Raw genomic sequence first — 72,089 nt, 5'->3', positions numbered from 1 at the left:
TTAATGGGCTCCTCTTAGTTATACATGACAGTAGAATCCATTTTGAGAAGTTCAATAGATTAGACAAAGGGGAATGAAGGGAAGGAAAGGGGGATAAGAGTAGGAAAGACAGTAGAATAAATCTAACATAAATTTCACTCACTTTAATCTTTTTTTTCTTTTTTTAAATTGTGAACAAATGGAATACATTTTGAATCTTTGTACATGAAGTAAAGGCATACCATTCTTGTAATCATAAATTTACACAGGGCAATGTTTTTTGATTCATTCTGCCATTTTCCCACATCCCCCCACCCCACTCATCCCTCTTTTCCCTCTATACAGTCCTTCCTTCCTCCACTCTTGCCCCACTCCCTAACCCTAATCCTAAACCTAACCCTAACCCTAACACTAACCCCTCCCACCCCCCATTATATGTCATCATCCACTTATCAGCAAGATCATTCGTCCTTTGTTTTTTTGAGATTGGCTTATCTCACTTAGAATGATATTCTCCAATTTCATCCATTTGCCTGCAAATGCCATAATTTTATCATTCTTTATGGCAGAGTCATATTCCATCATATATATATGCCACAGTTTCTTTATCCATTCATCAATTGAAGGACATCTAGGTTGGTTTCACAATCTGGCTATTATGAATTGAGCAGCAATGAACATTGATGTGGCTGTATCTCTGTAGTATGCTGGAGTGGGATAGCTGGGTCAAATGGTGGTTCCATTCTAAGCTTTCTGAGAAATCTCCATACTGCTTTCCAGAGTGGTTGCACTAATTTGAACCCCACCAGCAATGTATGAGTGTACCTTTTGCCCCACATCCTCGCCAATACCTACTGTTGCTTGTGTTCTTCATAATCACCATTCTAATTGGGGTGAGATGGAATCTGAGGGTAGTTTTGATTTGCATTTCTCTTATTACTAGAGATGTTGAACATTTTTTTCCTATATCTGTTGATTGCTTGTACATCTTCTTCTGTGAAGTGTCTGTTCATTTCCTTTGCCCATTTGTTGATTGGACTATTTGTATTCTTGGTGTAGAGTTTTTTGAGTTCTTTATAGATTCTGGAAATTAGCACTCTATCTGTAGTATGAGTGGCAAAGATTTTCTCCCACTCTGTAGGCTCTCTATTCAAACTGCTGATAGTTTCCTTTGCTGAGAGAAAGCTTTTTAGTTCGAATCTATCCCAGTTGTTGATTCTTGCTTTTATTTCTTGTGCTATGGGAGTCATGTTATGGAAGTCTGATCCTAAGCCGACATGTTGAAGATTTGGACCTACTTTTTCTTCTATAAGATGCAGGGTCTCTGGTCTGATTCCGAGGTCCTTGATCCATTTTGAGTTGAGTTTTGTGCAGGGTGAGAGATAGGGGTTTAATTTCATTCTGTTCCATATGGTTTTCCAGTTTTCCCAGCACCATTTGTTGAAGAGGCTATCTTTTCTCCATTGCATATTTTTGGCCCCTTTGTCTAGTATGAGAAAATTGTATTTATTTGGGTTTATGTCCATGTCCTCTATTATGTACCATTGATCTACCTGTCTATTTTGGTACCAATACCATGCCTTTTTTGTTACTGTTGCTTTTAATATTTTTTGGATGCAATTTGCTAAAATTTTGTTGAGAATTTTTGTGTCGATGTTCATTAAGGATATTGGTCTGAAATTTTCTTTCCTTGATGTGTCTCTGTGTGGTTTAGGTATCAGGGTGATATTGGTTTCATAGAATGAGTTTGGGAGGGTTCCCTCCTCTTCTATTTCATGGAATACTTTGAGGAGTATTGGAATGAGCTCTTCTTTAAAGGTTTTGTAGAACTTGGCTGAGAACCCATCCGGTCCCGGACTTTTCTTTGTTGGTAGGCTTTTGATGACCTCTTCTATTTCATTGCTTGAAATTGATTTATTTAAGTTGTTTATGTCCTCCTCGTTCAGTTTAGGTAATTCATATGTCTCTAGAAACTTGTTGATGTCTTCGAGGTTTTCTGTTTTGTTGGAGTATAGATTTTCAAAATAGCTTCTAATTCTGTTTTGTATTTCACTCGTGTCTGTTGTGATATTTCCTTGTTCATTCCGAATTTTAGTAATTTGAGTTTTCTCCCTCTTTCTCTTTGTTAGTATGGCTAAGGGTTTATCAATTTTATTTTTTCAAGGAACCAACTATGTATTTTGTTAATTTTTCCAATTGTTTCTTTTATTTCAATTTTGTTGATTTCGACTCTGATTTTAAATATTTCCTGTCTTCTACTACTTTTGGTGTTGATCTACTCTTCTTTTTCTAGGGCTTTGACCTGCAGTGTTAAGTCGTTTATTTGATGATTTTTACTTCTTTTTAAGAATGCGCCCCGTGAAATGAATCTTTCTCTAAGTACCGCTTTCATAGTGTCCCAGAGATTTTGAGATCATGTGTCTTTGTTTTCGTTTACTTCTAAGAGTATTTTTATTTCCCTCCTGATGTCTTCTGTTATCCATTCATCATATAACAGTGTATTATTTAATCTCCAGGTATTGGAGAAGTTTCTGCTTTTTATTCTGTCATTTATTTCTAATTTCAATCCATTATGATCTGATAGAATACAAGGTAGTATCTCTATCTTCTGGTATTTGCTAACAGTAGCTTTGTGGCATAAAATATGGTCTATTTTAGAGGAGGATCCATGTGCTACTGAAAAGAAAGTGTATTCGCTCTTGGTTGGATGGTATATTCTATATATGTCTGTTGAGTCTAAATTGTTGATTGTGTTATTGACATCTATAGTTTCTTTATTCAATTTGTGTTTGGAAGATCTATCCTGTGGGGAGAGAGGTGTCTTAAAATCACATAGTAGTTTTGTGTTGTGGTCCATTTGATTTCTGGAATTGAGAAGGATTTGTTTGATGTACATGGATGAGCCAATGTTCAGGGCATAGATATTGATGATTGTTATGTCTTGCTGATTTATGGTTCCCTTAAGCAGTATGAAATGTCCTTCTTTATCCCTTCTGACTAGTTTTGGCTTGAAGTCCACATTATCTGAAATGAGGATGGATACTCCAGCTTTTTTGCTGTGTCTATGTGCATGGTATGTTTTTTCCCATCCTTTCACCTTTAGTCTATGGGTATCTCTTTCTATGAGATGAGTCTCTTGCAGGCAGCATATTGTTGGATCTTTCTTTTTAATCCAATCTGCCAGTCTATATCTTTTGATTGATTAATTCAGGCCATTAACATTCAGGGTTATTATTGTGATATGATTTGTATTCCCAGTCATTTGACTCATTTTTGTTTTTTGACATAATTTGGTTTCTCCTTTATTTGGCTATTCCTTTAGGCTAGTTCCTCCCATTGCTGATTTACATCATTGTTTTTCATCTCTTCCTCATGGAATATTTTGCTGAGAATGTTCTGTAATGCCGGCTTTCTTTTTGTAAATTCTTTTAGCTTTTGTTTGTCATGGAAGGATTTTATTTCGTCATCAAATCTGAAAGTAAGTTTTGCTGGGTATAAGATTCTTTGTTGGCATCTGTTTTCTTTCAGGGCTTGGTAAATGTTGTTCCAGGCCCTTCTAGCTTTTAGGGTCTGGATTGAAAAATCTGCTGATATTCTTATTGGTTTCCCCCAAATGTAATTTGATTCTTTTGTTTCGCGGCCTTTAAAATTCTGTCTTTATTTTGTATGTTAGGTATTTTCATAATGATGTGCCTTGGAGTGGGTCTGTTGTAATTTTGTATATTTGGAGTCCTATAAGCCTCTTGTACTTGGTTTTCCATTTCATTCTTCAGATTTGGGAAATTTTCTGATATTATTTCATTGAATAGATTGTTCATTCCTTTGGTTTGTTTCTCTAAGCCTTCCTCAATCCCAATAATTCTTAAATTTGGCCTTTTCATGATATCCCATAATTCTTGTAGATTCTGTTCATGATTCCTTACCATCTTCTCTGTTTTGTCAACTTTGTTTTCAAGATTAAATATTTTGTCTTCAATATCTGAGGTTCTGTCTTCCAGGTGTTCTATCCTTTTGGTTTTAACTTGGTTTATTGTTTCCTTCATTTCAAGGATTTCTGTTTGTTTTTTTTTTTCAGTATCTCTAACTCTATTGAAATGATCTCTTGCTTCCCATATTTGCACGTTTAACTGTTGATTAGTGCGATCATTTAATGCCTGCATTTGCTCTTTCATCTCCTCCTTCAATGCCTGCATTTGCTCTTTCATCTCCTCATTTGCTTCCCTGATTGGCTTTTTTTTTTTTTTTTTCTTTTTGGTGCTGAGGATTGAACCTGGGCCCTTACTGCTTGTAAGGCAAGCACTTTATCCACTGAGCTATATCCCCAGCCCCCCTGATTATTTTAATTATGTACATTCTGAACTCCCTTTCTGTCATTTCTTCTGCTGTGCTGTCATTGGGTTTCATTGATATAGTATATAATTTTGTTTGGGACATTTTCTTCCCTTGTTTTCTCATATTGGTCAGATATCAGTGGGACTCGGAGATATTGCAGATTTCCTCTTTGGCTTATAGTGTCCCTGTCGATTTCCAGTATATCACCTCCCAGCCTTCAGTAGCCTGAAGTCTTGGAGGAAGTTGATAATGCAGTGCTTCTGAAGAAAGCTGCCTCTAGCCCGCTACTGGTTCCAGGGCTGGGGTCTGGTTCTGTGCGGAAAGGGTCTCACTGTGTGGCTGGCTCCATGAAGCTGGCTGTGGAAGAAGCCTGCTGCTGGAGGGAGCAGGGCTTCTTGGGGAAGTCTGGCTGCCCTGCCCTGGTCCCAGAAGCTGCCTGCGAGCTGGGGCCCACCGCTGGGTCCGTGGCTTGGAGCTGGCTCTGTGCAGAAAGGCTCTCATTGGGCAGCCTGCTCCAATAAGCTGGCTGTGGAAGGAGGCTGCCGCCGGAGGGAGCAGGGCTGCTTGGGGAAGACTCTAGCTGCCCTGCCCTGCTCCAACAACCTGCCCCTGTCCGGCCTGCCACCTGCGCCAAACTTTACCCGGTGGGAGAGACTCACCCTGCGGCTCTATGTTAGTCCAAGTCTCTCATATCCTCCCCTTCTTGAATCCTGGGTTCTGGAGTGATGGGAGATGCAGTCACCCTCTAGTCTGCCATTTTGGATCTCCCCCTGGCTTCTTCTATTTCACTGCTTGAAATTTATCTGTTTAAATTGTGTGTGTCCTCCTGATTCAGTTTGGGTGGACATATGTCTCTGGAAATTTGTTGATGTCTTCAAGATTTTTTCTATGTTGTTGGAATATAGATTTTCAAAATAGCTTCTGATTATTTTTTTGTTTTTCAATAGTGTCTGTCATGATATTTCCATTTTCATCACAAACTGAAATTAGGAATTTCAGTTTTCCCTCTCCTTTATTAGTATTGCTAAGGATTTATCAATTTTGTTTATTTTTTTCAAAGAACCAATTTTTTTGTTTTGTCAAAAGTTTGAATTGTTTCTTTCATTTCTATTTCATTGATTTCAGCTCTGATTTTAATTATTTCCTGTCTTCTGCTTTTGGTGTTGTTCTGTACTTTTTCTAGGGTTTTGAGATGTAATGTTAGGTTATTTATTTGTTGACTTTTTATTCTTTTGTTGAATGAGCTCATTGCAATGAATTTTGCTCTTAGTACTGCTTTCATAGTGTCCCAGATATTTTGATACCTTGTATCAGTGTTCTCCTTTACCTCTAAGAATTGTTTTTTATCTCCCCACCCCATTTCTTCTGATATCCATGCATCATTCAATAGCATATTATTTAGTCTCCAGGTGTTGGAGTAGTTTCTATTTTTTATTTTATCATTGATTTCTAATATCATTACATTATGATCAGATAGAATAGAAGGTAGTATCTCTATTATTTTTGTATTTACTAAGAGTTGCTTGTGGCATAACATGTGGTCTGTTTTAGAGAAGGATCCATGTGTTGCTGAGAAAAAAGTGTATTCACTGGTTGATGAATGGATTATTCTATATATGTCTGTAAAGTCTAAATTGTTGATTGTATTATTGAGTTCTATGGATTCTTTTTTCAGTTTTTGGTTGGAAGATCTATTCAGTGGTGAGAGAGGTGTATTAAAGTCACATAATATTATTGTGTTGTGGTCTATCTGATTCCTGAAATTGAGAAGGATTTGTTTGATATACATGGATGCTCCATTGTTTGGGGCATGAATATTTATGATTTTTATGTCTTGTTGATTTATGGTTTCCTTAAGCAGTATGAAATGTCCTTCCATATCCCTTCTGAATAACTTTGACTTGAAGTACACTTTATCTGACATGAGGATGGAAACCACTACTTTTTTATGGAGTCTGTGTGCATGATATATTTTTCCCATCCTTTACCTTCAGTCTGTGTATATTTTTTCCAAAGCAATGAGTCTCATTTTTGGGTCTTTTTAAAAAATCCAATCTGCCAGTCTATGTCTCTTGATTAATGAGTTAAGGCCATTAATATTCAGGGTTACTATTGAGAGATGATTTGTATTTCTGGTCATTTTGGCTTATTTTTGGTTTTTAAGTTGATTTGGTTTCTGTTTTGATTGACCTTTCCTTAATTTAGTTCCTCCCTTTGCTGGTTCTCATTGATGTTTTTCCATTTCCTCCTTGTGGAATATTTTGCAGAAAATGTTTGGTAGTGCAGGCTTTCTACTTGTAAATTCTCTTAACTTGTGTTTATCATGGAAGGATTTTATTTCATCATCAAATCTGAAGGTTAGTTTTTCTGGGTAGAAGATTCTTGGTTGGCATCCATGTTCTTACAGAGCTTGAAATATATTGTTCCAGGCACTCCTACATTTTGGGGTCTGGGCTGAGAAATCTGCTGATATTCGCATTGGTTTCCCCCTATATGTAATCTTATACTTTTTCTCACAGCCTTTAAAATTCTATCTTTATTTTGTATGTTGGGTATTTTCATTATAATGTGCCTTGGTGTGGATTTGTTGTAATTTTGTACATTCAGTGTCCTGTAAGCCTCTTGTATTTGATTTTCCATTTCATTCTTCAGGTTTGGGAAATTTTCTGATATTATTTTATTGAATTGATTGTTCATTCTTTTGGTTTGTATTTTTGTGCTCTACTCAACCCCAATAATTCTTAAATTTGGTCTTTTCATGTTATCCCATAATTTTTGGAGGTTCTGTTCATGATCTGTTACCATCTTCTATGTGTGGTCAACTTTATTTTCGTGATTAAATATTTTGTCTTCATTTTCTGAGATTGTCTTCCAAGTGATCTAGTCTGTTTGTGATGCTTTCTATTGATTTTTAATTCAGTTTAGTTTATTTTTAAATTTAGTTTACTGTTTCCTTCATTTCAAGGGTTTCTGTTTGGTGTTTGTTGAGAATCTGTCTCTTTATTGAAATAATCTTTTGCTTTCTGCATTTGCTCTTTGAACTGTTTTTGGAAGTGATCTTTTGTTGCCTGCATTTGATCTCTTATACCATCCTTTATTTCACAGGTCTTTTTAATTATATACATCATGAATTTCTTCTCTGACATTTCTTCTATCATGCTGTCAATGGATTATATTAATATAGCATCTTGCTTTGTTTGGGGCACTTTCTTCCCTTGTTTTTTCATGTTTTTCATATATCTTCCCCTCCAACAGTGCAGATGTGACATAATACAGTTTTCCCCCTATAGATTTGTAATGTCCCTGCAGGTTTCCAATACCTCACCTTTAAGGGGGAGATCGATATTAGCAGCACCCAAATGCAAACATGCAGCCTTAAACCAAGTAACCCCTATTAAGAAGTTAACAGTATTGTCCTAATAAACAGAGGAGATGAATTTGATTATTATTTACAGCATAAACAACAGGTTTGCAATAAGTTCTACAGTTTCTAATGGTGGACAAAGAGGATGGGGGAGGGGTGTAAAATGTAATGTTAATGTGTTAAGAAATGACATTGTAGAGGTATTAGATCATAGGAAGAGTGGAAGCGGAATCAAAAGAAGTTGACTGTTAGCAGGAGATAAAGAGCCTCTGAGGAAACAGATAAATAATAGGAAAATAGAGTGAGAAAAATAAAAAATGAAAATAAAAATAAAGCTACAACAAAACTGTAATATACTATTCAAACCTCCCAATCTTCAATAGCCTGATGTATAAAAGGTACTTGATTTCAATGATGATGGGGATGTAAGTGTGGGAAATAAAAAAAGAAAAAAAAATGGAGAAAAGAAAAAAGAAGAAAAAAAGAAACAAAAAAAGAGTCTTGAAGAAAAATTGAACAATTGCTTCTGCTGGAGTTCAGTATCTTCTCTGCCTTTCGTCTCTTCTGGTAGGTGGGGTTGTCTGGAGTTTGCCATTAACTCCACCCTCAGAATGATGACAGTTAAAGGTGGAAGGATTAGACTTGGAAGCAGGACTCCTAGAGGCAGGTATAGCAATTGCCAGTTCTTCTGGAACACTGCACCCCAGGACTCTCCTTGGGGTCCACTCATGTGGCACAAGAGCCTGGTCTTAACCCCTTCCTTCACTTTTGGACCCCACAATTCCCATTCTAAAACTTAGTCTCTAAATTGTTTCTCTCCTGCCCTTTTGATTTCCCAATCAGGAACCTCTCTCCCCCAAGGTCCTGAGGGCTGAGCACTGGGACCTGTGCACATGTCTCAGAAAGCTGTTCTGTACTGGGCAAATCAGGACCAGGCATTAAAAGCTGTGGGTCAGCCACATAACTTCAGGCACTGGGCCATTTGGTGGCTAGGAAATGGTTGGGAGACTGGGGATTGAGGAGCCAGAGGGCCCTGTTGATTGCCAAATCAGCGGGACTAGGTACTTGGTGGAGTTGTGGACCAAGCTGATGTTGGGTCCCAACAAGTGCTCCTGAGTTTTCTCTGGGATCCTGGTGGGTGCTGGCCTGTTGGTTGGTGAGCTGGGATCAAGATGCCCTCACCCTTGTCACGCCTACTGACCCCTTGCAAGGCTCTCTCCTGCCTCTACAGCAAGATGGTGGCTATAGCACACCTAGTAGGGATAGCAGGTGCAACCAAAACTGCAGGGCTGGTGATCATCTTTCAGGTTCTGGCTGATGTCCCTGGATGTAAGTGGCCACGTTCTAAGTTGGTGACAGCAGCAGCAGCTAACCTGTAGGTATCTTGATAATGAGCTTCTAGTCTCTGGTGGGTGTCCCCAGATGGAAGCTGCCCTAACTAAAGATGACAGCAGCAGGGATAATCCAAGATGGAAGCAGAGGTGTCCCAAGGTGTTAGTAGAGGGGAAGGTACAGCAATGCAGAGGCAGCACAGGTCCTTGTCTGGGCATGCTCTGTGTGGGGTAGGCTGGCGCTGGAGATCCAAACTTTTCTATTCTTAATGCTTGATTTTAATTAATATGTCTTTTACTTAAAATTTTTGATTTATTCCTTTTTCATGGATTCTAACTATCTGATAAAATCTGTAACTTCTTATGTATTTTCTCCACTTTTCCTTTATTATAACCAACACAGTATAAAGTTCTTATCTAATACACTCAATATTGTGTATTAGACTATTGCCTATTTGTTTCCTTTGATTTTAGGTAATTTGGTCGTATGTCTGACACATCTAAAAGTTTTTGTTTGAATGCCAAACACTTTTTGAAAATTAATAATTCTCCATGTGATGTCATTGTTTCTCCACAGAGGGCTCACATTTTCCTCTAACAGATGAAGGATAACAGCCCCCAAGAAAAGGGAAATGGCCCCCAGGGAGAAAAGGAGGACAGTGTGATCTGGAAGGGGAGGAAGGGAAGGTAAACAATGGGCCCGAGCTCTGGGCTTTCATCCTTTCCTAGTGACAATGGATCCTGGGTGGAGAAGGCAAAGAATGGTTCTGGACTCTGGATTTTCATCCCAGTAACAATGAGTTTCAAGTTTTACAACTGTTTTCCTGAGTTAGATTTTTAACCTGCACAACTAGTTTCCTGACTACCCAACTGGCATGTTCTAAGTATCTAATGATTAAGTTACACTAAACATTCTGCTATGATTAACTCTCATTAAGACCTATAAAACAGAGTCCCCTCTTGTAACCAGTCCCATTTTCTCCCCTGGGAAGTTGCCATTCCTCCACTGCTTAATAAAGACTGCTTGCTGATCCATTGAGTTCTGCTCCCATTTCAGTTATTTTTGCTTATAATAGACCCTACAATAAAGATGATATCAGTTTAATCATGGGATCAAGATGGGTGCCTTTTGGTAAGGCTTATTTCTGTTTCATTGCCATTATTATGTCGTAACCTTCAGGAGTTCACACCACCATCCAGACATATGTGCATTCCCTGGGGCCTGCATTCCAACTAGTCCTGAAATGAAATTCTTTTCTTCTTAGTGTTGCATGCCCATAGGGTATTCTGCTTTGCATTCCCAAGGCTACCCTTTCCACCTTCTCACCTGCTTCAAAATTTTAAGGAACTCTGCCTTGTACATTTTTAGAACATAACAAATATGTTAAAAGAAAAACCATTTGGTTGGTTGACTCAAATTTTCCATCTGCTTCTTCTTGCTGAGACTGTCCCTCAAGGCTTTATTTTTCCCTCTAACCTTCATACTGCTCTATTTCTCTGCCTTCTGAAAGTGGCTCTCTGATGGTATACTCAACTGCTAGTTTGTATCCAAGATTGACAAATGCCCAAAGGATCAAACACCTATGTACTATTAGATTATCTCCTCACAGTGTCCTTGTTCCCAGGATTTTGTGTCCTACAATGCTCTTATCAGTTCTTGGAAGCCTCCTTAAATATTCTTTGCTTTTGTGTATTTAAAATTCATGTTTACCAGCTGTTTTTGGCAAGATTAGTAATCAGCTAAAAGCATTTTGACCACTGTTTGAAAGCAGAAGCTGCAAAAGAATCTTTAAAACCTGACCAAGTTTAAAGATTCAGGAATTGACCAGAAACTGTTTTACTTCTAGAAGAAAATATAGGTTCAACACTTCAGCAGATAGACACAGGCAATGACTTTCTCGGTAGGATCCCAAAAGTTCAGGAAATAATACCAAGAGTAAATAAATGGGGTGGCATCAAATTAAAGAGCTTCTGCACAGCAAAGCAATTAGGAATGTGAAGAAAGAACCCACAGAATGGGGAAAAAAATCTTTGCTAGCTAAACTTCTGACAGAGAATGTGAGAAAAAGGAACACTTTCACACTATTGATACTGTAAATTAGTACAACCACTGTGAAACTCACTATGGAGTTTTCTCAGGGAAACTAGGAATGGAACCATCATTTGGTCCAGATATACCACTTCCCTGTATTTATTTTAAGCAATTGAAGTCATCACACTATACTGCATACCCCTGTTTATAGCAACAGCCAAACTATGGAACCAGCCTAGGTGTTCATCAATGGATGAATGGCTAAAGAAAATGTGGTGTATATACACAATGGAGTTTTATTCATCCATAAAGAAAAATGAAAACGTGTCATTTTCAGGAAAACTGATGGAAGTAGAGATCATCACGTTAAGCAAAATAAGTCAAACTCATAAGGTCAAGGGTCATGTAAACAAAAATAACAAAAATGGTTCCAGCACCATAATGAAAGCACAAATAACCAGGACAGGAGCACACTTCATGCATCAGCACTGCCTTTTATTCAGCAGCAGAGTCAGGCATCAGAGGGACTCACTTTCTTGATAGAAAATGGCCCTTGAAGGGGTCTGGGTTTTTATAGGTTGCATTGAGAGATTACTTAATCTCTTTAACAGAATGTGTCACTTTGGGCATTCAGGAAACAGGTTGTGAGAATTTGAAACTTGTTTTTACTGGGTAAGGATGGAGGGTTCAGTTTTCAGTGCCCAGTACTTATCTTGGGTCATCTGGGGGTTATCATATTGTCACTGAGGCAAGGTTAATGTGTAGCTTTACTGTCATTGGGAGGGAATTTGCTAGGAAAGGATCAATGTTTATTCTTTTCCCAGGGTCTGCCATTTTAGAATTGATGTGTTCTTCCTTTCCAAGGATTATCTTGACACTGGGAAAGGATTTATTAGGAAAGGATCAATGTTTTGTCTTCTCCCTCTTTGCTCCCAGGTCACACCATCTTGGGGATTGTCATTTTCCATATCCTTCAGGTCATATGTTGTCTCTCATATATGGAAACTAGGAAGAAGTAAAAAAGAAAGGTGGGAGGTGATCTCATGAAAATTAAAGGAAGATCAATAGAAGAAGGGACCAGGGAATAGGAGGCACAGAGAGTGTGGGGAAAGGGCTGGTGAGTGATATTGGCCGCATTATATTGTTATATTACATGCATGTATGAATATGTAACAAATTCCATCATTATGTACAATTATAATGCACCAATAAAAATGTCGGAAAAAACCTGATCAAGTGTATTTCTAAATTCCACATAACAAGTTTCAAGTTAAGTAGTAATTTACTGATGACTTTCTCTGTGAGATCAGAAGTAAGATCATCATTTATCCTCAAGTTGACAGAATTTTTAGCAGGTAAAAAACCAGAAAAAGGGATAAGGAATAGATAAAATAATTATAATTACTCTCCAATGAAATGACTCTGAAGACAGAAAACCCAAAATCATTTACAGATAAAGAATCAATAATAGAGTGTGACAATGTTATTGGATATAAAATCAATATATGAAAATCAAATGTTTTTCTCTATACTATATACAGAAAATTAAGAGATTTTATTTAAAATTGCACCAAAATAAATAAAACACAAAATTAAACCTAACAAATATGTACAAGGCCATTACACAGAAGATATTCAAATGTTATTGGAATGCCAAAGGATAGAGATATATTTGAAGGTAAATACCCACAGGGAACTCTATCATAGTCATTAATTAGAAGATCAATAGTTAACATTACGTCTACTCTTCCTGAATGGGTTATACTTTCAATGCAATCCCAATAAGAATCCCAAAAGACTGTTTTTGTGGAACTTGGACAAATTGATTCTAAAATTTATGTGAAAATAGAAGGGACTCAAATCATTGAGATGCTCTTGAAGAAAAAGCACAAAGTTAGAGAGTTTGCCTAATCAAATTTGATAATTAGTATAAAGTTATAATCATGAAGTTATAATTATGATAGTTTATATAGTTTGGTCAGTAAACAGATGAGTGGAATGGATACTAAATTCAGGAAGAAATCCACGCTGAAACTGTAAAATAATTCTTTACAAATAAAAACTCCACTCAAACTTCAGTGTCAAAAGACTTGGCCAAATTCCAACATGACTTCTATTAGCCCAAACTTATGTCCCTAAACTGACTACAATCCCTTTAGAAAGGCCTTCCTGAGAAATATCAATACTGACAAGACTATTTGCTATTTGTTTCAGCCCAAACATCTTGATAACTAATTTTCCCCTGAATCCCATGTCGGAACAATTACTTTAGAAGCCTTACAATTATAAATCCTTGATCTTTTGAGCTGTCATGCTATCCTGGACTGTGCCCTCAAGAATTTAAGAGCCATTCATTGAAATGCAAACAATGAGGGTGATAGCTCTTGTTCCCAGTACTTGTGGAAGATAGTCTTATCTTTGGCAGGCATCTTGCTCTACCTTGCACCACTGTCTTCTGTCATAAAATTTGAGAAATCTCTTTCCCCTCCAGTTAGGAGCCAATTAGCAAATCCAGATGGCCTGATCCCATGGGTCAAACCACCTTAACATTCTGCAGTGCCTTTTTAGTGTATGTCAGGCTTTAAAAAATCTCTTCCTTTTTGTTTCAACAGAGTTGAGGTCAGGTGACACTGGGCTCTCTCACTTTTTGCAAGAGTTACTACTAAATAAAATTTGTCTTTGCTTGTTTAACTGGTGTTCAACTTAGGTAGTGACCAGTATTTCTTTGAAAATGCTAATATGAATCTTGGTTCATATTTGAGGTAGCCTTTGAGAAAGATGGTGAAAAGATATTATTTACAACAGTCCTGGAAAAAGATATTCTACATAAAAATAAATTTTGATCCCTGGATCACACTGTTTAACAATTCATAAACCAATTATATGGTTTAAATATTGATATTAAAAAGACAAACTTAAAAAGTTTGAGGGAATACTCCATCTACAAATTTTCTCAATCCTCTTCCCAGACAGAAAAGTCAGGATAGTGGATTAGAGGAAGATTATTTCCAGTTGCTCTGCCTCAGGATTGAGGCAGTGGTAGTGCTGCTTCTCAGTGAGGTGGGTGAAAGAGGGAATTCACTGAAATTCAACATCAATTAGAGTCTCTTAGAGACTCAGAAATTCACATGCATTGAACAAAGAACAAGAAAGAGTACATTGGAGCCAAGCCAATTCAGCAGCAGCAGCAGCAGCAGCACTGCTGAGGGAGGTTATCTGCAGAGGGAGGGATAACACACAGAGAGAAACACAGCAGACAGATTTGGTGCAGAAAAAACTGTAGATCAGAAAGGCAGCCTGAATTTAGCTGATCCAGAAGTTGCACAGTGAACTAGTGTCTGAAAAGTGATCAGTATTTCTCAACCGGCAAGTACAGAGCTGAGCCAAAAAACAGTTAGAGGAGGCCATGGTGCAGTTTGCCTTTGCAGGGACCCAGGAAACCATGGTAAACATTCCCACCTTGTCCTGGCAGATGCCCACCATGTGGTGTAGCTCGGAGAACATGAGTGAAACAGCCACAGAGAAGACTGTACTCAGGGGCATTCAAGTGAAAAAACCGAGGACAGTGCAACTCACTTTTCCTTTGAGTCTGGCAGCTCATGTGCAGTTGAAGAAGGTCAAGAAAGTGAACAGGCAATTGTGAATATACTAAGGGACTAAGCCTGGGAAGGCCATATCTGTGGGTAGCAATGTGTGGAGGATTGAATACCCTGCTCTGAGAATAGAATGCCTGCAAGGCTCTTCATATCCAAACTCCCAGCAGAGATTGGCATCTGCCTGGCCCTATGTGTGTGTGTACCTAATCTCTCAAGAGCCAGATACCACACAACAAAGTCCCTTAGACCTGACAAGACCTAAGACTCAGCCACTGGAACTCCCTCATAGAACTCTGCAGCAGCCCCATCCTAGAAGTGTATTTATCTCATCTGTCTGGACAAAACTCCAATCAATAATGCTTCCCATTCCATCCTGTCTTACACTGGTGAGAAGGGAAGCTGAGAGATCTTTCAATCAGCTTCTGTTTTAGGCCACTCCAGCTGGCAGCACAGTGAGCAATAGGAAAAGAAGAAGGAATTAACAACCTCTAATTCTTGTGCTCATGTTCTCTCTCTCCCTGCTCTCTCCACCCTTTCCCTCCTGGTAACCGTGCCCCCAAAATGGGAAGGATAATCAGGCATAGGCAGTGACTATCCATTCTCATCAATAGTTTTGATCATAATTCTTTCATTATTCTTTAAGAATCTTCTTCCTTTCTTCCTTCCTTTTTTTTTTTTTTTTTTTTTTTTGTGTGTGTTCTGTTCTTGCCATGCTGACTGGTGTGCTGGTGTGTATACGTGTGTGTGTGTGTGTGTGTATCCCCATATGTTTATTTTTTCTCGTTTTTGGAATTTTTAATGATAGTTGTTTTTCCTTATCTTTTGAGGGTTAGGGGTTTGGTTTGTTTTATTTTGGCTTCATTTGTTTCTCTTTCTCTCCTTTCTTTTGCTAACATCCACATTCTCTTGTTCCCTCTCTCTCTTCCTTCACTTCATTTTTCAATTTTTCTTCCTTCATAACCATCTCTTGCTACATCTCTTATGTAATCTCTCTGTTCACATTTTGAATGTTCTAAATGTTCTTTTCATTCCTATATCATTTTTTTTTCTTTTAGTGAACTGTTTTCTTGTTTGTTTTTCTACCTTTTTGTTGTTATTGTTTGTACTGGGGATTGAACCCAGGGGCACTTTACCATAGAGCAACACCACCAGTCCTTTCTGTTTTTCATTTTAAGACAGGATCTCACTAAGTTTCTTAGCTCCTTGCTAATTTGCTGAGGCTGACCTTGAACTTAAATTCTCCTGCCTCAGCATCCTAAGTTGCAGGTGTGCACCATTGCACCTGACAGTGAACTGTAGTTTTATACCATTGTTTAGAACTATTTGGCTTATATAACTAACTCCTGCCCCCAACATTTAAATTGTAGTAGTTATTAGTACTGTGAATGATATAGATGATGGTTCCTGTTTACTTTAATGCCATTCTAGTTCATAGATTTTTTTTTTTTCATTTAGCAACTGCTGACCCCCCCATTCCTTTTTGTGATAACTAGTGTTGTGGATGTCATACTAGGCACTGTATATTTATTTTAATGCTTCATTTGTTACTATTCTTTTCCCCTTTCTGTACAGTGCTGGGAATATATAGAACACTGTAAGTTTACAGGATAGAGACTCTGCTGCTGAACTAAACCAATCCATAAAACAGCACATCTTGCTCCATACACAAATTAACCACAACCAAACTTCATAAAATAATTCAGTTATATTTTAATACAAATAATATATAAGACAAAACCCCCAAAATAACAACCAGGCCCCAAGAAGAAATGTTTGGGGGTGAAGCCTTCAGGTCCTACTCATGGATGTCCGCTCCTACTTCTATAGCAAAAACAATATTGTCTAAATGTTCAAGGCCAGTCACTTCCTGCTGTGAGATTCTGCCTTCAGCATGGTCTACTTTATTAGAATTATTTTCAACTTAACATTTTATTTGTGTCTTTCATTGCTAAAATGTTTGTTTTTTTTAAGTATCTCAATCTCCTTATTTAATTATCATTCATATCCTGCACTTAATTCATTCAGTTGTTTTCCTGTTTTTTCTTGGAATTCGTTGATCATTTTTTATAATCATTCTTTTGAATTCTATATCTGATAGTTCATGCACTGAAATAATTTTTGGAGTCAGTTGCTGGTGAATTATGGATTTTAGGAGGCACTGTATTACTTTTTTCATTTTTCTTGAATTTTGGATTTTATGCCTCATTTGGGATGGATTGTTTTCACTCTTATGTTTGGGTCTTTTTAGGACACAGCCTTCTCTTGCAAAAATGTCCTGCAGTGATCTATATTGGGACCCCTTACTGGTGTAATTCTCATAGCCTTTGTGTTAACAATATTAAGGGGAAAAAAAAGTAACCAGTATCAGAATACACAAGAACTCTGGGACAACATTAAGAGACCAAATTTAATAATCATTGGAATGGAGGAGTGTTGTGAGAAGCAGGATAATGGTATGGATAGCCTCTTCAGGGAAATAATAACAAAATTTTCCAAATCTCGAGGATGACAGATGAACATTCAGATACTAGGTGCATTTAGAAAACAAATAAAAATTAAAAAAAGAACCTTTCCATGTCACATTATAATTAAAATGCCTAACATACAGAATGAGGATAGAATTTTAAAAGCCTCAAGAGGAAAACATTAGGTCATTTTTTAAAGGAAGTCAAGAAGAATATACAGAAAAGTTATTCTTCAGAATCAATGAAGAAATAAAAACTTTCAAGACGAGAAGAAACTAAAAGAATCCATAACTAGCAAGCCTTCACTAGAGAAAATGTTGAAATACTCCAGATAGAAGAAATGAAAAACAAACCCCCAAACTCACAAATGAACAAATTCCATTTGAAGAGTAGATAAACAAATGAGAAAAAGGACCAAATTAAACATTATCAATAAATGAAAATGGCAAAAATTTATAAACACCTCTCTATAATAACATTACACGTAAACAGTCTCAACTTCCAATTAAAATATATAAGCTAGAAAAATAGATTAAAAACAAGAGCCAATTGTAAGTCATTTGCAAGAGTTTCACCTCACAGGTAAAGAAACCCACAGGTTCAAAGAGGAAGGACACAAATTGATATGCGAAGCAAATGGAGTTCCCAAACAAGCAGGGGTAGCTACTCTTATATCTGATAAAGCATCTATCAAGTCAAGATTAGTCAAAGGAGACAAAGAAGTCCACTTTTTGCTCTGTAAGTAGAATAATCCAACAAGAAGATATAACAATAGTAAATATTAATGTAAATATTGGTACACCTAACAACATAAAACAGATATTACTCAAATTAAAGATGCAAATTGACCACAGTACAATAATGCTGGGTGATTTCAGCACACCTCTCTCATCAATAGATAGGTCATCCAGACATAAACTCAATAAAGACTCTTTGGAACTGAAAAATATTATAAATCAGATAGAATTAATAGACATCTATGGAATATTTCATAGAACAGCAGCAGAATCACTTTCTTCTCAGCTCCTTAAGAAACATTCCCCAAGGCAGACCATATTTTAGGCCACAAAGCAAACCTTAGCAAATAAAAATATTGATATAATTCCTTGCTTCTTGTCAGATCAAAATGAATTGAAATCAGAAATCAACATCTAAAACCTACAGAAACTTTTTAAACAACACTATTTTGAATGATATATGGCAATAGAAGAAATCAGGGGGAAAAGTTTTAAATTATTAGAATCAAATGAGGATAGTATTACAACATATCAGAACCTATGGAACACTATGAAGGTGTTCCTAAGTGAAAAGTTTATACATATAAGTGCCTACATAAGAAAATCAGAAAAATCCAAATAAACAATCTAATGATGCATCTCAAGGCCTTGGAAAACAAGAAGAAACCAATCTATAACTATTAGAAGGAAGGAAACAAGATCAGAGTGAAAATCAATGACATTGATTATAAAAAAAATACAAAGGATTAATGAAATGAAGAGTTGTTTCTTCAAAAAGATAAACAGGATTGATAAGCTCTTAGCCTAACTAACCAAAAGAAAAAGAGAGAAAATCCAAATTAATAAAATTAATGATGAAAAAGAGAAATCACCACAGACATCAAAGAAATTCAGCAGATCATTAGGGACTATTTTGAAAACTTATACTCCAATAGAAAAATAATTACACTCCAAATGAAAGAAATGGACATATTTCAAGACATATTATATGTCTTGCCAAAACTAAACAAAGAGGACATATAAAATCTAAGTAAATCAATAACTAGCAATGAGGTAGAAGTAGTAATAAAAAGTTTTGCAGCAAAGAAAATCTCAGGACCAGACAGAGTCTCAGCTGAATTATACCTAACCTTTAAAGAAAATTAAAGTCAATGTTCCTCAAATTATTCCATAAAACAAAAAGGAATGGAATACTTCAAAATAATATATTAAGTCAGTATCACACTCATATAAAAATAAGATAAGGACACATTAAGAGAAGAAAAGTACAAAGTCCCTGATGAACTTAGATGCAAAATTCCTTAATAAAATATTAGCAAATTGTATTCAAGAAAGAAGGGAAGAAAGTAAGAAAGAAAAAAAAAATACCCTGGGACTACATCTAACCAAGGAGGTAAATTATGAAAATTACTGAACAAAGAAATTGAAGAAGACACAAAAAGACGGAAAGATCTCCCCTGTTCTTAGATAGACAGAATTAATATTGTTAAAACTATCAAAAGTACTATACAAATTCAATGCACTCTCCATCAAAATACCAATGGCATACTTCACAGAACTAGAAAAACAAATAGTCGTAAAATTCATTTGGAAGAATAAAAGACCCAGAAGGGCCAAAGCAATCTTGGAGTGTGAAAAGTGATACTGGATGCATCATAGTATCTGACTTCCAATTATACTACACAGCTATAGTAACAAAAACTGCATGACCCTGATGTAAAAATAGACACATAGGCCAATGGTACATAATAGAAGATAGAGAATCAGATGCATGCAGATACAATCATCTGATCATTGACAAATGTGCCAAAAATATACACTGGAGAAAAAACAACCTTTTTAACAAATGGTGCTGGGAAAACTGGTCATGTGTAGAAGAATAAGACTAGTTCCGTATCTCTAACCCTGCACAAAAATCTACTCAAAATGGATCAAAGACCAAGGAATTAGACTAGAAACTACATAACCCCTAGAAGAAAATGTAGGATCAACACTCCAACATATAGGCGCAGGAAATGACTTTCTCAATAAGACTCCTAAAGCTAGGAAATGATGCCAAGAATCAAATTTAAAAGCTTCTTTACAGCAAAGGAAACAATAGAATATGCAGGGAGAACCCACAGAATAGAAGAAAATCTTTGTTAGCTATTCTTCTGACAGAGGATTAATATCCAGAATATATAAAGAACTCAAAGACTTAAAATCAAAACCTCAAATAACTCAATCAATAAGTGGGCCAATGAACTAAACAGGTATTTCTCAAAAGTAGAAATGTCAATAGCCAACAAAATATATAAAAAATGTTCAACATTATTAGCAATTAGGGAAATTCTTATCAAAATGACACAGATTTCACACCAGTCAGAATGACAGTCATCAAGAATACAAACACTAATATATATTGGAGAGGATGTGGGAAAAAAGAAACCTTTACACTGTTGGTGTGATTGCAAATTAGTACAAACACTATGAAAATCAGTATGGAGATTCCTGAAGAAAACTAGGAATGGAACCGTCATATGAGTCAGCTGTGCCACTCCTCTGTATGTAACTGAAAAAATTAGTCAAATACTGTAGTGATACATGCATACCCATGTTTATAGCAGCAAATTCACAACAGCCAAACTGAAACCAGCCTAGGTGTTCTAAGTGTCTGTCAATCAATAAATAAATTTTTAAATGTGATAAACACACACACTAAGAGAGCCATAAAGAAGAATGAAATTGTCATTTGCAGGAAAATGGATTAAACTTGAGAATGTTATATTTAACAAAGTAAGCCAAACTCAGAAATTCAAGGGTCATGTATTTTCCTTCATATATGAGAACTGGAGAGGAAAAAGGAAAAGAAAGGTCGGAGTGGGGTGGGAATATCATAAATATTGAAACTAGATCAGTAGAGTAGAGGAAAGGGACCAGGTGTGGAAAGGGAGGAGGGAGAGGGGGAAGCTCTGGGGAATGATATTGGCCAAATAATGTTGTTATATTTTGTGTGTGTGTAAATATGTAACAAAAATTCCACCATTATGTAAAATTCGACCATACAAATAAAAACATGCAAAAAAGCTTTGAGGAAAAAATATGGATCAAAATATGTTCATATATTTGGTTAGGAAATGACTTATTATGTACATCAGCAAAGTACTAATCCATTGGGAAAGTTTGAGAAATTAAATAGTATAAAAATTAAGATTTTGTGTTTACCAAGGATGCCTGGAGAAGAATGGAAAGGTCAAAAAATGAAAAAAGATTCAATAAAGACATAAAACTCCCCAAAGACTAATAATCATATCATATGAACCAACTCTTAAAAATCAGTGAGAAAAAGACATAATCAAAAAGAGGTAAAACATGAAAAATTCACAAGGGGTCAACTCAGATAGCCAATGAACGCATGAAACAGATTAACTTTCCTAGCCAACAGGAGAAAAAAAAATCAGAAAACTTCTAGAGCTTATAAATAAATTCAGCAAAGCAGCAGGACACAAAATTAAATTCATAAATCAGTCATGTTCCTGTAGTCCAATGATGGAATAACATTTTATACAGAACAGAAAGTGTCTTTTAAGAATAAAGGTGGGGAGGACCCAAGATGGCGGCGGACTAGAGGGTGACTGCATCTCCCGTCACTCCAGAACCCAGGATTCAAGAAGGGGAGGATATGAGAGACTCGGACTAACATAGAGCTGCAGGGTGAGTCTCTCCCACTGGGTGAAGCTCGGCCTGGGCAGCAGGCCCAGACAGGAGCACCTTCTCGGAGCAGGGCAGGGCAGCTAGAGTGTTCCCCAAGCAGCACTGCTCCCTCCCACGGCAGGCTCCTTCCACAGCAAGCTTCTTAGAGCAGGTTGTCCAGTGAGAGCCTTTGGGCACAGAGGCAGATCCAAGCCCCGGACCCAGCAGTGGGCCCCGGCCTGCAGGAGGCTTCTGGACCCAGAGCAGGGCAGCCAGAGACTTCCCCAAGCAGCCCTGCTCCCTCCCACAGCAGGCTCCTTCCACAGACAGCTTTTTGGAGCAGGCCACAAAGTGAGAGCCTTTCCACACAGAGCCAGCCCCCACCGTAAAACCAGCAGTGGGCTAGAGGCAGCTTTCTTCAGAAGCACTGCATTATCAAGTTCCTCCAAGACTTCAGGCTACTGAAGGCTGGGAGGTGATATACTGGAAATCAACGGGACACTATAAGCCAAAGAGGAAATCTGCAATATCTCAGAGTCCCACTGATATCTGACCAATATGAGAAAAAAGGGAAGAAAATATCCCAAAGAAACCTAGATACTATATCAATAAAACCCAATGACAGCACAGCAGAAGAAATGACAGAAAGGGAGTTCAGAACCTACATAATTAAAACAATCAGGGAAGCAAACAAGGAGATGAAGAGCAAATGCAGGCATTGAAGGAAGAGATGAAAGAGCAAATGCAGGCATTAAATGATCGCACCAATCAACAGTTAAAAGAGCAAATATGGGAAGCAAGAGATCATTTCAATAAAGAGTTAGAGATACTGAAAAAGAAACAAAAACAAACAGAAATCCTTGAAATGAAGGAAACAATAAACCAAGTTAAAAACTCCATAGAAAGCATAACCAATAGGCTAGAACACCTGGAAGACAGAACCTCAGACACTGAAGAAAAACTATTTAATCTTGAAAACAAAGTTGACCAAACAGAGAAGATGGTAAGGAATCATGAACAGAATCTCCTAGAGCTATGGGATATCATGAAAAGGACAAATTTAAGAATTATTGGGATTGAGGAAGGCTTAGAGAAACAAACCAAAGGAATGAACAATCTATTCAATGAAATAATATCAGAAAATTTCCCAAATCTGAAGAATGAAATGGAAAACCAAGTACAAGAGGCTTATAGGACTCCAAATACACAAAATTACAACAGACCCACACCAAGGCATATTATTATGAAAATACCTAACATACAAAATAAAGACACCTAAACCACACAGAGACACATCAAGGAAAGAAAATTTCAGACCAATATCCTTAATGAACAAGGCGCAAAAATTCTCAACAAAATTTTAGCAAATTGCATCCAAAAATATATTAAAAGCAATAGTAACAAAAACGGCATGGTATTGGTACCAAAATAGACAGGTAGATCAATGGTACAGAATAGAGGACATGAACATAAACCCAAATAAATATAATTTTCTCATACTAGACAAAAGGGCCAAAAATATGCAATAGAGAAAAGATAGCCTCTTCAACAAATGGTGCTGGGAAAACTGGAAAACCATATGGAACAGAATGAAATTAAACCCCTATCTCTCACCCTGCACAAAACTCAACTCAAAATGGATCAAGGACCTCGGAATCAGACCAGAGACCCTGCATCTTATAGAAGAAAAAGTAGGTCCAAATCTTCAACATGTCGGCTTTAGGATCAGACTTCCTTAACAGGACTCCCATAGCACAAGAAATAAAAGCAAGAATCAACCACTGGGATAGATTCAAACTAAAATGTTTTCTCTCAGCAAAGGAAATTATCAGCAGTGTGAATAGGGAGCCTACAGAGTGGGAGAAAATCTTTGCCACTCATACTACAGATAGAGTGCTAATTTCCAGAATCTATAAAGAACTCAAAAAACTCTACACCAAGAATACAAATAGTCCAATCAACAAATGGGCAAAGGAAATGAACAGACACTTCACAGAAGATCTACAAGCAATCAACAGATATATGAAAAAATGTTCAACATCTCTAGTAATAAGAGAAATGCAAATCAAAACTACCCTCAGATTCCATCTCACCCCAATTAGAGTGGCGATTATCCAGAACACAAGCAACAATAGGTGTTGGCAAGGATGTGGGGGAAAAGGTACACTCATGCATTGCTGGTGGGGTTCAAATTAGTGCAACCATTCTGGAAAGCAGTATGGAGATTCCTCAGAAAGCTTGGAATGGAACCACCATTTGACCCAGCTATCCCACTCCTTGGCCTATATATACCCAAAGGACTTAAAATCAGCATACTACAGGGATACAGCCACATCAATGTTCATTGCTGCTCAATTCATAATAGCCAGATTGTGGAACCAACCTAGATGCCCCTCAATTGATGAATGGATAAAGAAACTGTGGCATATATATACAATGGAATATTACTCCGCTATAAAGAATGATAAAATTATGGCATTTGCAGGCAAATGGATGAAATTGGAGAATATCATGCTAAGTGAGATAAGCCAATCTCAAAAAACCAAAGGACGAATGATCTCGCTGATAAGCGGATGATGACATATAATGGGGGGTGGGAGGGGTTAGCATTAGGGTTAGGGTTAGGTTTAGGGTTAGGGTAGCGTTAGGGAGGGAGGCAAGAATGGAGGAATGAGGGACTGTATAGAGGAAAAAGAGGGGTAGGAGGGGAGGCGGAAGGGTGACAAATGGGAGAATGAATCAAACAACATTGCCCTGCGTAAATTTATGATTACATGAATGGTATGCCTTTACTCCATGTACAGAGAATCAAAATGTGTCCCATTTGTTTACGAATAAAAAAAAAAAAAGTAATAGAAGAAGCCATCAAAAGCCTACCAACCAAGACAAGCCCAGGACCAGATGGATTCTCAGCCGAGTTCTACAAGATCTTCAAAGAAGTACTAATACCAATACTTCTCAAAGTAGTCCATGAAAAAGAAAAGTAGGGAACCCTTCTAAACTCACTCTGTGAAGCTAATATCACCCTGATACCAAAAGCAGACAAAGACACATAAAGGAAAGAAAATTTCAGACCAATATCCCTGATGAACATAGATGCAAAAATTCTTAACAAAGTCCTGGCAAATCACATACAAAAACAAATTAATAAGATAGTGCACCATGATAAAATGGGGTTCATCCCTGGGATGCAAGGTGATTCAACATCCAGAATTCAATAAATGTAATTCATCACATCAATAGACTTAAAGATAAGAATTATATGAATTATTTCAATAGATGCAGAAGAAGCATTTGATAAAATACAGCACCCCTTCATGCTCAAAACACTAGAAAAAATAGGGATAGTAGGAACATACCTCAACATTATAAAGGATATCTATGCTAAGTTTAAGGCCAACATCATTCTAAATGGAGAAAAACTGAAAGCATTTCCTCTAAAAACTGGAACAAGACAGGGATTCCCTCTTTCACCACTTCTATTCAACATTGTCCTTGAAACTCTAGCCAGAGCAATTAGACAGACCAACAAAATTAAAGGGATATGAATAGAAGAAGAAGAACTCAAAATATCACTATTTGCCAATGCCTTGATTCTATATTTAGAAGAACAAAAAAATTCTACCAGAAAACTTCTAGAATTCATAAATGAATTCAGCAAAGTAGCAGAATGCAAAATCTTAATCTAATGCATGTCTATTCATAAGTGATAAATCCTCTGAAAGACAAATTAGGAAAACTACCCCATTCATTATAGCCTCAAAAAAAATGAAATACTTGGGAATCAATCAACAAAAGGGGTGAAAGATCTCTACAATGAGAACTACAGAACACTACAGAAAGAAAATAAAGAAGACCCGAGAAGATGGAAAGATCTTCCATCCAATATTAATTCTGCCTATTGTCAAAATGGTCATACTACCAAAAGGGCTATACAGATTCAATGCAATGCCAATTAAAATTCCAATGTTATACCTCATAGAAATAGAGAAAGCAATCATGAAATTCATTTGGAAGAATAAGAGACCCAGAATAGCCAAAGCAATCCTTAGCAGCAAGAGTGAAGCAGGAGGTATCACAATAACTGACCTGAAACTATACTACAGAGCAATGGTAACAAAAATGGCATGGTATTGGCATCAAAATAAGCAGGTATACCAATGGTACAGAATAGAGGACACAGAGACAAATCCATGTAAATACAGTTATCTCATACTGGATAAGAGAGCACAAAATATACAATGGAGAAAAGGTAGCCTATTCAACAAATGGTGCTGGGAAACTGAAAATCCATATGCAGCAAGATGAAATTAAATCTGATCTCTCATCCTGCACAAAACTCAACTAAAAATGGATCATGGACCTAGGAATTAGACCAGAGACCCTGCACCAGATAGAAGAAAATTAGGGACTCTAGCTACACTTGCGGGGGGATTCAAGATGGCGGACTAGAGGGTGGCTGCATTTCGTGTTGCTCCAGGACTCAGGACTCAAGAAGAGGAGATATAGAGAGACTTGGGACCAACTCAAAGCAGCCAGGTGAGTCTCTCCTGTTGGGGAGGCGTTCCCGGACGGGGCGGTAGCCCCGAACGCAGGGATCTTTGTGAAGTAGAGCTGCCTGGCGAGACATTCCCTCCCCCCGCTGGAGCAGTTAACTTGGACAACTGGGAGCATCGGAGAGGAGGCTGCCCAGCACAGCACTTGGACTCGGCACAACCCACCCGGGCTCTGGGAGGCTGCCCAAAGGAGAGGGTGCGCGGTGAGCTGTTTGGACTGAAAGCGACCACCCCTGAACACAGGGGGCTGCCCAGAGGAGAAGGAGAAATACGGGCTAGGCACGTCGCTTGGACATGGAGCAGCTGCGCCAGGGCTCCGGGCAGCTATCGGTGGAGCAGCATGGTGAGTGGTTTGGACTCAGAGCAAGCGCTCCTAAACACAGGGGGGTTGTCTGGAGAAGGAGGAGGAGTGCGGCGGGGTGCTTGGGCTCGAAGTGACTGCACCAGGGCTACGGGTGGCAGTCGGGACGAGGAGGTGCACAGTGAGTTCCTGGGACTCATGACGAACGCACCAGATCTCTGGGTGACTGCCTGGTGGAGAAGGAGGTGCGTGGTGGGTCACTTGGACTTAGAGCGACTGCACGGAACACCAGGTGGCTGCCAGAGGAAAAGGCGTGTGGCGGGTCACTGGGACTCAAAGTGACTGTAAGGGGCTCCAGGAGGCTGCTCAGAGGAGGGGCCACATAGCCAGGCGATTAAGTGCAGAGCAGGGTCCCAGGGCCTAGGCGGCTTCTTGGTGGAAGAGCCGCACAGACAAACTGAGGGGCGGAGCGAAGGCTCCAGGACTGCAGACAGCTTCTCTGAGGAGAGGCAGCCTAAGGAGATTCGTCTGCGAAGAGCAAGGCTTCCAGGCCCAGGAGGTAGGTCCGGGTCCCTGGGAACATTGCAGAAGAAGGCTGCCCAGCCCAGGCGGTAGTTGTGAATTGAATGGAACCTCTAGGAGAGGAACTGACCAGCGAGACCTCCCCACCGGGTGAGTCCTCCCTGCCAGGTGAGGTTCTCCCAAAAGAACTGTAAAACCAGAGACACAGGCCTAAACTGGCCTTGCATCAGCCCACATCCTACTTCCCCTTTGGATGACCATTCGTCGGCAAGTGAAGGTACCTCTGCCCACTAGCAGGGAATATACCCCACCGGAAGGCCACCACCCCTAGGGAGTCAGCTTCCTTGTGGAGCACCGCATTATCAACTTCCTCCAAGACTTCAGGCTACTGAAGGCTAAGAGGGGATATACTAGAAATCTTCAGGGATATTATAAGTCAATAGAGGAAATCTGCAATATCACAGCGGTCAACTGATACCTGAACAATATGAGAAAACAAGGGAAAAAAATGCTGCAAACGAATCTAGATGTTACATCAATGAAACCCAACGACAGCATGGCAGAAGAAATGACAGAAAGGGAGTTCAGAATGTACATAATTAAAATGATCAGGGAAGCAAATGACGAAATGCAAGAGCAAATGCAGGCACTGAATGATCGCACCAATCGACAGTTAAAAGAGCAAATACAGGAAGCAAAAGATCATTTCAATAAAGAGTTAGAGATATTGAAAAAAAAAAACCAAACAGGAATCCTTGAAATGAAGGAAACAATAAACCAAGTTAAAAACTCCATAGAAATCATAACCAATAGGAAAGAACACCTGGAAGACAGAACCTCAGATATGGAAGACAAAATATTTAACCTTGAAAACAAAGTGGACCAAACAGAGAAGATGGTAAGAAATCGTGAACAGAATCTCCAAGAACTATGGGATATCATGAAAAGGCCAAATTTAAGAATTATTGGGATTGAGGAAGGCTTAGAGAAACAGACCAAAGGAATGAACAATCTATTCAATGAAATACTATCAGAAAATTTCCCAAATCTGAAGAATGAAATGGAAGATCAAGTACAAGAGGCTTATAGGACTCCAAATATACAAAATTACAACAGACCCACACCAAGGCACATTATAATGAAAATACCTAACATACAAAATAAAGACAGAATTTTAAAGGCCACAAGAGAGAGGAATCAAATTACATTCAGGGGGAAACCAATACGGATATCAGGAGACTTTTCAATCCAGACCCTAAATGCTAGAAGGGCCTGGAACAACATTTTTCAAGCCCTGAAAGAAAATGGATGCCAACCAAGAATCTTATACCCAGCAAAACTTACCTTCAAATTTGATGATGAAATAAAATCCTTCCATGATAAACAAAAGCTAAAAGAATTTACAAAAAGAAAGCCAGCATTACAGAACATTCTCAGCAAAATATTCCACGAGGAAGAGATGAAAAACAACGAAGCAAATAAGCAATGGGAGGAACTATCCTAAAGGAATTGTCAAATAAAGGAAGAACCAAGTCGTGTCAAAATAAATAAATAAATAAATAAATAAAATGAACCAAATGACCAGGAATACTAATCATATCTCAATAATGACCCTGAATATTAATGGCCTGAACTCATCAATCAAAAGACATAGACTGGCAGATTGGATCAAAAAAAAGATCCAACAATATGTTGCCTGCAAGAGACTCACCTCGTAGAAAGAGATACCCATAGACTAAAGGTGAAAGGATGGGGAAAAACATACCATGCACATGGACTCAGCAAAAAAGCTGGAGTATCCATCCTCATTTCAGATAATGTGGACTTCAAGCCAAAGTTAGTCAGAAGGGATAAAGAAGGTCATTTCATACTGCTTAAGGGAAGCATAAATCAGCAAGATATAACAATCATAAACATCTATGCCCCAAACAGTGGCTCATCCATGTATGTCAAACAAATCCTTCTCAATTTCAGAAACCAAATAGACCATAACACAATAATACTAGGTGATTTTAACACGCCTCTCTCACCACTGGACAGATCTTCCAGACAAAAATTGAACAAAGAAAACATAGATCTCAATAACACAATCAATAATTTAGACTTAACGGACATTTATAGAATATACCATCCAACCAAGAGCGAATACACTTTCTTCTCAGCAGCACATGGATCCTTCTCTAAAATAGACCATATATTATGCCACAAAGCTAATGTTAGCAAATACAAGAAGATAGAGACACTAGCATGCATTCTATCAGATCATAATGGATTGAAGTTAGAAATAAATGAAAGAGTAAAACACAGAGACTATTCCAACATCTGGAACAATATGAATGGATAACAGAAGATATTAGGAAGGAAATTAAAAAATTCTTAGAGGTAAATGAGAACAAAGAAACATCATATCAAAATCTTTGGGACACTATGAAAGCAGTACTTAGAGGAAAATTTATTTCATGGAGCGCATTCCATAAAAGAAGTAAAAATCAACAAATAAATGACCTAACACTACAGCTCAAAGCCCTAGAAAAAGAAGAACAGACCGGCACCAAAAGTAGTAGAAGACAGGAAATAGTTAAACTCAGAGCTGAAATCTATGAAATTGAAACAAAAGAAACAATACAAAAAATTGACAAAATAGTTGGTTCTTTGTAAAAATAAACAAAATTGATAAACGCTTAGCCACTCTAACAAAGAGAAGACGAGAGAAAACCCAAATCACTAAAATTTGGAGTGAACAAGGAAATATCCCAACAGACAGGATTGAAATACAAAACATAATTAGAAGCTATTTTGAAAATCTGTGTTCCAACAAAATAGAAAATTTCGAAGACATCAACAGGTTTCTAGAGACATATGAATTGCCTAAATTGAACGAGGAGGACATACACAATTTAAATAGAACAATTTCAAGTAACGAAGTAGAAGAGGTCATCAAAAGCCTACCAACAAAGAAAAGTCCAGGACCAGATGGGTTCTCAGCCGAGTTCTACAAAATCTTTAAAGAAGAGCTCATTCCAATACTTCTCGACCTTTTTGTAGTTGGATGGGCTCATGTGACTAGTTCATGCTAATGAGTTCTGAGCAAAAGTGATCTTTCACTTCTGACTTGGAGCATTTGATCCAGTATGAGAATTTTTGTCTTTTGACTAGCTCATATAGTCTATTTAGGTTCAATTTATTTACTGATCCATTAGGATTTCTTTCTAGTCTCTTATTTTGTTCTTTACATTCAACCCAGGTTCAATCTATTTCCCCTTCCTCCTTGATTTTTCTTTAGCAGTCTATTGTTTTATCTCTACTCCTTCTATTCTATCCTATCCTAAAGTTTTTAGCTATTCTTTCACTTCTTGTGGTGATTACTCTAAAAATTATAACATGCACTTTACTTACCACCCACTGAAATTATCCAAAATATTTCATGCCTCCTAGACACAGAATGAACACTGTAAATCCATCTTTCTTCTTCCCGACTTCTTGTTGTCTAGTATGTTATACTTATCTTTTTATCCCAAGAATACATTTTGATCATTGTGTTATGGAATCAATGGTCATTCACATTTGCCCATATACTACCTTTTTTTCCTTCTTTAGTCCTTCTTAAACTTAAGATCTTCCACCTGGGATCACTTTCTTTATATCTAAGAGTTATTCTTTAGAATTTTCCTTACTGACTGACTGCGGGTGACAAATCCTCTTGGCTTAGAGTTCTCAAAAAACATTATTATCTCAACTTCAACACAATGAGTCTATTCTCTTTTGGAGATCATTACTACTGATAAGTCAATGGCAACTTGTCATTTCTTAAAAGATAATCTGTCTTTTCCCTCTGGCTATTTATAAGACTTTTTCTCTTTGGGTTTCTCCAGTTTCTTTATGATATTTATGAGGGTGGGTTTATTTTTATATCTTTCTTGAAATAAAGTAGACCTTTTGAATCTATGTATTCAGTTATTTGCCATACATTCTTCAAATATTGCCTTCGAACTATTTATTTTCTTCATTTCTTCTAAAATTCTAATTAAGTGAATTCAAAATGTATTTTCTACATGTCTTTCCTCACTCTATTATTTTTATATTTCTGTGCTGTATTTCCAGTATTTTCTTCTCTTCTGTTTTCAATTCCTTTGTCTATATGCTCTGTTGCCAAACACATCCAGTTTTTAATTTCAATTATTGTTTTTCATTTGTAGACTTTTTAGTGCTTTTTAAAGGCTACTACTTTTTAATAATTTTCTATGTCTTATAGTTTAAAGTTTTTATCTGCTTTTAAAACATTGTAAGCATAGTGGATTTAAAACAGGTGCTTCAAAAGTCCAGTATTGGAAGTCTGTGCAGATTCATCTCTACTGACTTTGGTTTATGTTGGTTATTGCTCATGTTATAGTGTTGCTTTCCTTTATGACTCATGAGTTTTGAGTGCTTATTGCCATTGTTTTTTGAAATTTTATTTGTGTACACTTTTTCAGGCAGTTATGGACTTTTCCTCTTCCAGAGAAGTTTGGGGTTTACATCTCTCAGGAACATTTCAAACCAAGTGTAAATTCTGAGAGTCACTCATCCATGTAGGCCTATTTCCGTGATGTGCAAAGACATGGGAGGCTTGGTCTACTATCATAACTTCTCAAAGTGTCCTTCAGCTTTTCTTGCCCTTCTTCATTCAGAGCCACAGCAACCCATCCTGCAATGTCAGAGTTTTAAGAAAATGTAATGGGTCAGAAAATGTTTTTTTCTGACTCTGAGGGTGACTCAGTATGAAGGTCTCCTCATGATTTTCCAAGTCCATAATTGGGGGTCCTTTTAAAGAATCAGAAGCCAAGTATTTATGATATTGGTTCATCCCTTGTATGTGGAGGCAACTTTGGTGCTCTAATAGTCCACTTATGTTTACTCATTTCCAGAACCATAGCTTTTATGGATGCTTTTAAGTTGTCTTCTTTGTTTTTATCTGGATTCACCGTGAGGTGTCTAAGTGTGATTGTCTTTTTTCCTTCATGAAAGTTATTCATTGGCCTTACTTGTGGATTATATCTTTCATCAGTTCTGGAATATTCTATTACTACAAATTCAATAATTACATCTACTATGCTTTGTAATTCCTCTCTTTGGACCTCCAGTTACACATTCTGACTGTTCTCATTACTTCAGATCACCATCTTTTCCATTCCTTCTGCTTCTGTATTACCTTCCTAGAGCTGCTGCAACAAATTACCACACATTCATTGCTTTTAAACAACAGAAATTCATTCTTTCAAGTTCTGGAGTCCAGAAGACCAAAATTAAGGAGTCTTCAGGAATAGTTCCTACTGGAGACTCTGAGAAAGAATCTGCTTCACATGATGCCATGGCTTCTGGTGGTCATTGGCAATCCCTGGCACTCTGGCTTGTAGGCCTACCAAGCCAGTGTCTGCTGTTGTCTTCACAGGGCCTTCCCCTCTAAGTCTTATCCTTTGTATCTGTTTTTTTAAATCTCTTTCTCTTTTCTCTTATAAGGACATCGAATACTGAATTTAAGCCCCACTCCAAATCTAGGATTATCTCTCCTCAAGATCCTTAATTTAATAATTTCTACCAAAAAAACCTGTTTCCAAATCATATCACATTTGTAGGTATTGGGAATTTGGATCTGGACATATCTTTTGGGAGGCACAATTCAACCGGTTACATTCTGATTCTCTCCTACCGACTAATCTCTTTTAGTTGTATCATATCCACTATTAAACACATTCTCTTAAGTTTTTAAAATATCAATCATTATATTTTTATTTTTCAAAATGCTTAGTATTTCTTTAGTTTTTTTTTCCCCTGCACCTATTTTAAAGCTATTTTTAAATTTAACTTTAGAAAACATTTCTACTTCTTATTGGGTCATGTAACTCTAATATCTGAAGATTTGTGGGTATGTTTTTATTTGTTTCTTCTCCTGTCTCATAGTGCCTTGTTTTTTTTTTTTTTTAAATCATACATTGAGGTATGATTGACATGCAAAAAGCTCTACATATTTAATGTGCACCTTTATGAATTGAAGGTAATTATATACCTATGTTTTGTTTGCTTTCTCTGGTGCTGAGGATTGAACCCAGGGTTTCTTTGTATGATAGGCAAATACTTTGCCACTGAGCTACATCCCCCAGCCCCAACTACATACCCATAATAACCATACATATATCATATACATACACCATTTACAGATACAGTCTACTCCCTCCAAAAATCTCATACTGTCCTATTTGTTTCAGAACCTTTATCCTCTTCTTTTGACCCATCTGATGATTGGTATTATTTTCTTGTTGTTGAAAGGCTTAAACTTCTCTCTCTTTCTTTCTCTTTCCTCTTCTTTCTCTCAGTCCTTGTCTTAATAAGGCAATAACTATTTCTCATTTTTGCAAACACTCTTCTATGTATTGGTAATTCCTAGTACTTCATTGAAATCAGCCAAATTTTAATTTAGAGTTAATTTGTGCTTTCTTCTTTTTCTCACTTGAACAAACTGGTAGTTAGGAAAGACAAATGGATAATAAAAATGTGATGTATTAAGATAAAATCTATAAATGAGATAAGATCTATGAACATTCTATGACTCTGTTACATGGGTACATACAAGACACATTTTGTCAAAATTTAATTGGGAAAATGTATGTAATGCTGTTAGTATGGCATCTCATACTTGGATGACCTCAATAATAATTAAACTTTGTAAGATTAGAAAAATGTTTCTTATAGGAAGGAAAGGATAGGAATTATCTAGGCAATTGGGTGAATGGTTAGTAGGAAAAGTTAATTAGCACAGATAAAATTTAGAGAAACAGAGTAAACATTAATATAACTAAAGCATAAAATACACAAGTGAGAATAACAAGAAGTGAGGCCCATGAGCTAAGAATGGGACATATCATGTCAGGCCTGCTAGCTAGAACTTTATCCTAAGAACAGTCATTGAAGAGTTTCAAGCATAATATACCCTGATTATATTTTATAAATGTTTTGGAGAATAGTTCAGACAGGGCCAATGGTGAATACTAGGAGAGCAGATAGCAAACTTCTGAAGGAATATGGGCAAGAAATAAGATAAAGTGAATAGATGGACTTGATAATGCATGACTCAATCCTTATACAATCCTTATAACTTTGTGGTTGAATGATTGTTGGGAGTAAAGTACAGGCTAGAGTTAAGGAGAAGGCCCGGGTTACAGCTAGGAGCCTGGTGTTATCACTCACTGATATGAGAACAAAGAAGATACAATGGTAAACTGTATTTAAATGTTTGGAAGATATAATGGTTAATTTCATTTTCTACATGTAAATTACTTTTGATACTTATGACACTCAAGGGAATGTAGCCTTTGCTTCTTCCACACCTCAGAAAAGTGCAAAAGATGTTGGTTTGTCTACAGACTACCACTGTGATGACAAGTTTTCCTTTCAGGAGGTGGGAGATACTACATAAACCTTCAAGAACAAAAACTGATTCCTTTTCCTACCTTTCTTTGAGTTCTTTATGTTTGTCTTCGTATTGGATATGTTCTAATTTTCTGTTTTACAAAGCATAGATGTCAAAAAGACAATTTAGTCTAGCTTCTTTTTCTAATCCAACAAATACAGTAGGGTTGTCAACTTCTTAGAGGGGCAAAGTGCTATCTATCCCTGGTATTCGTAAACTTGTGTGATCTGCTCCCCTTGAGTGTGGGTTAAACTTTTGGACTCACTTCTAAGGAATAGAATACAGCAGAACTGATGTGACAGTACTGAACCAGGTCATAACAGGACTGTGGATCCTGTTTTAGATGCTCTGTCTTATGCTCTCTCTCGGATGTTTCACTGTGGAGAAAAGTAAATGCCATGTCATGAGGTGACCCTGTGGAAAGCATGAGTGGTAAGGATATGAGGCTTGCCAAGAGCCTCATGAGAGCTTGGCAGTGGATTCCCTTCCAGTTGACACTTGAGATAACTGCAGCCAAACGTTTGTTTTTCTTGACCACTAAATTTTGGACTAACTCATTATGCAGTAATAGCTAATATTCTTGTCTTGCTGACAGGGCCACTGAGTAATGAGAAAAAGTGTTTGAGGTATAGGAGTAAGAAAGTTGAGGTTGAAACCATAAGCTATTTTATTTATTGAAGATTTAAAATAATACAAATAAAATACAAATAACAAAACTCATCTGATAGAAAAATAACACTGGAACCCTTCTGAATGTGATTATCAACTAACCTACCAGAGATACTAGTACTGCTGAGATTCTCCATGGCTATGTAAGTCAAAAGTTAAGAGACTGGCTGAAGTAAAAATATGAGTCACTGAATATTTTTTTTCTGGAAAGGCTTAGAATAAATCAACAAGGCACTTTTTAATAAGAAAATTAAATGAAACTTTGCCTTTGAAGAGAGTACTTTGTCATTCTTATAACCAAGGCCCCTGATCAAAAGAAAACAGAGAATTGTGACAATGATCTAGTGAGTCTGGCTCCAGAACTCCCTTCAGTCTGTCTCTTGTGTGACTTTGTAGAGACGACTTGGCATAATTTAGAGGCAGGAGAGTGATTTGAAAATGGGAAGATGCAAACATTCAAATCCTGAAACTGTCCTTTGATCTTGAGCCTCTAGGGCCACAGGTCTTCTTGGCCCCTCATGTCTAAAAATCACCCTGGTATCTATCACCACCTTGAGGGACATGGCTGTTGCCATCAGCAGGTGGATGGTTATCTGGCTGTCTGAGATGTGAAGCTCCTGCTCTACACCCTCTTCTCTGATTGTATAAGACAGGAACCCAAACAGGGAAGAGATGAAAGGAGGACAAAGATGCCAGTCCAGAAGGTGATCATTTGGGGCTTCATGCTGCAAGTGGTTTTGTATCTTCAGAGATGAAACAAGTCTCTCCAGCCTAGGGCAGTTGCAGGTCACAGCCCTAGGGCCTGGGTGGTTTTATCAATCTGGCAGTTCAGGGTTAATGCAAACGACATCCCCAGTACCTGAGAAGAGAGTTGGGAAAGTGTGAGACCTTCATAAGAGAAGCCATTTCTACCACAACACCTGGGATTGGCTCCACAGAAAAATAACATACCGACTACACTGCAGCCACCCTTCCCACTACCGTTCCCAATTCCCTCTCAGGGAATTTAGCCTCTATTCTTAGAATTGGGCAGGGAAATGGGGACAATGATGACAAGTTAGTAAATCATAAAGTATCGGAATATCTTTATACCCTGCTACTGGTATAGTCACATTCTGCTTACTGAACATCATGCAGTGAGTCATCTCTACCTGTGCCCTATGACTTTTGGGTTTCTAAGCAGAGAAAGATCATTTTTCTCTGAGTTTCTTTATTATGTCTTAAATAATCTGTCATATACCCAATCGTTATGTAGAAAAATGTGAAAAGGATCACATAACAAAAACTACCCCCAATTCACCCTTCATTTGTCAAACTAAACACAGACACAAACAGGAAAGTGATCATAATTTCCATCAACTATCTCAGCATACAAGGCCAAATTTTCAGGTGTACTTTTTTATTGATTAGTCTTTTCCCAGGCCAGCTGAGTGAGGGAACAAACTAGTGTTCTGCCTGGCAGCTATTAATTTGACTGTGAATTGCTCATATCTCTAAAGAATAAGTTGACAAATAGGTGTTTTATGCCATATATTCTATATGCCTTAAGTCAAATCTATAATAACATCATTTGCTTCTTGACGAGGAAAATTCATATTTTAATTAAAATAGATAGTATTTGTTGCACGTATACTGTGTACCCAGTACTGTTCTAAAACTTTATGTGACTTAACTCATTTAATCCTCATAGTTATTCTGGGATTAAGTTCTTACCTGAATCACACATACACAGATGGTAATGATTCCGATATACAAGAAATTGGAGTGAAACCACTGTTGTGCTTTTACATAGCAACCCTAGAAAAAAATTACAGGTACAAATAATACTACTTTATAATTCAACTTTAGCAGAAAGATTATTTGGGAAAATAATGTGTATCTTGCCATATGTCATCAAGGAGACTTAGGTCAGGTACTATATCTTTATTTTCTTTGCATGAATAAAGGAACATGCAAAAAGTAAAGAATATCAAAATGAAGATTTTTCTGTTGGCATTATTATTACAGTGGCACCTAATTTAGAAGTCCTAGATCCTTACCCACTGAGTTGAACTAGCTCCCGAGAGGCCAGTCAGCAGTAATGTCCTTATGTTTTTTGAACACTCAGGGCTGATATAAGATTAACAAATGGGAATATAGGCTATGTAATTCTAAGATTAGCTTGCATTTTAATTTCTGCTTCAACAACCAATTAATCTATCTTAGCCCTACCAAGCTCCAGAGTGCTGGTTGGTGAGTACCCTACTTTTTCTCCACAAATCTAAAAAGTTTTGTAGATTTCCAAACAACCTCAGGAGTGAGTAATGTGGAGTGAGGGCAGGATCTTAGGAAATTGTCATTAGAAGATGACTTTGGCTTTTTCTCTGAGTTTATTCTAGAGGCCCAAATTAAGGGAAGGTTGTTTTAGCAGTTCCACAGTCTCTCTTTCTCTCAACTCATCATCCTTCATTTTTGATTTATTACACTAAGGGGCTAAGTCCTGCCATCTCCAAGGAGGGAGCAGAGAAAAAGACAGAGGGACTAGTTTTTCTACCTCTGTCCTATAAATTTCACTTTCAACCCTCTGCAGATACACTTTTTGCTCGAGATGTATCTCAACAACCCTCTGCCACTTTCACACAAACTCTCCCTATTCATATAGTTTAGTGTAGCAAGATTCTTCACAGTGTCTCTAATTAATGAGCTTGTTCCATTTTTTTTTCTTATTACCTGGGGTTGTCACCTGCTCTATCCATTGTTCTAAATTCCCTATTTCTAGATGGGAAGTTCAGATCCTTTATAATTGCAGTCCCCAAGGTAAATTAAAAGTTCAAACAAATAAACCAATAACAGAAAAGTCGCCAACAAAATTACCTTAACGTGTTCATCTTGGGGGCAAGACTCTGGTATGCCATGCTTCCAATTATTTGTGCTATTTACACCACAACAATGCAGCTAAAAACCAAATCCCAAAAAAGGTATAGTTAGAAAGCCAATAGGAAGAAGATGACAGTGGAGGAAAAGGTGAGCATTTGGATCTGGTTCAATAGCAGAAAGTCCAGAACTTGTCTACTATTATAAGCTCCTTTGAACAAAGTGCTTTCAACCCTGTTATATCATTTTAGTCACATAAGACCTCTGTGAAACAGAAAGGATATGTTTAATTTACATGCATTTTAGAGATCAAGAATTACATGGTCAGGGGACTTTATAATGGGAGGATCAGGCTAACCACATCTTGACCCACTACCTAGTCTTTAGAACACAAAGAGCATGACAATTGGACATTATGCACCTGCTTACATGATGCAGCAGGAAGTACTAGCTATGAGAGTCTTTCCATTGGACAGAAGCCGTCAAGCTTCTAGATTCATAGGTCTTATGGGAAACAAGGATTCACTGCCACCAAAATACCTTGAAGAAACAAGCCAGATCTAGAAAATGAGGAACTCTACAGAGCAAATAATCTAATTTCTTTTCATAAGCAGATAGCATGAACAAAAAAATGATATTATTTTCAAAGAAAATTAGACATATCATCCAGCTGTTACACATGGACCTGCTTTAGACCTCAATTTGAACAAATCAATTGGAAAATTTTTTGAGAAAACTAGGATAATTTGATTATAGCTGCTTATTAATTATATTTAATGAATGAAATGATATGATATATAGTATTTGTTTTTAAATGTTCTAGCACAAAAGTCCAGGGGATTAGGTGAGATGACAGTGAAAAAATGTCATGGTGATGACAATGGACTCAGAGATTCATTTTGCTAATATTGTCTTTACTTTTGTATATCTCTGAAAATTATATGATAAAAAGTTTCAAAACTAAATTGGAAAAAAAAGCAAAGATTGGGTATCTAGAGAGGTTACGTGAAAATCCAAAGGCCACACAATACTGGTCTCTATGTTCTAATTCCTATGTCATTTCTTCTACACTACACAGAGCCAGAATGTGGTCACAGTAGTATTGTTTGAGACACAAATTATGTCTGCATAACCCTTCCTAAATTTTCCTGTCCCCCAACATACCAAGGAAGGAATACAGATTAATTTATATTTGTGGGTGGGCTGTGGACACAAGGAATGGTATACTGGGAAGTTAGATAACAAGTCTAATTTGGAAGCATTGGGAATTCAACAGAGATTTCTTGTGTTTACGCATTGCTATTTTCAGCAAAATATTGAAGAATACATAAATTAATCCAATATGGTATATTTGCATATTCTTCACATTCTCTTAGGGCTTAAACAATGATCCTGAGTTTGTAAAGGATCAAAGAGATTGTAGATAACTTTGTACCAATCAGACCAATTCCTGTGCTCCCTTGTTTGTGATAGCCAGGCAATAGTTCTGGACCTCAGGGCTAAGGACTTTAGATTCTGAAACTTCCAGGAAAGGAAAGCTAGGACTAAGGATGGAAAATCATGTCTGGGCTGATCTGAGGAGGAGTCCTTCTGTACTCACATATGACTGGATGAAGTCCCACGCCATCTTGGTGCTGTTGTCTGAATGGTAACGATGGATGCTTTCGGTCAGGCCCTCAGCCACATACTTACTCAGCTGGGTAGGGCACGTTCCAGAAAAGAAGACATTGTGAAAAGCAGGTGAATTCAAGGAATAGGGAATTTCTAGTATAGCTAGTGCATCCACTTGTTCCTCCCTCCCAAGTGGTCTCCTCAGGTCTAGGGAACTGATGGGAGGGGATGTATACATATCAGAAGAAGTACTATTGGTAAGATGGCATTAAGAAAAAAGAATACTTGGAACTTTTGTCCTTCCAGCACTGTGATTTTACAAAGGAGGAACAGGGGTGATTAAATCAAGGGCTACCCTGAGACAGACTTTCTCTACTGTAAAATACACAGAGGAAGGTAAGTCAGAGGGAGAAAAACTTGTTTTGTTCTTTCTAGTCATCCTTCATGGCACTACTCAAATACAATCTCCTTCATGATATTTTTCTATCCCAAATTATAATTAATCTCTTTCCTCAAACCCTCCATTTCATTTCTATCTCTATGTAGGACTTACTTTGTACCACCTTCTTCTCTAGGGCACACTCCCCACTTTCAACAGTAAGACAATGAGTCACATTCTTTATAACTTACCTTTTGTTCGTACACGAAGAGCAGGATGGCCAAGGTCACCTCAGCAAGGAGGATAATCAGCAGCAGAACAAAGAACTGGGACAAAGCAGGCACATGCTTACAACACTGAACCCAGTTTCTGACCCATCCTTCTCCACCGTAAAAACATTCAAGGAGGTCTCTGTATACCTGCAGGATGTTCCTGTGCCCAACAACTCAGATATTCAAGCCTTCTCTTGCTTTGTGAGGAATACGTGTTCTTTTCCTACAAGGAATTCTAGAGGACCAGATCAACTGTCTTCTAACTTTGTTCACTCCTACCCCTTGTGCCTATCAGAATATCATGTACATAATGCATATTCGACATCATCTCTTGAATAAAGGAAGCAATTTAAACATCAGCCTATTTCACACTAGAGAAATGTGGAGCTCTTTTTTCATAGTGCTTAAATTCAAAGGCTGAGCCTGAAGGTGCTCCTCAGGATGGTTACCTGATGGGGAGCAACTGGAAGACTGTAATATTTCTCTCATTATACCTCAGGGCTGCAGCCAAGATCCTCACTTAACTTGGTTCACTCTCACTATGGTATATCTTGTGCAGATAAGAGTTAAAGAAGTATCTTCTACTATTTGAGGAGGGCCACCATTCTCAGAAGAGTCTAGTGATCATTTTTCCATCAGTTAGTGACTGTAAGTCAGGTCCTGAAGTATGTTCCAACATGAGAACTTAGGCAGATGGAAGGCACTTTATTTCAACCAGATATGAGGAAAAATTAAAATGATATGAAGGGAAATTATAATGACAAGAGTCATTATTAACAATGTAAAATGGATGCCAAGGAGGATAGTAATAATGCCTTCTCCTACCTACCTGTGGGACCCCAGACAGAAACAAAATACATTGGTCTGGACAGACCTGAATGATCTGAGGTGACAACCCCATAATTTCCCTGTGTCAGTGGTGATCTATGAAGAAATATATTATTTGGGACTTGAGGCATCATCTCCCATCTGCTATAAGGACTCACCGACATAAGCAGGCACTTATTCTCCTTGATAGAGCCCATGCAGCCCAAGAAGGCAACCACCATGATAATGGTACCCACGATGATAAGCACATTGCCCAGCGTGAGGAAGGGGAGTTTATGGAAGAGCACTCCAAGGTTGTTGTGGATCAGGAGGTAGATCCCAAAGCCCAAAATGCAGCAGCCACAGAACTGAAAGGAAGAATCCCACATTCTAAGTCAAAATGTGGTTTTGGAGTATCTCCTCATGCATATTCTCACTTTCTTGAGATCAGAATCACATATTTTCTTTTGTTCAATCAAGACTCTCAGGAACAATCTTTTTACCCAACTTCCTTATACTCTTTGAAGAAAGGAAATCCCAGCTTCCTCATAACAGAATTCCACTTGTATCTCTTCCTATTGAATTTCAAATACCATGGAAAGGTCACCCCTATGAGCCACACATTATCTTTATGATATATATGATTGGCTACATGCTTAAGATATCTTATTCCTTGTCTCCTCAATTGCTCATACATGGTCTTCCCTTTGGAAACTGACCATGTAGAGTAGGTGCCCTGCTTGAGGAAGTTTATCTTGCTAGGTAGAAAGCTAGAGAAGCCAAACTTATAAGAATCTTCCTTATAGTCAACCCATCCTGTATCTGAAATTCAGTTGCTAAATTTGGTACAGTGAACTCTCCCCAGAAAAGGTGACTTCTCTTTCAATCGCCTATTCATCAAAGGATCAAAAGAAAAAAAAAAAAAAAAGAGGTGCTCAATACCCAAATTGCAGCCTGTTTCTCACCCTATAGATGTCAGCTGTGAGCAGCAAGAGCCTAAAGCCCCTAGAGACAAATGACACTTCCATTAATAGCTACACTGGTTATTTTCAATTTTTTAGGCTTATATTGTGGAAGGATATGAAGAAGAGAGAAAATTATTTCTCCTTTGCTTCTAGGCTGGGTGTGCTGGACATGACCCAGGTATACTGAGGTTGTAGACTCCTTAATACAGGAGAGAGAGGGAGAGTTTAGCAGGGGTGATAGGGGTTGCTGGGGAAGGTTAACTCAGCCATGCTCAAAAGAGACACTTACCCAAAAGAGCAAGTTGAAGAAAAACAAGACATATTTCAGCAATTTCAAAGTACTCATGCCCATGCTGGGATAATCTTGACCTAAAAAGGAGAAAACAAAAATGGAAGGAAGTAAGTGACCTGGTTTTGCAAGATGGAACTGTGGACCCAAAAACACAAATGTTCAGGGTTCAAGGATCACTGGCATCACCTTGGGTTTGAGCTATGGCTATTCTCTGGGATGTTTCCTCATATTCTCTGCTCTCTTAGTTTCTGAACTGGGGTACCAATTGGCTCATCTTCAATATTCACTTTTGTTCCAATCCAGCAAGCAATTCTTAATATTGAATTAAGCACTGTAGAAGAAAACAATGGAGCCATTCTTTGAAAAGGATGAGTCACATCGATATAGATCAGACCAGTGTTTCTCAGTTCATGTGCAGGCATTAGTGACTATTGCCTGGGCACTAACTTAAGAAGGCAGCTCCCAAGGTTGGGGATTAACTGACTGGTCAGTAAGCCACTGAGAATGCCAGAAGCTTAATCAATCCATTCCACAAATGCCCTGAGATTCATATGTGCCAAGTTTGGTCTGTAAATCTCTCTATATGAAAATGGGAGGGAACATACCTATGCCTCATTCATTCTTTTATTGCAGAAACATTATGGTGTTTTCTGTTCTAGATGTTGTGGGAGACATGACCATGACTAAACAGTAGCCATCTTCTAGAAGATGTCACTCTTATAGCAGAGGTGAAAAAATCCAACAAATATGCAATGGGGAGGCAAAAAGAGAGATCAATGTGAGCTTGATGTTTTTAAAAAATGGAATATCATTTTCTCAGAGAGGACATTAATACCCAGAAACTGGTCCTTGATTCTAGAGAGTCATATAGAAAATTTTGAATTTTTCTCTCAAAGAGAATAAGATTCTGTAGAGTGACACATGTTTTAAAACTGTGCAGGTGACTTACATAAAGCAAAATATCAAGTTATTGGGTTTTTTCCTCATTAAAACTATGCCTTTTCCCATGCATGAGTTGCCTATACCATCCACAGTACTGTCTTTGCATTGCCAAGATGCCCAAGTATCAAAGTCATCCAGATAGTAAATAATCCATAAATAAGTTACTTCTATTGCATAGAAGTAGAATAAATGTCTCTATTGAAAACATCAAATATCCATATCTCTTTCATACCTTTTACTTTTTCTTTTCTTTGTCCTTTTCTTTTCCCTTTTCCTTCTTGCTTTGAACCTTAGGGTTACTCTTAATTTTATACCATTACTTTAATCAAGTAAAATAAATTAATTCATTTACAAATGCATATGAATATGCTTAGCAGGTTTAAAAATATGTATGATGATTTACTCTACAGGCTTTCAGATCAAACTTGAATTCATCTCTCACATATGCCACTAAACAGCTTTGTGTAATTTGGAAACCAAATTAGCATTTCTAATCACTATTTTTCCTATGTAAAAGGGGATCGGTATTTATACCTCATGAGGTGATGCAAAGATTAAATGAGCTTAGCAGAGACACTAGCATATGACATGACCAATACACAATAAACAGAACCTGTATTATTTAGTGCTAAAAGACCACTATATCATCAGGAGTGGATGATGGATTTATGTACATCCCAGACCTTTATCAGTATCATGCTGATCAAATATCTGATGGACCTAAACACATTTATGAGTAAATAATCTTATTCTTTATATCTAGAATATTTTTATTTATTTAATTCTTATAGTGTGACATGTAGCAGTCCTCATTTCCAGATTTTTGCAGATCCTTTCTGTCACACTTTGCACAAGATATATCAAGCAATAAAATACATTAAATCTCAAAGAAAGCACCAAATGCCATGAAAATTCAGACTTTTAGTTGGGCTGATAAAAGAAAATTTCATGGAGGTAACATTTCAAGTTGACACATTCACATGGGTATATCTCCTTGAGCAACTAAACGTTGACTGTTGTGATTCTCTATACCCTAGAGTTGCACTGTGGCTACCAAACACTTGAAATCTGGCTAACTTAAATTAAGATATGCTTTATAATGAAGAATCCAGACACAGCCTCAATTTTCAAAATATCAGAAAATACTTTAAGGGACATATTTTTGGTTTTGTAATTTTAAAAGCTCTAGCTTTTTTTGTGTTTCACAGTTTATGATTCTCTTCTTAGGTGATATTCTACTCTTTTGTACTCCTCTCAATAAAGTTTATTGCAGATTATGATTTTCAAACAAACAGAAAATACAAAATCACATATCTGAGATGTGTGTCCCTGGTCAAAACAAATTAACATGGACTAGATTTATCCTCTCACCTGAAAAAAATGTATAGATTATAAAATGATGGCTTGCAAGACACTGGACATAAAACAGTGAAGGACAATGCCCTTCAAAAGTGGGAAGTAAATGATGTGAGTGTTTGATTGCCCTAGCATACAGCATTGACCTTCCATAGGTCAGAAAGGGAGATCCTGGAAGATTCTCTGAGTTGACCAGGGCAGACGAGGTTTACAGGACAGAGTGAAATAGAAGAGAAAGCTGCTCAGAGAACAAACATCAGAGATCTGCAGAGGATACCTATATTAGCTACCAAAACAAATCACAACAAAATTCATGCTTAAACAACACCAATTTGTTCTCTTAACAGTTCTGAAAATCGGAAGTCTGAATGGAGTTACTGGCAGGACTGCATTCCTTTCGAAGGGTTCAGGGGAAAAATTCTTTATCAGCTTCTAGAAGTCACCGGCATACCTTGATCCCTTCTGTACATCACTCCAGCCTCTTGTTTCTATTTGCTCTTTTCCACTCTTCCATCCTGTTTCTTTCTCAGAAGGCCCCATTTATCTAGTCAGAGCCCCCTGGATAATACAGGTCTTGCCTCTGTCGTAGAGACTATGTTCCTCAGTCTTAAGACAGTATCAGTTCCATCCAACAAATCTTACAAGACACCCCAAAAGATTCAAACATTTTCCAGGTAACTTAAGCACCTGGAACAAAGTGCAACAAGATTTATAGGAATACCAAAATATCCAGTACCCGACAAGGTAAAATTCACAAAGTCTGTATTTACTAAAAATACCAGGCATGCCAAAAGTAAGAACCCATAATATGGAGATCAATTAGTCAATTAAAGTTGATCCAGATGTTAGGTTAGTACATAAAGTCATTAAACCAGATTTTTTAATTATATAGAGACATAGGAAAGATTTTTAAAAGACTCAAGCCAAACTTCTAAAGATGAAAGTACAATGTGTGAGATGAAAGTACACTGGGTTGAATTAATGAAAAATTTGACATCACAAAAGAAAAGATTATAAACTTGAGGACAATAAAAGTATCCCCAATTAAACAGAAAATATATTTTTAAATGAACAGAGCATCCATGAGTTGAGAAACCATTTTTACTGTCATATGTATAACTGGAGTCCACAAAGGAGGAAAGAGAAAAGAGTGGAGAGAAAATATTTGAAGAGATAATAACTGAAATAAATCATGAATTTGATGAAATTCAAAGAAGCCCAATGAACCCGAAGTACAAGTTACTTAAAGAAAACAACAACAAGACACTTTATAATCAAATTGCTCAAAATCCATGATAAAAGTAAAAATCTTAAAATAGCCTGAGAGAGTAGATCTGGAAAACATTTAATCCAGAAGTTGGTGGAATAATATATTTAAAATACTAAAAGCAAATATATTTTTGTCTGAGATTCTATACCCAATAAAAATATATTTCAAAAATAACATATATAAAAGCTAAAAAAAATCTCATCAGTAGATCCAGACTGCAAGAAATATTAAAGGAAACTGTCCAGGAGGAAGAAAAATTAGACCATGTGGAAGTACAGAGCTACATAAAGGAATAAACAGCACTACATGGATCATGAAATCATAACTACATGGATAAATATATTTTAAAATTTATAAATATATTTTTCTCATCATTTAAATATCTTTAAAAGTTACTGGTTTGGTGCAGAGGCTGAGTCAGGAGGACTGCAAGTTCAAGGCCAGCCTGGACAATTTGGTGAGACCTTGTCTCAAAATAGAAATTAGGAAAGGGATGGGGATATAGGTCAGTGGTAAAATATCCCTGGGTTTAATCCCCATGCCACAAAAGAGAAAAAAGAAAAGAAGGGAAGAAAAGAGGGTGGGAGAAAGGAAGAAACAGATAAACTGCTGTCTGATATCTACTAAGAAATTAATGTGCAGTTGGGCATAGTGGTGCACAACACTAATCCCAGCCACTCTGAAGATGGAGACGTGAGGATTGCAAGTTCAAGACCCAGCAACTTAGTGAGATCCTCGGTGTTATAGTTTGAATGTGAGATATCCCCCAAAAGCTCACATGTGAGACAATGTAAAAAGATTTGAAGGAGAAATGATTGGACTATAGCTTTAACCTCATCAGTGTATTAATCCCTGATATGATTGAGTGGTAACTGGGGGCAGGTAGAAGTGTGACCAGAGGAAGTGGCTCATTGGGGGCATGGCTACGGGGTATACATTTTGTATCTGGAGCATAGAGTCACTCTCTTCTGATCATGTGAGCTGCTTCCCTCTGTCACACTCTTCCACTATGATGTTCAGCCTCACCTTGAGCCCGAAGAAATGGAGCCGGCCTTCTTTGGACTCAGACCTCCAAAACCATGAGCCCTTAAATAAACTTTTCCTCCTTTTCAGTTGTTCAAGTTGGGTCTTTTTAGTCACAGCAACAACAACAACAACAAAAAAAACTGACTAAAACAGTCAGTAACTTAGCAAGATCCTGTCTTAAAATTAAAAGGACTATGGATATAGTTCAGTGGTAAAATGCCCAGGGGTTTCAATCCCACATAATGAAAATTATAAAAAAATAAGTAAAATACATTTGGAAATTCAAAGAACTTAGACTAGTAAAAATAAATTTGATAAAGAAGAGTTAGAGGTCAATTACTACTTAATTTTATTGCTTTCTATAAAGCTACATTAAAAACAACATAGTATAAATGTCAAGATAAACATAATCAATGAACAGAATAGAGAGCCCAGACATGATAACTGAGTTTTGACAAAGATGTAAAGTCAGTACATTAGAAAATAAAAGATACTCTTCTCAACAAATAATGCAGAAGCTATTGGATATCAATGTACAAAAATAAATAAATAAAAGAATTTGGTCATAAAGTAAAGATCAAAAAGTATCTGAAAATGAATCATAGATCTGAAAATAAAACCTAAAACTACAAAATTTCAGACAAAAATGAAGATATTTTTAACCTTGGTTATCCAAAAAGCTCTCAGATAAGACCCAAAAAGCACAATCTATAAAAGAAATGAAAATTGATCTTTTTCAAAACCAAACTACATCTGCAATCTCTTTAAAAGATACTGTTTGGAGAATGGAAAGACAAGTCATGAAGGTGAGAAAACATTTCCAAATCACACATGAGATAAAAAGCTTGTACTCAGGCCAAGCATACTGACACACAACAGTAGTGTCATTTACTTGGGAAGTTAAGGGAGGAGAAGGGCTTGAGCCCAGGAGTTCAAGATCAGTTTGGGCAACAGAGTGAGAACCCATTCTCAAGAAAAACAAATCTTATATCTTGAATAGAGAATTCTCAAAATTCAAAACTCAACAGTAAGAAAATAAACAACCCAATTTAAAAATGGGCACAAGTGTTGGGGTCTTAAGCCCCCTTGCTCTTCTTGACCAGCGACAAGGGAAGGGGACACTCCCCACCAAGGTCAGACCGGGGAAAGGTAGGGCCGACTGACCGCCCGCACGCAGCCCTCCTTGCGGAGGACAGTCGACGTGTCAGTCGTTTATTGAGGAAGTCACACAGCTTTTATGTAGGGTGGAGGCTAGGCAGGAACCAATCAGCTTAAAGGTCAGCAAGGCCTGGGGGGGTTCACACAGGTGGGAGTCCCATAGGACTATATGGCAAGCACAAGCTGATCACTGTTCACGGAACTGTTGTTAAACAATCCCTGACGGTGGTCCGATTTATGTCATTAACCTTTGAAACCGCCTTTGAGGCCTTGATCTTGCTCACCGGGAGTAAGGAGTCAGCCTGAGTTCGTTAACGTGTCATTAGTCCCAACACACAAGATCTGAACAGACACTTCACCGAAGACGACATATGAATGGCAGATAAGCAAACGAACAAATTCTCTACTTCACTAGTCATTAGGTAAATGCAAATTAAAACCACAGTGAGAGGCCACTACACACCTCCTAGAATGGCTGAAATGTCTTTAAAAACAAACCAAGAGTCAGAGAGGATATGTGGAACTGGAACGCCCACATGGCATTGGTGGGGATGTGCAATGGTCTATCCATGTTGAAGAACAGTTTGCTGGTTTTGTAAAAAGTTAGACATACATAGTTATATGATCCAGCTTTTCTTTCTACTCCTATGTCTTTGCCTAAGAGAGATGTGAGCATATGTTCATACAAGAATTTGTACAGGAATGTTCATAGCACCGTCATTTGTAATAGTCAAAAACTAGAAGCAACCCAATATCCATTAACAGATGGATGAACTGTGGTATTACTGTACAATGGAATGCTACTACTCAGCAATAAAATAGAATGAACTAGCAATAACACAATACAGAATAGGTGACTCTCAATCATAGTGAGTAAAAAAAGCTAGACAAGAAAGTACGTACGGTGTGATTCTAGTTACATAACATTTTAAAAAATAAAAACTAGTCAATAGCAACTGAAAGCAGATCAAGGATTGCCTAGAGTCATGAGGGGGTGGGTAGGAAGTGAGTAAAGGAGAGGGAGGGAAGGGTGGGTGGGCGAAAGGAAATACAAAAGGCCATGAGGACTCTTTTGAGAATTAGAACTATGCTGTTTGTCTTGACTGATGTGGAGAATTTGTGCGGGTATACATGTCAAAAAGACCCTCCTAATTTGCTCCTGTCCATGGCTTAAACTCATGGGCATACTGCCTGTCTTTTCCATCTTCAAAACTTAGCAATAAACCTTGAATACTTGATCCAATGTCTCCTTCCTTATTTTGCTGGTGTTGTTTGTTCTCTGCTGAATTTCACGCTTTTCTCTCCCTCTGAACTCTTCATGTAGTTAGTAATCATCCTGATGACTCAGCTGTATCACTTTTCCATGGAGACCTCTTTGATTGTGTCTAATTCTTCACATCCAGCCCTCACTCCCTCCAAGGAATCCTGGCAACACCTGTGCAACCACTTTGTATCAACCACAAGTATCTCTTCCTTCACTAGACCAAGAGATCCTTGAGGATAGGAGTAACTATTCATCATTAAATTCCCGAAACAGTATAGTAGCTATTTACGCTAAGTAATAAGACTGTTCAATGAAAAAATAAAATGACCTTGGTTCATTATCTAAATAATCTCGTGGAGTAGAAAGAACATATCATAGGGACAGGAACCTTGAGATTGATTTTTTAATTCTGCTGATAAACTGATTTAGACAGGCAAATAACTTACTCATCAGAGATTGGACCAGAAGCCTGTTGAAGCCACATCATCCCCAGTACCCTAGGATCCTGTGCTTCAGGCCCACATAACTTCATTGCTCACAGAGCACCAACTAGCAGGGTGCCAATAAAACTGGGGTATCCCCACAGATTCTCTCCTTCACAGAAAGAAGAACTTCTTCTTCCTCCCTTTCTGATTTTTCACTTACTCAGACTCATACAAATGGAAGGAGGGATCTGCCAACTTGATAAAATGGTCACTACTTTTATCACAAGCAGCAATGGCCCCAGTTTCATATAAACCCAGAAAGAATGCTACTTTATTTGCCCTGCCCTTTCTTCACTGTTACCAGCTAGTTATTGAGCCTCCCACCCCTTTCAACCATTTTCCAGAAGAACTGACACCAACCCACAGTTAAAATCTACCACTCCTAACCCCATGACTCATGGCTCCGTGCAAAAAGTCCCTGACGTCAGTTTCCAGGAAACCTCCCCAACCAAGTTGCACTTTGCCGTAGCCACTTCCCAGGACCCAACAAGAAGGCCAGTGATGAACTTCATCCTTCAGTTTCCTCCAAGTAAAGACCTGAGGATGGTAAACTGTCCTGTGGATTTCTAGTTTTATCCTCCTCTTTTCTTTGACATGTACTTGCACCACCAGCTAATCTAGTCCTAAACTTAATCAAGTTTAGAAGAAGCTGTGGATGGATAGAAAATTCAATAACCTCTGGCAGGTCTTGCGCTCCAGTCATTGAATCCAATTTCAGGGGCCAATCTGAAGCTATAGCAGACAGCTTTGTGTTTACATGGACTGTTATGTTTACATGCTATTAATTTGTGTCTTTCATTCGAAAACAAAGTAATAGGGAGTGAAAAGAATCTATGGCCAAATAATTTGGGAAATAAACAAGATTAAATAAAAGCAAAACATAAAAATGGAATTTTCACTCTGAGAAACTTCTTCTATGTTAATGTTTGTTGTGGGTCTCCAAGAGAAAAGCATATTTGTTTAACTGTAAACTTATTCTCATACTGAAGATCAGTATTCATAATCCTGTGTCCTTATGCAGATGCCTGCTCACTTAAATAGACTGACACCTCCTCCAGCCTTTGCATGTATGTTTTGGTGGTGACAGACTTTAAGCATTTAATCTGGCCTTGGATTCTGAACTGGCCAGCAGGTAGCAACCCCGGACAGGCAGACTTTAGTCTGGGGCTGTCTCGCTGGTCTGGGCCCCTTTCTTTGCTCTAAGGTTGAATGGTATTGCTGGCTGTGCTCTATAGTCAGGTAAGATTCTGCTGTCATGGAGTAGAAAGAACATATCATAGGGTCAGGAACCTTGAGATTGATTTTTTAATTCTGCTGATAAACTGATTTAGACAGGCAAATAACTTACTCATCAGAGATTGGACCAGAAGCCTGTTGAAGCCACATCATCCCCAGTACCCTAGGATCCTGTGCCTCAGGCCCACATAACTTCATTGCTCACAGAGCACCAACTGCTGGCTACATGCAGATTGTCTTGGCTGGACAGTACTGTTTGAAATCTGATTTGGGCAGAGCCCTGTGGTGCAGTTAGAAGACTGGGTGGGATCTCTGGAGTCGCCATTCACCCAGGTAAGGTGAACAGGGCTAGAGGCCATGCTCCACAAACACATGAGGATCAGTGTCCACCTCTCAGCCTAGGGTAAGCTTCAGTAAATCACTGAGGTTTGGAGGAGTCACCGCTCTGCAGCTGGGGTAGGGAAGAGTCAGTTGCTCCCTCTGTAGATAACTGCTGACCTGATGTTGCTTCCTGGTCTGGGGAAGATGTAACATGAGCATCATCGTGATTCATTGGTGAAGATTACTTATTAAGAGGTCAAAGGACATAGTATTTCATGGGTCACAGTTTGAAAACAATAGCTTTGGAATCCAACAAATCTAGTTTTGAGTTCTGGCACTGTCACTTGTCAGAAATCTGGCACTGGACAACTTGATTAACATATCTTACACTGCTTCCTCATCTTAAAAATGGGAATATTACCATACCCCCTACCTGATACTTGGTTTTGAGGGGTAAATGAGATGGCTCAGTACCTAAGTACCTGGTTTAGTAAATAATGACTTCAAGATCAAGTTCAGCTGGGAGCAGTGACACACACCTGTAATCCCAGTAGCTGAGGAGGCTGACAGAGGAGGGCCATGAGTTCAATGCCAGCCTCAGCAATTTAGCAAGACTCTCTCTCTAAATAAAACATTAAAAAGGGCTGGGAGTGTGGTACCAAAAAATAAAATAAAATAGATCAAGCTTAGAGTTTACCTATCTGTCTATTCCTAAGGATGGTCCCTAGCACTCATTTTTAGGAATGAATTACAGGTCCAGAAGATCTTTAATAATGCTTTCCTTGTTTCATTTCTTGGAAATACCTTTAAAAGTGTTTTGTTTGCCTTTAAAAAAATGTGTTTGCCTTTTGTTAAAATAAAAATCAAGAAGAGAGAAATAACCAAGGAAGGGAGGGGAGAAAAGTGAGGAAAGACAAATCCATATGATCTTGGAGGCTCACTTCCTCCTGTTTGGGAGTTTAGCAAGATGTTATCAGAAGCTGAGCTGGGATAGTGACTATTGGAATAAGGCCACTCCCTGTGTCAGGAACCGCTACACAGAACTACTCCACAGTCAGTCCAGTAGAGGTTCTGTCCTCCTTATCCTAAAAATAAATAGACATTTGCTTTAGAGGGTCCCTATTATGTAGGCCTATCCAGGATTTCCCCAGGCAAGCTATGCCCAGCTTAAGCAAGACTCCTGTGAGACAAGGAAAGCCCTCTTTGTAGTAATCCTATCGAAATCTGATGAACCCAAATCTAATCAAGAGGAAAAATCAGAAAAACCCAAACGGAGGAACAGTCCAGCAAGTAACTTGCTTTTAACTTTTCGAATATCACTGTCATGAAATATGAAGACAGACTCAGGAACTGTTTAAGAGACTTAAGAGACAGGGCTGTTAAAGCAACGTGCCATCAGGAAGTCCCTTTTACTATAAGGAATAGTGACAGGGTAAATGGTCAAATCTGAATAAACGCTCTAGATTGTTAATAGTATTATATTGGCATTATTATCCTAACTTAAGTCACTGTAAAGTGGTTATGTAACAGAATGTTTTTGTTTGTGGAAATACATACTAAAGTACTTAGGAAATGCGACATCATCTAGCAATTACTCTCAAATGAGAAAGTCAGGGAAAGATAAAGCAAATGTGGTAGCATGTTGTTATTACAACTTTTCTCTAAGTCTGAACATTTGTTCCAATAAAAGTTTTTTTTTAAAAAAAGTGTTGAGGTAGGAGGATCTCAAATTCAAGGCCAGCCTCAGCAACTTAGCGAGACCTTGTCTCTAAAATTTATGGAAGAGGTTGGAGATGTGGCTCAGTGGTACAGCACTTTTGGGTTCAATCCCTAGTCTTACACACACACACACACACACACACACACACACACACACACACAATAGGAGTTAAAAGAAGAAAAAAAAAGCTTGAAAGTGAGAAGATTACCTAAGGATTGATCTAAAAATAATTGCACTGTAAGCCCTAATTATATAAATGCTGCAACTGTATAATAGCTGTTTTTAGAAGAATGAACCATTGAAAGATTTGAATGCCTCTATTCGCTCCTGATGTAGAATGAATAATAAGTCATCAATTCAAGTTTACTTGGACAAGTTTTAAAAGATATGAGACATCAAAATCATTTGTCAGCCTTATTCCTCAGTCTAGTTCTTCTGAAAAACAAAGTGTCAAAGAAAATTTTGTCAAATTAAATATATATTAAATACTTTATTTGTTAGCACATTAATTTCAGACAGATTAAATTTGTTGGATTGTGTTAAAATGTACTGAAATCTTCTTTATGTAAACAAAGAGCACAGTCTAATAATGCTTACTTAGGGAGAAATCTCTAAGAAAGGGAATCTAGTACAGTATGGAAGAAAGAACATTCCATAGAGACATGAAAGACATTTTAAAGAGTTAATTAAATAATTTCAACTGAAAACAATAAGCAGGTCATAATAATACAAAAGCTAACATTTATTGCATTCTTACTAAAAGTTAGTTTTTTGAAACTGAATAATCTCTAAATTTCTTGCAAGCACATTCTATCACTTGGAATGTAGTCATCATTTAAAATGATTGTAGAAATGTTCCATCTTTTCTTTTACAACAATTCTTGGCTGTAGTTATCACATACTGACATTAGAACTTGGGTAGGCACTCTACGATGTGCCTATGAAATGGATGAGCAGAGAGGACCTGCCTCTATATCCCAACATACAGATTCACAGCCTCCTCTGTAATCACTCACCCACTGACTTTGAAAATGCATCATCTTACTCTTTCCAGAAACCTACTTCTGGACAACCTTCCCAAACTGATATCCAAACCTCCAGTTGCAATCCTCCCCTCCTCTGCCCCAGCAGCTACCCTGGAGGCCAGCTCAGCTCAGTTGCCTGGTTTCTCTGGGTCTGTACCTATAGTGGCAGCTGGTCCTGGGAATTTCCCAAAGGCAGATGCCCAGTCCATAGGGCCCAGGGCCCTCTACACAAAGTGGATATAAAGTGCTGGGTATAAAGTGCTGTGGATTGACTAATCTAGGAACACACATCAAACCACTAATTAAATCAACATAGTTTATGGAACAAAAGCTGAGAGAAGGAGAATGACTATAACCTCACAAAAGCTCCACCCTTCCTTCTGATATAGGACAAAATCTAGGTTGAAGAGGAAGAAACTTGCCTCTTCACACTCATGTAAAGCCACATCCCATAGATACTAGCATGTCTCAAGCATTGGTTGGCCCAGGACTGACCCAGGACCAGTGCTCAGTGATCTTGCAATCCACTCTCAAGGCCAAGTAGGAGAAGGGGCTTCACATTTCCTGTGGTCCTGTGACTTATTAGACTGCTGTCTCTCTTGCTTAAGTTCATTCCTAATATGTGTGGGGATCAAATTTCTTTGACTTTGCAGATACAGTGCCTTCGGTCTGCAATGTCATTTTCTCCAGTCTACATAGTAGACCCGTACTTCTTTAAAAGTGAAGCTAAGCAATCACTTCCTCTCTCAGGGAGTCTTTGGCATACTCCTAAGCTCCTCCTACCTTTTGTGCACATTCTTCAGCCCTTCGAGAAAAGAGTACATTGTGTTGATTTTGTGTATTGCTGTGTCTGTCCTCTTTGAAACTGCACCACATGAGTTATCCTTTTGTGTCCAGCAATGAGCACAATGCCTGGCCACTGGTACATTGCAGGATCGGAGGCAATAGGGAAGAAGAGAAGTCTGAGGCCTCTGAGTAGTTGGAGTTGACCAGAGGGCACAAGAAACCAACTGAGTTTTTCCTTTCTAGTTTGTGCCTCTTGTCGAAGGACAAAGACGAGGTCACTCAGGTGGTAGTAATGGTATCAGTGATTGAAACGTTTTCTGTGAGTGTAAAGGTACCCAGTCCTTCCATTTAGGAGCTAAATACCCTTAACTGGCCCACACAGGAAACACCACAGGAAATCATGTTTCAGTTCAGCCTCTGCTCCTTTTCAACCGCAGTTTCAAAACAGTACAGATTCTGCTCAAGAGTGAGAAAGCAAAACTTGGTTCATCCAGCAGCTAAGACTTCTTTGGCTCAACTTCTTCCATAGTATATGTTCTATCTCTCAGGGAAACTCCCTAAGGACAGGGCTGTTGCTGGACAAATATAAAATATGCCCCTCCTACCACGCCCCCTCCTCCACTCCACTAATACTTTCCAAAGTACAGTGTTGAGATGCCTAACCCCGTGATTATTAAGTGAATTAATTTGAAAGTCTGGTCTTTATTTTTAAATTCGAGGCTTGGTAGCTCCTGAAGTACTTTGAAATTCAGAACCCTCTGCCCCATCCCAACTCCTCCTTCTTAGGTAGGCGGATATGGTCACTCTCTCTCCTCCAGGGCATAATCAAATGAGAGTCTCACAGATCTTGGAAGAAGAAAGATCTGATATATATTTTTCTGTGATGACCAGCAGCTACCATGGTAGTCACAGAAAGTCAGAACCAAAACTAGGCTACCACTTTGCTGATTCTTTGCAACATCATGGCTCGTGAACATCAAGTTTTGTGGTTTGCCTTTCATAAGTGTATTTTGTATTATATTTATTAATATTCATGTTTTATACACTAAGGAGAAGTTAATTTGGGGGAGCCCTGAGGATCACTATATTCTTCCTGCTCTTTGAATGCCAACAAAGTGGCCTTCACCTCCTACCGTACAGTCACTGAGCACTTTCTGTGTCACAATTTTTAGATATGCTTCTACTTAGTGACGCTGAGAAATCGCAGTAGGAGTCACTAACTCTGAAAACTTCTCAAGTGGGGAAGATCCACCTCTCCCAGCTGACTTTCTGAATGGCTCTGACTATGAATTCTCTCATTTAATACCACAAAAACAATTTTCAAAGACCAACGCAGTTGGAACCCTAACTTCCTCTCACACAGAAAGATCCAGGCATCAGGAATTACCACACAGAATAAGTAATTCAAGTTCTGTAGTAATTTAATCTTAGGACCCAGGCTCAAAGAGATAGCAGATAATGGGAACCCAGTTAAGCTGAAGTATTTTCAACCCGATTGCCTTGGAGGTTGCTGCTAGTATAATACTAATTTTTTTTTCTTTCAGTACTAAATATTTGTGAAACCAGAGATTTTAAAGTTACTAGAGAGGTATGTGGAGACTCCTAAGGAGACATCCTACCTCTCATAAAATGGTTCAGTTTTGCTCTCAAACTGGGTTAAAAAGCATCAGTCTTACCTTTGCAGGCTCCCTGTCTCAGTCCTTTATAAAGAATGTGGTGATTCTCTCGGAGGTGGCCACAACAAGGCTGGTAACACAGATGTCTGGCGTTATTTGTGTAAAAGGAGAAGTGAAGGGAGAAAAAAATACGTCGGTACTGTGACGACAGGAAGCCCAGATGAGGAGAGGGAGGAAGTGAGGCTGAGTCCGTCCACCCTCTTAGCCTCAGAGGTTCAACCCTTCCCCAGAGGCTTCTTAGAAGCTTCCTCCCACAGCCCACCCTAAAATGGTTTCTGTGAAACAAAGGGAAACCTGAAGACCAAATTGGTTCAGGCACTAATCTGTGAGTTCTGGAGGGTTCTAGAGTTATGTGGGTGATAAATTTTTGCCTAAAGAAGAAGAGTGCTTCTCAATCAAGGTGGTAAGTCAGGATGACCTGTGGATCTGTTCAAGAATACCTATTCTTAGACCCACTACTGGAGTTTCCCATTCAGGTAAACTGAGACTGGAGTGAAACTCAAGAAGCAGTATTAAAAAAAAAAAAAATTTAGGACTGGGACTTAGGAAGATCTCTCTGAACTTACTCTGTTTTCTTCCCACAGTACCTCCAGTTGACTCCACTTAGATTGGGCACCATTTCAGATTTCTCTGCCTCAAAAGCAAATTGTCCTTATGTGAGGATATTTTCAGGGTCAGTGCCCAATGCATGATCCAAGGGGCATCAGTAAAAATCATTTGCTTAGTAGAGGGAGTGCAAGATTCAGAAGCCAAACACATGGGTTTCAGTCCCAGGTTCATCTCTGCTAGCCATGAGCAAATCTCAATTTCTGGGTCTCAGTTTAGTAATAGTAACATCTAATAATAATCCTACTAGTTAGTGTCATATCCCCATTTATAGATGGAAGAAAGATAACTAAGATTGTTCAACTAGGAAATGGCAAAGTTAGGACTCAAATCCAAGGTTACAGAATGCTGTTTAGGAAACACCATGGCCAGTAGAATTTGAAATATACGTTTCCAATTTTCTTTCTGCTATAACTACTGGAGTTTTCTTACATTGAAAAGGTCCAGGGATTTAGCAACAACCCAAATGTGGGACTCACCAATTGTGAAACTTGGAACCAGTCACTGAGTGCTAGTTTCTTCATCTGATAAATCAACAGACGAATGACATTCTCCCCAGTGTGTGACTTGGAAGTTTTCCTCTGGGAAGCCAGCTCTGTCTTTCAGATTGTGAAGTCATCTATAGTGAGGGCTGTTTCCTGGGGGAAACTGAGATAAATGAAGATGAGAAGGTTCTTTACTGCAGAGCTTGACAGTCCTTAGTATTCTGCAAGCAGGGAATATAATAAGTGTTTTTTCCCAGACTTGTTTGACCATGAGCAGTTTCTTTCATTCTTAGTCTCTCTCTCTCTTTCTGTGTGTGTGTGTGTGTGTGTGTGCGCGCGCGCGCACGCACGCACATGGCTTTGATCAAGGAACAATTTTTCAGTATAACAACACTTTAGGAAATGCTTTTACAAACTCTCCTCTCCAGAGCTGGAATAACTTCTCCTTACTCAGGGCTGTAACCACCTCACAGGTCCTAAAGTGGAGGTGCTGAGGAGAGGCTTCTTGGTGGGCTCACATTTCTAAGTCATCTCACCCATTCTGATGGTTGAAATGGTTAGCTCTCTCTTCTAAAGATTCACAGATCTTTAGAACATTCACAGATGTGTACAACTCAATATTTCAGTTAAGCTCCACATACATGTACTTAGATGTCTCTGAGGCACTTCAAATCTAGTGTTCAAATGCAGTTCAGTAAACTCAGCCCCCACCCTCCAGCCTGCTTCTCCCTGAGGGTCCACCACCTCAGAAAAGTTTAACTAGCCTTTCAGTTGCCTAAGACAGAAACCAGTTGTCCTCGTAAGTCACTCTCTCGCTCACCATCTTCTATCAACCACCAAGTTCTGTAAAACATACCCTTGCCTAATTATTTCCAGAGCAGGTCCTTCTCTCCAATCCCACAGACATTACAGGAGCCCTCATCTCTCACCTGGGTTACAGGACCCCAGCCTCCTTTGAGACATTTTGGGTATTTCCTCACTCTGCCCCTACGAGGAGAGGCTTCTAAAATGTAAATTTAATCATGTCACTCATCAGCTTAAAACTCTTAGCTATGCAGATACTGTGGCACACGCCTGTGATCCTAGGGGCTCGGGAAGCTGAGACAGGAGGATCACAAGTTCAAAGCCAATCTCAGCAATTTAGCAAGACCCTGTCTCAAAACAAAAAATAAAAAGGGCTGAGATGTGGATCAGTGGTAGAGAGCCGCTGGGTTCAATCCCTGGTACCAACATGAAAACCAAACAAAAACAAAAAAACCTCTCTCAGCTGGTCATTCTTTTCCCATCTTACCCCAAGACCTGCCACACAGGGTAACACTGGATCTTCATTCCTTCGTGTTGTTTGAACAAATCAGCCTAGTACTTCTTTCCTTCTCCACTTCTCCCTTTCTTCCTGTCTCTTTTTCTCTGCCTAGAAGATATCCTCTCACTTCTTCACCCAAATATTTCCTCCTCATCCCCCTTCGTTCCTCTAGAAAGCCCTCCACACAGGACCGGGCACACCTGCTACATGTCCACCTTGCCCACTTCCCTGCCAGGTTCTGCCTTACTCCATCTGGTGAATGCTCTTGCTCACCATGGTACTTTCACTAACCAGCATTGTGTCTGGCACACAGGAGCTGCTCTAAAATATTTTAATATCTTCAGGAGATGTGAGGCCTAGAAGGTAGGGCCCAAGATTTGAGCAGGAGAAGACAGTAGGAAGAAGAAAGAGATAAGTGGGAGGAGCATCCCATGGAGGGGATACTGGTTGTTAAAGGGGTATCTTAGAAATACCAAAAAGAACATTTCAAGACAATAGTTGTTCATAGTTAAATTGGAGGTACATTTTAATGGAGAGATTTTCCTTTGATGTGCCTCTCTCCACCACCCACTGGGAAAGGCTGATCTTAATGCTTGAAGACCAGAGGTGGCTGTGGCCTGGAGTTTGGGTGGGGTGGAAAGCTGTATACCCACTAATACCCAAATGTGTGAGATTTCATTGGGAGATGATGTTATTCTCTCCATCAATGTTTACAATCTATTTGGAGGAATAAGAACAACAAAAAAATGGAGAATAAGACAATGTTGTTGTATAAGCTAGAAGAATGCTCAGAAACTTTGAAAAAATTAAATTAGAGTGTGTCTGTCATCCCAACCTATCAGAAGGTTGAGGGTTGGAGACCAGCCTGGACAACATAGTAAGATCCCATCTCAAAAAAATTTTTAAAAATACACTGAATTATAAAGAAGACTTGTTAGATTCATGGTTTGGTCCCTTCAATGCATGATTTATTGATTACAGATGATCATGGAACCTGGGACTTTAGGAGACTTGAACTTGGTTAAAGAGTGAGCCTACAAATTATTTATCCTTCACTATTAATATTACCACCAAAATGTGTCCTGAAGGGACAAAGCCTCATGTGATCATGTTAAAATCATTGACCTTTTTTAGTCTTCTAGGTGAATGAGTCCTTTTATTGAAAAACAGTTGGTACAAAAATAAGAGGAAAATAGATAGAACTCCCAAGCTTATTTTAGCAAGTCACACAGGCAAGCAAAGATACTAGAGTTTAGAAGTAATAAATACCTGTGCAAGATTAGAAGCTTCAAACAGAAGAATAAATTTAATTTATAGCATATTGGATTTTTGCTTATGGATCCTAAAGTTAAAGATTTGAAGAGAATACAATAGAACATCATTTTTAGATGCCCTTCAGCAGATGAATGAATAAAGAAAATGTGGTATATATATACATGATGGAATATTACTCAGCCTTAAAGAAGAATGAAATTCTGGCATTTGCTGGTAAATGGATGGAGTTAAAGAATATCATGCTAAGTGAAATAAGCCAAACCCAAAAAAACAAAGGCCAAATGTTTTCTATGATTATGCAAAAGCTAATAATAAGGGGTAGGAGGATAGGGAAGAATAAAGTTACTTTTTAGTAGGTAGAGTGGAGTGAAGGGAGGGGATGGGGCATGGAGGAAGAAATGATAGTAGAGTGAAACAGACATCATTACCTCATGTACATGTACGACTGCATGACCGATGTGATCCTGTAATATGTATAATCAAAAAAATGAGAGATTGTACTACACTACATATGATCTATCAAAATGTATTAATGCATTCTACTGTCATGTACAACTAATTAGAACAAATAAAATAATTAAATTTTTTTAAATAAAAAAGAAAACTGCATATAATTTTGCTATATTGTTACATCTTATACAACATAAGTTTAAAAAATTCCAACATTTTGGCTTTATACCATCTGAATATGTCCATAATTTCAAAAAATTCATATTGAGAAATGAATTAAAATCTGGGTTTCAGAAATTGGGTATATATCATCAAAACCCATAATATCCATCGGTTCTAAGTCAAGTATGTATGATGTATCACAGACATTACATAAAAACTGTGGCAGGATGCATATGGGACAATGTTGCCAGCAAGAGGCCACTGTAAGTACAAACTTACATCCATATCACGTTGCATCCAAGTCCCAAAGGGAAGACAGTATCTGGTTAGTTAGTAGAGTCATGATTTAAAAAAAAAAAATAAGTCTACAGAAGAGAAACACTGAATTATGGAACTTAGAAATAGGAGTAGGATGTAATGGAAATAACAGAGGGTTGAAAACTAGAAGGCATTCACAAAAAAACTTTGAGAAAGTCTTTTAGCATCCTTGAGCCTTAGTTTCTTCATCTGTACCATGGAGATAATTTCTACTTTACAGACAAAATGAGGACCAAATTAAGAAGTACATGGAAGAGTTTTGCAAAGTTCAAAATACAATATGGCATTAGTTACTTTTCCTCAGTATATTCCTTGGAAAACACCTGTCCTGTCTTCTTTATTTTTTCCAATTTGGAGCTTTACCTAAAGTGTTTAAGAGACTAGTCCCTAACTCAGCTATAAAGGAAATAAGCAGATATAACAACCCTCCGCTCACTCAGTGTTTAGAGGAACAGGCAGGCCCAAAAGGATGCACAAGAAATGATTCCTTTATGCCTTAGACTATGGATTTCAGCATGAAAGTTATGACTCCCTCTTACGAAGGTCCCGTCTTTTTTGATCTCAAGCAAGTGTGGATGGATTGTAAGAAACCACCAAGCCTTTATAACAGTGTAGCCCATACAGGGTTTCATGCTTTCTTGCCTGAACTCAGAAAAGCAGTGACAGATCTCTCAAACACAGCTACTCCCTCTGATGACAGCGGTAGCTATATGATCTCTTCCCATCCCCACACCACCACCCAGTAGGGTCTATACATCTATACGTCTACCCATCAATCACCAAAGGACTTCACAACACTGAGACAATAATCAGGGACTTAAGAATCATCAAGTAGCATTCTCTTTTCTTGTCATCTTAAGGGATCTGACTGTCTGTGGATGATAAGAGGCTTCTTTTAAAGGCTAACCCATGCCTGAGCCTTAAAGCTCAGATAAGTCAGTGTTGCTAATGCTAATTGGGGGCATCCAGTGCCCACAAGGACAGGCATCCTTGATAAGTTAGGTCAAGTCACTGGCAAATGTTGCCTTGAAACAACTTGTGTAAGAGAAGTAAGTCAAAGAATTCAGGAGGCTTAAAAATTGCAGTCCTAATTCTGTGTTTTGGCTATTGTGAATAGTGCTGCACTAAACAAGGGAGTGTTGGTATCTCTTTGGAATATTGATTCCATTTCCTTTGGATTCATACTCAGAGGTGAAATAGATAGATCAGATGTTCATTCTAATTTTAGTTTCTTGAGAAACCTAACCTCCACACTGTTATCCATAGTGACTATACTAATTTACATGTACACCAACATGTATAAGAGTTCCCTTTTCTCCACATCCTCTCTAGAATTTATTTTGGGCTTCTTTTTTTTTTTTTTACAAAATAGTCATTCTGACTAAAGTGAGATGATATCTCATTATGACTTTGATTTGCATTTCCCTGAAGACTGGTGATGTTGAACTTCTTTTCATATGCCTATTTGCCATTTGTATATCTTATGCTGAGAAATGTCTATTCAGATCATTTGCCCATTTCTTAAATCAGATTAAAAAAGAACTTTGGAGTTCCTTACATATCTTGCCTATCAATCCCTTGTCAGATAGTTTGCAAACATTTTCTCCTAGTCTTCAGGTTATCTCTTAACTCTGTTGATTATTTCCTTTGCTGTGCAAAATATTCTTACTTTGATAAAGTTCTATTTGCCTATTTTTTATTCCGTTGCCTGTGTTTGTAGGGTCTTATCCCCCCAAAAGCATCTTAGCCTATACCAATGTCTTGAAGTGTTTCCCCTACATTTTCTTTTAGTAGTTGCATAGTCTACATTTAGGTGTTTGATCCATTTTGAATTGACTTTTGTATATGACTTTTTCCTCTGCGTATAGATAGCCAGTTTTCCCAACACCATTTATTGAAGAGATTGTCCTTTTTCCAATCAACCCATTCGCTGATGATTTCTGATCTCCATCTGCAGATGAATGGATAAAGAAAATGTGATATATACACAATTAGGCATTATTCAGTCATAAAATGAAAATGAAATCCTATCACTTGCAGCAACATGGATGGTATAGGGGACATTATGTTAAGTGAAACAAGCCAGACACAGGAAGGCGAGGACTGCATGTTTTCAGTCAAATGTGGAAGTTTAAAAAGTTGATCTCACAGAAGAAAAGAGTAGAATCATGACTATTACAGGCTACAGAGGGTTGATGGAATAGAGAGAGATTGGATACTGGGTCCCAAAACACAGATAGGACAGAAACGTTCTAGTGTTGTACAGCAGAAGAGGGTGACTATAATTCATGACGACTTCTTATATATTTTGTAAAGAACTAGAATGATGTTTGTGAGCTTTCAACACAAAGGTTGGTAAATGTTTAAGGAGACAGAAATGCTAACTGCCCTTATTTGATCAGGACATGTATACATGTATCTAATTACCACACTGTGCCCTGTAAATGTGCATAATTATTATGTGCTAATTAAAAGTAATTTTTAAAAATGACAGTGCAGCAGCCGTGACACAGCATCATCTACAAAGACTGGCCATCCCAGCTGGCCTTCTCCAAATACTCTCTCCTATTCTCATCTCAGCCAGATTACACCTACTGTCCTTGACCTTAAGTCACACATGAATTCCATGTTTTGTATATTTTTTTCCAGCAAAGAAATAGGGAAGCAATAAAAAAAGAAGGGTCTGGGGAAAACATATATGTACATGTTTGTGTGTGTGTGTGTGTATCTATATATAGAGATATACACACATACAAGCGCAGAAGTCTTTATTCAAATAAAGTTTTAAATGGAACAGCAATAAATAAGATAGATAAAAGCAGAACTGCTTAGGGTACGCAGGGGTGGGACTCAGAGACTGCTTATCCTTCTTCATTTTTTGGTGCCTTCTTAGGTGCCTTTGCCCAACTCTAAGGATAGAAACCCTCAGATACAGGTGGTAAGACGTCTGGGTTCTTTAACTAGGGTTTGGGGTTTACTGCCAGTTATGAGACCAAGAATATGGTTCATCCAGTTCTACAGCCCTTACTGACTCAGAAGGAGCTCCCAAGCATCATGTTTCATTTTTATGTCTCAATGGAAATAGGAAGCCAGTTCTACCCAGCATCTTCCCTTCCCTATTTGAAAGGCTGGGAGTTGTGGCTTCCTGTAGAAGGAATAATGGGGAAATATTTCCCCAGATGACAGTGGTTTGCTCACCACAAAACCCCTGAGGCTTCATGACCTGATTCCAGGCTATGACCTTGTAGGAAGTGCACCATGGGGCTCAGGGCTAATAGGGACATTAAAGGATGTGATACACTATTGTTATGATGTGGATATGAGGTGTCCCCCCAAAGCTCCTATTAATTCAGGAAAATTCAGAGGTGAAATGATTGAACTATGAGAGCTGTAACCTTATTGTCTATCCTGGTTTAAATGACTGGGTGGTAACTGTGGGCCGGTGGAGCATGACTGGAGGAGAAAGGTCACTGGAGATGTACCCTGAAAGGCTCGTTCTTCCTGCAGCCCCTTCCTCGTCTCTCTCTCTCTCTCCCTCTCTCTCTCTCTCTCTCTCTCTCTCTCGCCCTCTCTCTCTCGCTCTCGCTCCCTCTCTTTCTCTTTCTCCTTCCTTGCTGCTTTGAGGAGAGCAGCTTCCTCTGCTCCTTACCCCTTGATGTGTTGCCTTACAAACCTGAACCCAAAACAATGGAGTTGCCCATTTAGAGACTGATACCTCTGAAACTGTGAACCCCAAACAAAAGTTTCTTCCTCTGAGGTTTTCTGGTCAGGTAGTTTATTTACAGAAATGCAAAAGCTGACTAAAATAACAAAACAACTATACACTTTCCCTGCCAAATGTCTCAAAAGGTGATCCCAGCAGCAGTTGTGGTATTTACAAAAGGACTTCCTCATGTATCCCTGGGCAAGAAAAGAAGTCACTGAGCTGTGCTGGTGAGGTATTGGATGTATAGGTCTGGGTCAGAGACAGAGGTGCTGAATTCTAGCCTTAGTTCTACAGTTACCCAGGGAAAGTCTACCCAGTCCTCTAAGAGCCCACTTTCCTATCTGCGAGAGAACATCAACAAGGTGATCCATATGTTCTTCCCAGTTCTTGACAATTTTGAGCTTTTATTGCTTTATAAAATCAAAACTGAATTCCTACCAGATAATAGTTTTGACTAGGCTTTGGTGTGGACGATAGAACCTGGAAGAAGAGTTACTAGAGCTCTTCATCCACTGAGCTCTCCTCATAACCAGCAAGTGCAGTGTACATTCTCACTGAGCATCAGTGTGAGATGGCACTGCATTTCCTTCTTCACAGATAAAGGAAGGCTAAGATTAGTGAGTTTAGTAATTTACCCAAAGCCAAACTGTTTGAACTCAAAATTTGCCCAAGATACAAAAGCCTGCTCTCTTATCTAGCCATCAAACTTCCCCCAAAGCTCATCTGACATTGTCACTTGCTGCAGATGAGCCACCTGTGGATAACTGAAAGCCAGTAACATTTGCTTTCACCCTAAGATAATCTCAACAATATTCTCCTAGTTTACAGGATGTACAAGGAGAGGATGATTTTCTCTTCATAATGTAAAGCCTAAGTATATTTTCAGACAGTACCACATGTGCTGCTCCCCAGCTAGGGTTTTGACTAACCTCCATGAATGCTGAACATAATCTCTTTGTATGATTCAAAAGGAGAAAAGTTTTAGGCAAGCGATAACCCTGTTCTCAGCACCAGGGAAGCATAACTTGCAGAAACCCGACAAAGAGGCAGACAACAATCCAGTGTGCAATGCTGACCATGGCTTTTCCACTCTGAAGTCAGTTCAGCTCTCTGGAATTTAAAAGATCTAAGAGCAAACTCATGCCACCCACCTTATGCCTTTCTACTGAAATCAGGAAGGGAAGTAAACCCAAAGAGCCTGGCAGAAACCCTGGCAAGAGGAGATGGCACTCAATAAATGTGAAGCTCTAACTTACAATTGAGTTTACCCCTGTGGTGACAGGAGATATAGTGCCAGAGGTGTTGTCATGAGTCCTTTGCTCGATTCATTTTCTCGTTTCTCATTTTTCATTTTCCAGCTTCTAAGTTCAGGAGTGGAAAGGATTAGAAAATACTTTTCCTAGGCCAAATCTACTCCCAAAAAAGGGACTAAAGCTCCACCTTCTTGATTTAAAGTTAGATATTTTATAATTATTTTCTAAAACAAATTTATTTTTTAGAGAAGTTGTAGGTTCACAGCAAAACTGAACAGAAAGTGCAGAATTTCCCACATGTCCCCTTCCCCTACACACACAACCTTCCCACTATATGATCCCACACCTGAGTGGAGGGGCAATTGTTATGACCAGTGAGTCTGCAGTGACACATCGTTAGCAGCCAAGTTCAAGTAGGGTTTACCCTTGTCACTGTACATTCTGTGGACTTGGAAAAAATGTTTAATGACACGTGTTTACCCTCATTATATCCTACAGAGTAGTTTCACTGCCCTAAAATTCCTCTGTGCTCTGCTTATTCATCCCTCCCTCCCTGCTTACACCTGGTAAATATTGTTTTATGGGCTCCACAGTTTTTCCTTTTGCAGAATGTCATATAGTTGGACTCCTACAGTATGGAGCTTTCCAGCCTGGCTGCTTTCACTTAGCGATGTGCATTTAAGGGCTCTCTGTGTTTTTTCATGTCTCGATAATTCATTTCTTTTTAGCCTTAAATAATATTTCATTGTTTGAATTACCACAGTTTATCCATTCACCTACTGAAGGACATCTTGTTTGCTTTCAAGTTTTGGCAACTATGAATAATGCATAGACATCTGTGTATGTTTTTTTTTTAATAGAAGTGTTTTCAGCTAATTTGGGTAAATAACAAAAAGCATGTTTGCTAAATCATATTGTAAAACTATGTTTAGTTTTATGAGAAAATTCAAGACTGTCTTTCAAAGTGATGTACTGTCTTACATGCCCATCAGCAATGAATTAGAATTCCTGTTGTTCCACATCCTCACCAGCATTTACTATTGTAAGTGTTTTGGATTTTGGCCATTGTAATGGGTACACAGTAGTCATCTTATTATTTTCAATTTTGAATCACAAGTGTACTTTTATATTTGTAGTTTTACATTTGTTAGTTAACATTTTGCTTCTTCCAAGATTTTGAGTTCAATGAGAAAAGGGAATTCCTCTGTTTTTGTCCATAATTTTATAATTTATGTCCCCACAGTGCATTGGATATAGCAGCCTTGATATATTTGAATGAATGAGTGGAGTGCCTTATCAGTTCCTTTTGAGTATGAACTTTTGCACAAGAATCCAAGGATACTAGAGATGATGGAGCAGAGTCCAACCTGCTTAGATCATTAGCTGAGACACTAGTTCACCCAAGAGTATCAGAACTCAGTCATGTTCACAGCCATCCTCAGAGGTATCTGGCCATCCGATATAGCTCCTTTCTGCATCATATGAGTAAACTAGACTTCTTTCTCAAGCACTTCTTCAGAGCTTCATGGATGTCTCTGTTTCTCAGGCTGTAGATGATGGGGTTGGACATGGGTGTCAGGATGGTATAAAGCAGAGAGAACCCTTTGCGCAAGAGTTGGGAAGAGCTGGTTGAGGGCACAAGGTAAGTGGCAATCAGTGTTCCATAAAACACCGTGACCACAATGATGTGGGAAGAGCAGGTGGAGAAGGCCTTTCTCCGGCCTGAACCTGATGGGATTCTTAGGATAGAAGCAAGTATGCAGGAGTAGGAAGCGGTGATGAGGAGAAAAGGGACCAGAGTCACTGCAGAAGAGGTAGCAAAGGCAATGGTCTCAGTCAGTGAGGTGTCCATGCAGGAAAGATGGACCAGTGGGGTAAAGTCACAAAAGAAGTGATCAATCTCATTAGGTCCACAGAATGTTAGTCTACACAGCAGGACCATGGTGACTGATGTGAGGAGGAAGCAGCAGATCCAAGAACCAGCAGCCAACCTGATGCAGAGGGGGCCAGTCATGAGGACAGTGTAGCGGAGAGGTTGGCAGATGGCCAGGTAGCGGTCATAGGACATCACAGCAAGCAAGAGGCACTCTGTAGCAGCCAAGGATCCAAAGAAGTAGAACTGTGCCAGACATCCAGCCACAGAGATAGTCTTCTGTTCAGATATGATAATCAGCAACATCTTAGGGACAATGTTAGAGGTGTACCAGATCTCCAGAAAGGACAAATTCACCAGGAAGAAGTACATGGGGGTGTGGAGGGGATGGTTGAACAAAACAAGGAGGACAATGAGGATGTTTCCAGAAATAGTTAAGATGTAGAAAACTAAAAACATCACAAAGAGGGAAATATTTAGGTGCAGGATGGAAGAGAATCCTCGAAGCACAAATTCCACTATCACTGTTTGGTTTTCCCAAGGCGGGATTACCATATCTCTGCTTCCCTAGAAGCAGAATACCCAGCAATGAAACACACAAAATGTAGAAGTTTCTAGCTTACCTAGAGAACATGGACAAGAACTGTTTTTTATTCCTCACCCAGGTTTTTATTCAAGTGAAGAGAGATCATCTTTTTGTTTCCAGACCTAAAATGGGAAATGAAAGTATCTGCAGTAATAACCTGGGACTTCAGTGGCCTCCTCTTCTCCTCTCTGTGTCTTCATTTTGTTAGAACCAATGTCAGTCTTTGGGGAAGGCAGAAACAGAGGAAGAGAAAGAGGACTGCAAAGGGGAGGGAGAACAAAGAAAAGGAAGGAGAATCACCCACTGGTTCTTCCTGAGTGTACTGTCATGGTCCAAGGAGTTCCAGAAAGGAAGGAAGATCTAAATGGGAAGTGAGACAGAGAAGAAGAGGAGGAGGAGCACCTCTGTAGGGTTTTCAAACTCTCAGAGAAGATCTAGAGAGCCAAGGACCCAAGGCACTGTTGACCTTCAGGGAAATTAGTTGTTGTCGAATCAATTTTATTTTCTCTCTTTTTCAACCACTTAATGAGTTGGGAGTTAATTTTCTTACTTCTGTCCTGGTCTCCATGGTACTATCAAAAGAAAATCCTGCTAGTATGGGGTTTGAGATTCTCTGATACTAAGGTCAATGCACATAGAGGTGTTACCCAGGGCAGGAATGTTTTCTCTCATCTTTTATTTGCTTATTTTTTGTGGTCCTGGAGATTGAACCCAGGGGCACTCTACCAATGAGTTACATCAGCAGCTGAGACAGGGTCTTGCTACGTTGCCCAGGCTGCCTTTGAACTTGTGATCCTCCTGCCTCAGCCTCCCTAGTAGTTGAGATTACAGGTGTGCACCAGCAAGCCTGGCTCTCACAGTTTTAAATAGACAAAATCAGACTCATTAAAAAGACTTTAATCTAAAGTTCCTCCATTCTTCTATGAGGGAGGGGGGTATAAAAATAGTGGAATGAGATAGACATAATTACCCTATGTACAATATGATTACACGAATGGTATGAATCTACATCATGCACAACCATAGAAATGAAAAGATGTACCCCATTTGTGTACAATGAATCAAAATGCAGTCTGTAAAAAATTTTTAAAAATTTAAAAAGACTTTAAGGCTGCAGCAAATGGGAAATAAAGATTCAGAATCAGGTGGCCTAAAGTAGTACGTATAATCAACCATGATTATAAGATAGCCTTGGGTTCTTTTGAATGAGTTAAAGAATCCAAGGTCTCCTCTTCAGTTCCATCTTGGTGAAAGTTCAGGGAATATAAGAGAAATTGCCTCCAAAATACTATGGAAGTCACAGATAGGATCTGAGGCTTTATTATTCTTAACCCCTAGGACTATGCTGGCACCTCCTTACGGAGGGACTAAAAGGCTGAGAGAAGTAAGATGAGAAGAGAAAACCTACATACAGGCACAAAAGGTATGAGTGTAACAGAGGTATTTACCATAAGTAGAAAGAGAGCCCTAAACAAAGATAGGGATTCTGCTTTATGGGTCCAACTTTGACCCATTTAGTTTACCTTCTTTGACACACAGTTTGTCATCTGTAAAATGGGATGCAGGGTTGAATATAAACTTAAAATGTGCCTAACATGTGCAAAAATCATATAAATGAACAGTTTGGGCTGTCACTGAGTACTCAGGGCTACAGGCATAATTTACCACAGAATTCCCCTTACTTTGAAGGAGACATTAGCACCAAATACCAATCTCCTTTGCAATATTCTTTGCCCATGTAATTGTGTGAGTAATTAAGCTGTCCCTGCCACCTTTTATCACACTGACAGCATTTTTACAATACACTAATTCCATTTTAAAACTGATCCAGGCCGGGCACAGAGGCGCATGTCTGTAATCCCAGAGGCTCAGTAGGCTGAGGGAGGAGGATGCGAGTTCAAAGTCAGCCTCAGCAATTTAGCAAGGCTCTAAGCAACTTAACAAGAACTTATCTCTAAATAAAATATAAAAAAGAACTGGGGATATGGCACTGATCCAGTGTCCTAGGGACCAGGCTATGGAGTACTAGTTCCAACTTTCCAGGTGCCCAAAGGATACCCAGCAACGGTGATTCCAGCCCTGACTCATTAAGGGGCACATGGAAAAGGTGCAAAGGGAGGACTTCTCTCCACTCCCTGTGAAGCACAAATAGTGACCAGAGAACTCAGAGAGAGAGCTCCAGTTACGAAGGAACACATCCAGCTGACTGAATGCTGCTGCTGCTGTTAATAAGGATGCTGTGACTACCCCAAGTACTCTTCTAAGTTCTAAAAACACGGGACTCATATAATCATTATGTGGTGAGTATTCTTGTAATGCTCACTTAACAGATGCAGGCACACTTTATATGGAGGCACAGAGACCTTAAATGATCATCAGCTAGAAAATAACAGAGATGAGATTCAGACTCACTTCTGGATCTCATGCAACTAACCACTAACATTGCGTCTCCTGGGACCTGGTTGCAAAGACTAGTTTGCCTCATCTCACAGAGGTAGGAAGAGAAAATTTCATCCCAATCTGCTACTTTTATATTCTTCACAATCTTTTTCTTTTCATTTTCATTTTCATTTATTTATTTATTTATTTATTTATTTATTATTTATTTATTTATTATTTATTTATTATGTATTGGGTGTTTTACCACTGACTCACATTCTATCCTTTTTATTTCTTTTTATTTTAGTTTTTGAGACAGGGTCTTCCTAAGCTACTGAGGGTCTCAGTTGCTGAGCCTGGCCTAGAACTAGAAATCCTTCTGCCTCAGCCTCCCAAAATTCTAGGATTACAGGCATGTGACACCATGTCCAGCTTTCTTCCTAAGAGTCTTTAAAATCAAGTTAATCTATCACATTAAACATTGTAAGAACTCTTTTGGAGAATGCGCAGGGAATTGGCCCTTCCTCTCCGCCAGGCAATTTCATGCTCCTGCAGGTCTTCTTCACCCTTTGGATGCAGCACAGGGAGCTACTATGTAGAAAGGAAAGTCAGGTGCAAAGTGGGAGAGACCTGACCAGAAAGACAGTGAAGCCTAATGAAGAGCACAGTTTCCAAAACTAAACAGGCTAGATTCAAATCCCTACTCAACCACAAAGATGTCTGGGCAAGAGCAAGCGTGACAACCTTTAAGGGAAGAGATACTCTGTTCTTTCCAGGTCTAGGTAGACATGGCTCTCAAGAGCAACAGAAAGGTCTGTAATACTGACCTCCCTACCCCACCAAACAGCCACTATCTTTTCCCTTATCTCTTTAGGAGAAGTGAGGAAATTATAAAAGGATATTGTTCAAAAAGCTAGAGGGTGGCTTCTTATAATGTGGTATCTGCAAGTCCAGCAAATTATACAATATGTCTGCAAATCATGCTGACACAGGATAGAGATCAGAGAAAGTGCTCAGTATGTGGTCCTGCTTTTCCCTCCTTTACTCTTCTCATTTTCTTCTCCCTCTCCTCTCTTCTTCATCTCTTTCTCTTTCACTCCTTCCTTCCCTCCCAGTTTTGCCCAGTACAGTTAGTGCTATTTGGAGAAGGCAGCTCCTCCCCTTCACTGGAGATGTTCAACAAGAACAGCTTGTGAAGATAATTAGAAGAGACCCATGGAAGCACTGGAGAATTATTTGGATTGATGGT

General features: G+C 38.5%; 2 protein-coding genes and 1 long non-coding RNA gene across 4 annotated transcripts; 1 reads left to right on the top strand and 2 right to left on the bottom strand.

The window, feature by feature from the left end:
- Positions 1 to 8,147: 8,147 nt before the first annotated feature.
- Positions 8,148 to 10,568, top strand: LOC306656905. Its single transcript, XR_013762662.1, has 3 exons — positions 8,148 to 8,342; positions 8,983 to 9,050; positions 9,584 to 10,568. It is a non-coding gene; the product is annotated as an uncharacterized lncRNA (long non-coding RNA).
- Positions 10,569 to 34,980: 24,412 nt separating this feature from the next.
- CD53 (CD53 molecule) lies at positions 34,981 to 56,589 on the bottom strand. 2 transcript variants are annotated; one of them, XM_079145063.1, is made up of 8 exons: positions 56,445 to 56,589; positions 42,177 to 42,256; positions 41,102 to 41,290; positions 40,095 to 40,169; positions 39,454 to 39,549; positions 37,854 to 37,934; positions 36,714 to 36,797; positions 34,981 to 35,859 (listed from the first exon to the last, which is right to left on the bottom strand). In XM_079145063.1, the coding sequence occupies exons 2-8, from the start codon at positions 42,237 to 42,239 to the stop codon at positions 35,788 to 35,790; spliced, it is 660 nt and encodes a 219-aa protein (XP_079001189.1). In that variant the 5' UTR covers positions 42,240 to 42,256; positions 56,445 to 56,589; the 3' UTR covers positions 34,981 to 35,787. The 2 variants fall into 2 exon arrangements, with proteins under 2 accessions (XP_079001189.1, XP_079001188.1); XM_079145062.1 differs by lacking the exon at positions 56,445 to 56,589 and adding an exon at positions 42,366 to 42,523.
- A 10,890-nt stretch (positions 56,590 to 67,479) lies between these two features.
- On the bottom strand, positions 67,480 to 68,430 carry LOC306654812 (olfactory receptor 11A1-like; the record flags this gene model as incomplete). Its single annotated transcript, XM_079128703.1, has 1 exon — positions 67,480 to 68,430. One exon carries the CDS (start codon positions 68,428 to 68,430, stop codon positions 67,480 to 67,482), a length of 951 nt encoding a protein of 316 aa, XP_078984829.1.
- Positions 68,431 to 72,089: the final 3,659 nt, after the last annotated feature.

This window comes from Sciurus vulgaris, assembly GCF_902686455.1.
Source record: "Sciurus vulgaris genome assembly, chromosome: 1".
NCBI lineage: Eukaryota > Metazoa > Chordata > Mammalia > Rodentia > Sciuridae > Sciurus > Sciurus vulgaris.
This window is presented reverse-complemented; position numbering and strand designations above follow the sequence as displayed.

Excerpts from the sequence above, each read along its gene's own strand:
- CD53 (XM_079145063.1), bottom strand. The coding sequence starts at position 42,239 with ATGGGCATGAGTACTTTGAAATTGCTGAAATATGTCTTGTTTTTCTTC. Across the intron at positions 41,291-42,176 it reads TCTTCAACTTGCTCTTTTGG|TTCTGTGGCTGCTGCATTTT; the intron begins GTAAGTGTCTCT and ends TCTTCCTTTCAG. Across the intron at positions 39,550-40,094 it reads TCTTCGTGTACGAACAAAAG|CTGAGTAAGTATGTGGCTGA; the intron begins GTAAGTTATAAA and ends TGCCCTACCCAG.